Source organism: Lolium perenne, chromosome 3 (genome assembly GCF_019359855.2).
Source record: "Lolium perenne isolate Kyuss_39 chromosome 3, Kyuss_2.0, whole genome shotgun sequence".
Lineage (NCBI taxonomy): Eukaryota > Viridiplantae > Streptophyta > Magnoliopsida > Poales > Poaceae > Lolium > Lolium perenne.
The window spans coordinates 201,686,831-201,758,919 of NC_067246.2; the positions used below are offsets into that span (position 1 = coordinate 201,686,831).

Genomic DNA, 72,089 nt, shown 5'->3' on the forward strand with positions numbered 1-72,089 from the left:
TCTACATTGTCTTCCTTGTTGTTCAAACACCTTTATCAGAAAATATCTAGACCTTAGAGAGACCAATCATGCAAACCAAATTTTAACCAGCTCTATGTAGTTCTTCACTAATAGGTGCAAAGTATATGATGCAAGAGCTTAAACATGATCTATATGAGCACAACAATTGCCAAGTATCAAGTTATTCAAGACATCATACCAATTACTACATGTAGCATTTCCCATTTTCAACCATACAACAATTAACGAAGCAGTTTCAACCTTCGCCATGAAAATTAAAAGCTAAGAACACATGTGTTCATATGAACCAGCGGAGCGTGTCTCTCTCCCACACAAGCATGAATTTATTCAAACAAAACAAAAACAAAAACAAACAGACGCTCCAAGTAAAGTACATAAGATGTGACCGAATAAAAATATAGTTTCAAGAGAAGTGACCTGATAGTTTTATCGATGAAGAAGGGGATGCCTTGGGCATCCCCAAGCTTAGATGCTTGAGTCTTTTTGAAATATGCAGGGATGAACCACCGGGGCATCCCCAAGCTTAGAGCTTTCACTCTCCTTGATCATATTGTATCATCCTCCTCTCTTGACCCTTGAAAACTTCCTCCACACCAAACTCAAAACAAACTCATTAGAGGGTTAGTGCATAATCAAAAATTCACATGTTCAGAGGTGACACAATCATTCTTAACACTTCTGGACATTGCCCAAAGCTTCTGAAAGTTAATGGAACAAAGAAATCCATTCAGCATAGCAAAAGAGGCAATGCGAAATAAAAGGCAGAATATGTCAAAACAGAACAGTCCGTAAAGACGAATTTCTAAGAGGCACCACACTTGCTCAGATGAAAATGCTCAAATTGAACGAAAGTTATGTACATATCTGAGGATCACTCACGTAAATTGGCAGATTTTTTTGAGTTACTTACAGAGAATTCAGCCCAGATTCGTGACAGACAGAAATCTGTTTCTGCGCAGTAATCCAAATCTAGTATCAACCTTGCTATCAAAGACTTTACTTGGCACAACAATGCAATAAAATAAGATAAGGAGAGGTTGCTACAGTAGTAACAACTTCCAAGACTCAAATATAAAACAAAGTACTGTAGTAAAATAAACACATGGGTTATCTCCCAAGAAGTTCTTTCTTTATAGCCATTAAGATGGGCTCAGCAGTTTTAATGATGCACTCGCAAGAAATAGTAGTTGAAGCAAAAGAGAGCATCAAGAAGCAAATTCAAAACACATTTAAGTCTAACATGCTTCCTATGAAAAGGAATCTTGTAAATAAACAAGTTCATGAAGAGCAAAGTAACAAGCATAGGAAGATAGAACAAGTGTAGCTTCAAAAATTTCAGCACATAGAGAGGTGTTTTAGTAACATGAAAATTTCTACAACCATATTTTCCTCTCTCATAATAATGTCCAGTAGTATCATGAGCAAACTCAACAATATAACTATCACATAAAGCATTTTTATCATGAGTCTCATGCATAAAATTATTACTCTCCACATAAGCATAATCAATTTTATTAGTTGTAGTGGGAGCAAATTCAACAAAGTAGCTATCATTATTATTCTCATCAAGTGTAGGAGGCATATTGTAATCATAATCAAATGTACTCTCCATAGTAGGTGGCACCAAAAGACCACTATCATTATAATCATCATAAATGGGAGGCAAAGTATCATCAAAGTAAATTTTCTCCTCAATGCTTGGGGGACTAAAAATATCATGCTCATCAAAACCAGCTTCCCCAAGCTTAGAATTTTCCATATCATTAGCAACAATGGTGTTCAAAGTATTCATACTAATATGTTCCATGCGTTTTTTAATTTTCGCATCAAACCATCCATGTCTTAACTCAGGAAATAATTTTAAAAGCTCACTGTTGCTCTCCATTATGCCAAACTAGTGTAAAACAAGAAACAAAACGATGCAATTGCAGGATCTAAAGGAAATAGCTTCGAGTACTTACAATGGCGCCAGAAAATAGCTTAGTAGCCGAGATCCGGAGTGTGAGTACCTTTTACCTTTCCTCCCCGGCAATGGCGCCAGAAAATATGCTTGATGTCTACTCACGCTTCTTTTCCTGTAGACAGTGTTGGGCCTCCAAGAGCAGAGGTTTATAGAACAGCAGCAAGTTTTCCCTTAAGTGGATCACCCAAGGTTTATCGAACTCAGGGAGGAAGAGGTCAAAGATATCCCTCTCAAGCAACCCTGCAACCACAGAGCAAGAAGTCTCTTGTGTCCCCAATACACCTAATACACTTGTCAGATGTATAGGTGCACTAGTTAGACGAAGAGATAGTGAAATACAGGTGGTATGAATATATATGAGCGGTAGTAACGGCACCAGAAAATAGCTTGATGCTACAACTGGCGTGTGGTTGATGGTAGTAATATTGCAGGCAGTATAGATGCAGTAGAACAGTAAACAAGCGATGATTTCAGTATTTGGGAACAAGGCCTAGGGATCATACTTTCACTAGTGGACACTCTCAACATTGATCACATAACAGAATAGATAAATGCTATACTCTACACTCTCTTGTTGGATGATGAACACCACTAATTGTGTAGGATTACACGAACCCTCAATGCCGGAGTTAACAAGCTCCACAATATTCGATATTCATATTTAAATAACCTTAGAATGCATGATAGATCAACACAACTACACCAAGTACTAACATAGCATGCACACTGTCACCATCACACTATGAAGGAGGCATAGATCACATCAATACTATCATAGCAATAATTAACTTCATAATCTACAAGAGATCATAATCATAACCTACGCCAAGTACTACACGATGCACACACTGTCACCATTACACCGTGCAGGAGGAATAGACTACTTTAATAACATCACTAGAGTAGCACATAGATGAATTGTGATACAAAACACATTGCAATCATAAAGGGATATAAATAAGCACTTCACTATGCTATTCATAACAGTGAATAAGTATTCTGTGAAATATAGCCTAAGAGACCCACACGGTGCACACACTGTCACCTTTACACACGTGGGACAAGGAGTCTCCGGAGATCACATAAGTAAAATTCACTTGACTAGCATAACGACATCTAGATTACAAGCATCATCATATGGATCTCAATCATATAAGGCAGCTCATGAGATCATTGTATTGAAGTACATAGGGAGAAAGATTAACCACATAGCTACCGGTACAGCCCTTAGCCTCGATGGAGAACTACTCCCTCCTCATGGGAGACAGCAGCGTTGATGAAGATGGCGGTGGAGATGGCAGCGGTGTCGATGGAGAAGCCTTCCGGGGGCACTTCCCCGTCCCGGCGGCGTGCCGGAACAGAGACTCCTGTCCCCCAGATCTTGGCTTCGCGATGGCGGCGGCTCTGGATGGTTTCTCGTACCGTGGCTTTTCCGTATCGATGTTTTAGGTCAGGGACCTTTATATAGGCGAAGAGGCGGAGTCGGAGGGCTGACGAGGCGACGACACCACAGGGGGGGCGCGGCCCACACCCTGGCCGTGCCAGCCTGGTGTGTGGGGCCCCCATGGCTCCCCTCTGGTGGCTCTCGGGTGTTCTGGAAGCTTCGTGGGATTTTAAGATTCTGGGCGCTGATTTCGTCCAATTCCGAGAATATTTCCTTACTAGGATTTCTGAAACCAAAAACAGCAGGAAACAGGAACTGGCATTTCGGCATCTCGTCAATAGGTTAGTTCCGGAAAATGCATAAAATCATCATAAAGTGTGAACAAAACATGTAGGTATTGTCATAAAACAAGCATGGAACATAAGAAATTATCGATACGTCGGAGACGTATCAGTACACTCAATATTTTTTGTAAAGAGAAAAGGCCGTTGCATCATGAGCTGAATAATTTGGAAGACCATATCAAAAAATTCAAATTAATCGATCGGCCAACTAAGACCACAATTTTCAGTCATCTCTAGTCACAAGGTATGAAAATACAATGACAAAACTAATAGATTGTTACTAGAGAGAGCCAAGAAGATGTGGATTAATAATGGTGATCGTAATACCTCCTTCTTTGGTCATGCCATAGTCAAAAGAAGAAGAAGAACACCATTATCTTTGTTCAAGATGAAAATAATGTTATGCAATTCATGATGGATAGAATCAGCAGTACTTTTGTCGGTTACTTTAGATTTATCTTTGCCCTTAAAAATTGTAATAATGGCGGGTCATTCCTAGGAACACAACTTCCATAAGAGAATCAAGACTATGCATACACTATCCCAAACAACCAGGAGTTTTTTGACAAACTCAAAGAAATGAAAACCAACGCCTCACTAAAACCAGAAGACTTTTATGTAGAATTCTACTTGGCGACTTGGACATGGATTGGATAGGATGTGGTGCAGCTGGTAAGAAACTTCTTCCCAATAGGTATTATTCCATCCCATATCAACAATACTCATATTGCATCAATACCTAAAAAACGTTTTTTTCCTTTAGTTCCAGCTGATTACAAGCTTATTTGTCTTTGCAATTTTATCTACACAATTATTGCAAAATGCTTAGCAAATAGGCTTAAACCTCATTTGCTAGATTATGCTCATCAATCTCAACAAGCTTTCATCGAAGGTACGCTCCTAAGTGATAATAATATTATTATTGCTCATCAAATTACTCATTCTTTAGGTCTTAGCTCTTGGAAAAGTCAAGCTTTCATGCTTAAAATAGACCTTGCAAAAAGCTCTTGATAGTGCGGAGTGGATTTTCATTGTTTCCACCCTTACTCGTAAAGGGTTATATGGACATTTTATAAATGTAATACATGCTTGTGTTTCATCGCCAACTTTTTTATGTTGTTATTAATGGTTAACCTTTGCCGAAGTTCTGCGGTGATAGGGTATCAGACAAGCGTGTCCCTTGTCCCCTTATCTGTTTGCCTTTGCAATAAATGAATTATCTATAGCGCATCAAGAAGCTATGTCCACTAGATCTTTTGCAAGCATAACCCTAGGACCAAATTGTCCATCTATCCATTCTATTTTATTTGAAAATGATCTAATCGCTTGTGCGCAAGCTACAGTGAAGGAAGCAACTCACATCAAGGACATTTTGTAGGACTTCTGTATATATTCAGTTCACACCCCGACCTGGAACAAATATGGAATTATTTTAAGCAAAATCTATCCCATTTTCAACCATCCATGTAATCAAGCAGATCTTTCATGTGCCAAATATTGATAGCAACTTTATCCATTTCGGTCACCCTCTTATTATTCTTGGCAATGATAGAACTGCAACATATGATTTCAAGTTTGAAAAAAATCAAGTCCAAACTCAGTACATACAAAACATATAAGCTCTTCCATGTTGCAAGATTGAAAATCATCAAATATGTTTTCTCATGTATCCCCGTCTACTATATGTCAAATATCCCTTTTATCAAAAATAATATTGCTAAGCTCACTACTAAAATTAGAAACCATCTAGTGCACTGGTACTAGAGGAAACAAATTCAAGAAGCTTGTGTCTAAGAGCTTGGAAGGGCATTTGTGCACCAAAGAATGAAGGAGACCAGGCATTCAAAATATTCAAGCCATGAACAAAGCTCTCATTCTTATGGCACCTTGGAGGATTGTTTATCAACCAAATGATTTTCTACATGTTGTTCTGAAATCTAAATATTTTTCAGACTCATCCATTTGGGGCCTAAAATCAAATATCCCCAAATCATCTTTCTAGGCCCATCACCAAAATCATGCCCATTCTTAAATCTCATTCCATCTGTCAGATCACTCAAGGCCAAATATCAATATGGAGTAGCCCATGGTTCCAAGACTAGGTACACATACGATGATCTTTTTTTTTTTCGAGGTGGCACATACGATGATCTCATCATCGAACCGGCAAACTTTGTCTACCCAGCTCATGTGAGAGACCTCTGGCTTTCCAATCAACATGTTTAGAACCATGAAATTAGTGACATGCTCTTTCAGCAACCGTTAGTGAATACAATTAATCCAAATCTAATCACACACTCGCCGACCGAAGACATTATGTGCTGGAAAATAACTCCTAAAGTAAATGTAACACTAAAAGTGCATATTGTGCTTGTCTTGAAAGATTGCAGGAGCTCTTCAAACCTATGCGAAGACAAGTTCAACATGCTACTATTCAATTGTTGAACCAAATTTGGAAGAACAAGCAAATAATGCCAAGAGATCGAAATTTTGGGTGGAGAGTTTTGAGGAGAGCTATGCCAACATGAGCTCGGGCAGGTAAGTACTCTACTCACATTGGCAAACTTTGTTCTAGATGTGGGGTAGAAGAAAATGATACACATTTATTCTTTACATGCCCTTTCTCTAGAGTGGTTTAGTTCAATGCGCCCTTGTTTACTTGTTCAAAAAATCTAGTAGGTAATAGCAATTGGCTTACACAAACCATTATGAACTTTTTAAGCATGAACCACCCACTGGTTCTCTACCAAATATTTTGACGTTTATGTGGTGCATTTGGAATCCTAGGAATGATAATCTATTTGGCCGGAAACAAATTTACCAGATGGCTCAAAGCGATCAAACATAATCTAGTTGGTCAATGCACTTGATGTTGCTTATTCACAGGTCCAGCCTACTCTTTCTTCTTTGCGGGTCAAACAACAACCTATCTGCATGCCGAAGCCAGTCTGCCTCAACCTGGAGCGACTATCAGATCAATGTGCTGATCAAGAGATCCAAATTTTTCTATGATACAACCTAGAAAACAAAAAAAAAATGTTCCAGGCTGCAGGGAGCTGCCTCGACAGGTATTGGCATTTATTGCAGGAACAAGGAACTTCCATGACAGTCTTCATGCAGGCTTCAAGCGAGTTAGTGCAGGCTTCAAGCGAGTTAGTGCCGTCGGTGCTCTTGGCTGAAGCTACAACATTCCTTGCAGCAAGTGTCCCCAATGTCCTCAACCTAAAGGAGGTGACCTTTCTCACGGACAACAACACATTGGCTATAGCTTCAGCTTCAAGACATGCATTGCAGGTTTCTTGGGAAATTAGGAAACACATTGCTGATTACATCCAAATGACACATACTCTTCATCCAACAATTTTTCATGTCAAAAGGGATCTCAATGGAGTTGCACACAACTGCACACGTTAGGAGATTAGACAAGACTAGCTAAATACCCGTGCGTTCACCTTCCAGAACCTCGTTCTAATATGCGATAGTAGTAAATATGCGATTCACCTTCCAGAACCTCATTCTAGTCCTATTTAATAGTAGTAAATATGCGATTCACCTTCCAGAACCTCGTTCCCGAGTATATCTTCAATTCTTCATAAGTTCCTCGATGCCCGAGTACATCCTCAGGATTCTTGTCCTTCAGGCTTCAGCATATAGATTCCAACAAGACCATATTTCCTTCTAATATCGTTGGCTAGCTCCTCAGATTGGTTCTAAAAAAACGCACTAGCACACATAGGGAAAACAATTCTGCCGATGGTGAGTTTTGCTGAAAAGCAACCGGCTGCCCTAGCGAAACATGTGTCTACCTCGCTATTACTAAGTACCAACTTGACAAAGGGGAGTAAAATTGCTTCATGGTGTCTCATATCTGCACAACAATCAGGTGCGCAGCCCCCTGAAAAACATCAATTGCCGCGGTTATGTGTTCCAGCCACTCGATCAGTACTCGTGGCATGTAGTGTATCTGTGTATCCCTGCACTTGGTGTTACTTGTTCGTAGTGACATCTAGCAGTTTTTTTTTTGTCAAACGAGCCAGTGTTAAATAAAGAAGAGTACCAGATCATGAAAGAATTTGATACTACCAAGAGAAAAGAGAACATGATTTCTGATGTCATCATCGTACATGCACGATAGTAGGATACTGCTAGGAACAGAAAACGTAGCAGGAGACTATTTAGCAGAAGAAGGAAAATCTGCGGCATCGGGCCAAATCTGAGAACAAAAGGAGGAAATTTAAAATCGAGAACAGAAATCTCCCATTGTTCTTTTTCTCATTGTACGTGTTCATGCGCGATCAATGTACCCTAATTCCGAAGAACGGACGGGGCTAAGCAGCGGAGTTTGCGGCGGCGTCCGCGCATGCCACTGCCGCCGCCCCTCGCTGTCGTAGTGTATGGCCCCGTTAAACTCCAGCGGCTGGCACCTCTGGCCGAGCAGTATCGCTCGCCGCCACACGCATGTCTCGTCGGCGTCGTCATCCGTCTTGCGGCCGTCCTGGCCGCGCTCGAGGAATCTTCTGCTCGTCGCCCCTGACGGCCCCTTCAGCTTCCTCGCCGTCTTCGGCTTCACGAAAGGGCTGAGGGTGTCGCTGCCGCTGCCGCAGGAGAAGAACGGTAGTCGGCGAGTGGCGGAAGAGGACGACGTGATCCTCTTGTTCCGGCGGCGTAGCCTCAGCCGGTGGGCGATGGAGGAGAGGAGGAAGGCCATGGCATCGAACATGGCGTGATGATTCTTCGATTGCTAGGCGGGGTGGGTGCCAATGGAGTAGATTGTACTGAATGGGGTTTACGAAGGCTATTAATATGGGAGCTATCCTCTTGTAGATCAGTGTACCGTTTGACACCTCGGATCTCACATGAAGAAATTCAGGAACGGTATTTCGAAATGGACGACCGAGCAGTCGATTGGGCAGAAGAGGTTGAAAGTTTAGCGGACAAGTTGTTACATTTCGAAAGCGGGGATTTATTTGGAGAAATAAATAAAGCTCTTTTTTTTTTATCTTGGAGAAATAAAGCTCTGGCACACACGCGTCATGAATAGCTACTCTGTGGAAAAAGGCAAGGCGGCGATTTTCAAGGTATTGGATTTTGTCCGGAAAATTCTAATTCCAGACTAAATTCGTCCATTTTGTCAGGGCCAGTAAGTCTATCTACCGGATAAATGTTTTGGGCTCTCTTTGAATTTAAAGCCCATTTGACCATAGCCCACGATAGGCTGCTCCTTATCCTTTCTAACTCCGTCGTCGTCAGCACACAACTCAGCCATTTCTCATCCAATTTTCGGTTCAATTTCATTGCAGATTTCAAATTTTGGTTTGTGCTTTTCATTTGAAAGTTTCTGAACTTTTCCGAAATACTGAATTTCGCCCATCTCGTCCAGGGGGCGGTAAAAATCGTAAAACGAAATCCAAAACCTCGGCGATTCTGAATTGCAAGACCAATGGATGGCCTTGGTGGTGGGTGCTCAGCTCCACATGTGCATAGTGCGGCAATGACATCCGTGATGAGTGATGGTTTTGTTGTGGCAAGACCTTGCTAATCGACTTCTTGTTCCGACGTATCTTTCTCTTAGACTTCCCCTGCTGTGAAGTCAGAGTCGCCGCCTTGGGTCGCATGTGGTGGCAATGACGTGCGAGGGGTTCATCGCCTTAAGTCTCCTCTTCGGAGCTCGTCTTTAGAATTGGACTATCTACTACGAGAAGAGTCATCTTTCTAGGTAGTCGCTCTTAGTGAAGTTGGAGTCGCTGAAAAGTTATGATGATGATCTTGATAGGCAACCTCGACATTGATCCCCGTTTTCAGCGGTGTGTGATGTTTGCGTTGTTTGCCAAGGTGGTTGTGTGCCCTCAGGATGATAGTGTACCTTGATTTTTTGGCTATGGTGTTTGTACCAGTTTTCTTCTGATTTCCCGCTAATTAATCGGCTAACTTTTTAGTTAATAAAAGGGCAAGTTTTTTTTTGCCTTCTTTGTAAAAATGAGAGTTAAATTAGCAGAACTCACTTTAAGATGCGTGCACGTGTATTCTTACTCGTTCCTGAAAGAAAATCGCAGCGCCCAATTTCTAAGTGCTTTTGTCCACCAGGGAACAGTTTAGAAGAGTCAAGAAAGGTACAGAGGAAGCACTTGTCTTCCACGGCACTACCACCGGTACCAGCACCAGCTTCTCAGTTCTCATCTAGCAACGACAATGGCCATCTCTCTGCAGCTGCCCCCTCCGATCCTTGGCCTTCCTCCTAGAATCAGCTGCACGGGCAGAAGGACACGGGTGTGTACTGTTAGCTGCAAACATACTCAGGTACGAAATTATGCGAATTCAATTTGTGGGTCTCGAGAATTCTTCTACATGAACACACCGAATTGTTCTGGATGATAGATTGGATAGCACCAGCCTGTTGGTAGATCGGGTGATCGAAGTTCTTAGATTTTTCTGTAAATGCACACAGTAGTAATTAGAAGCATGACGTACAAATTCCATAACCAGAAAAGCACACTTCTCTGCGAAAATAGCAGATTAGGGATAAGAGCTCGATCCGTGATTTAGAGTGAGAAAAATGATGGAACATCCTAGAAGTGTACTTTTGCTCGCAGAAATGGTGGGCCAAATACTGAATCCTGTTTGTCTTAGAATGAGTTACCTGGTAAATTTAGTAGATCCAGCAACTGCCGGCTGTCGATGTGTTTGTGAGGATTCAGATATTCAACTTTTCAGTCTGTTCGGGAGATTATAGGACAAAAAAATTCTTCATGTTTGGTCTGCCTCTTCTGCAATTATGTCTTGCCAACCCTCTTGTTTTCTGAACTCTGTCAACTTCAGTTTCAGAGACAAAATAACAGGCGAAACCTTGGATATAAGTTCGGTATTCACGAATTGACTCCACAGCATGAATGATTCATACAGTCATATATACTACTGTATTAAACATGCAGACCACTCTATCTCTAGGTAGCCAACTACTACTATCTCTAGCTGAAACCTAAGACTGTTGGACCCGAAGTCATCTTCCTCTTGTACTCCGACTTAACATGTTTTTTAGTTTCACGCGTCAGTTAATAATTCCTACAGCCTCGATCGGGGCACTAACGCCCCAGTTACTAAGCAGTGTAGCCCTTCCTCCTGCAGTCAACGGATGTCCATGGAGCAAGCCTAACAAGCACTAGCAGGACATCCCGTAGAGGTACCCTGGCATACATTTCGGCTGCCTTCTTGGCGACTTTCCTGGTGGTTGATCGTGCAGAAGCTAGAACATCGAGGCAAGAGAACAAGAGGAAAGTAATGGAGAAGCTGGAGAAGACACGGGAGAAGGCGTTGGGCCCAAAGGTGAAGAATGAGGACACCGGCGAGAAGGAGTCTGTGGCGAACTTGCTGATCCCTCCTGCTTTGGTTGATGCTTACATCAAGGCATAATGTGAAATTTATGTTGATTCTCAGTGGTCACTGTCCTGAATGTAATAGTAACTCTTGAAATTAAGAAGCCTGGCCAAAGAAGTTTCCTGTCTATCTACTGCATTGTTCTCGATTTTCATTATGTATACAGATTCTTCATGTTTCTATTCGTTATACAAAGTGTATATACATATAAAACCTTAGGATGTGTTTGGTAGCCTGCAGACCCTCTAAACAGGGTGCTCGGTACGAAATCGAAACGATTGGTTGGTTGCATGAGGCCTCCGTCTCCCACAAGCGCGAAGAGCAGCGCTGAAGCAGGCCCGACGACAACGCCCGAATCAACCATTTTTGTCGAGCCATATCAGGCAATGCAAAAGCGGGCGCGCGCGAGCACGCGGCAGCTATGACCGGGAAGGCGGGAAATATGACATTCCTTGCCATGTTTCCGCCATGCATACCCCTAGCCCCCCCCCCCCCCCCCCCCCGTTCACCTCTCTGCTTGGAACCCTCACCCAAAATTCCTCTTTTTCCTTATTGGGCACATGTGGTGGTGGTAGGCCGCTGTAACGCGGATCTACGCTCCCCATCGATTGTCCAAATCCGGCTACGGACTTGGGCGGCGGCTTGGATGCGGATCTGCGTGCCCCGGCGATTTCTTCTACTCCTGCCGGCAACGGTCTTGGGATGCGGATCACCCTCATTTCATCTCCCCGGCTTGTACTCCCTGCTTATCTATGATAGAGGTAAACGAGTTTTCTCGTGGTCCCCTTCTCCATGTCGTCTCGATTTAGATGGTACTGATGCTAGAACCGGTCAATTAGGTCGATAGCATGGCACTCATCCACCAGGAGCGGCACTAGTATTTGTCATTTATGCCTAGATCTTGATGTTCACAAGAGAGCTGTTAGGCGCGTTGCTTATCTGCGGCTCACGTAAGGGCCTATCTTGGCCCAAAATAGCCGGAGAGGGTAGCTAACCCGAACTATATCTACAACTACAACGATGTAGAGGCTCTCCAAATGCTCCAAATGAAAAGAGCCCCATTCTTTGAACTAGTGAAAAGGCTAAGGGTGGATTCTTGGAGGATAGCATCCACACCTCCGTGGAAGAACATGCTGCTATGTCCCTTCATGTGGTAGGTCATAAACAGAGGTTTCGAGCCATCCACAACATATTTAGAAGATCCATGGAGACAATATCTCTCTAGGCAATTGGGGAGCTTAGATATGAGATGATCAAACCCCTATCAAGCCAAACTCCTCCAAAGATACTGAACAACTTTCGGTGGATGCTATATTTTCAGGTGAACACTTGTACAATTATTCTCGTGGTTTCACAACTCTAAAAATGGTCCAGAAATATGACTACAATTTGTTCATCTTGCAGGATTGTATTGGTGTTATTGATGGTACTCATATCACTGCCAAAGTTTCGAGAGCAGGGGCTGCATCTTACAGGGGGATGAAGAACTACACAAACCAGAATCTGCTTGTTGTTGTTGACTTTGACATGAAGTTCACATACGTGCTTTCTGGTTGGGAAGGATCTGCACATGATTCAAACATCCTTGCGGGCGTCATGTCTAGACCTGATGGTATCAATATCCCTCCAGGAATAATTCTACCTTGGTGATGTTGGTTGTGGTTGTCACCCTAGGATTCTTCCTCCCTTCAGATCGACAAGGTACCATCTCAACGAGTTTAGCACCTTGCCGAAAAATCCCAAGGATTTGTTCAATCTACGATACTCAAGCCTGAGGGTCACCATTGAGAGCATTCATTTTTTTGAAGAACAAATTCAAGATCCTTTATCAGTGTCCGCCCTTACTGCACACAGGTAAAGCTTGTGCTTGCATGTTGTATTATATACAACTGGATATTAGGTTATGGCCTAGATGACCATATACTAGATGAGGAAGATTTCAGCCAGATTACATTGACGTTGGCCACGGTGTTGAATCAACTCACGACGCAACTTCGAAGAACAAGAGGACGGAGTGGGCAGAGGCAATGTGGGATCAAAGGTCACGCCACCATCTCAGAAGAAGAAGGACCCCCTTACCCCTCATGATGAACCGTTTGTGTACTGATACTTCATTCGTAGTAGCTAGGGTTGTGATGATGACATGTTTGCGCACAACTTAATTCATAGTAGTTAGGGTCGTGATGATGAAGTTCTTGTAAACTATCTACTCTAGTATGTCTTATCTGCTATGTGTGATTGTGGTGGTAAGGTCATCATTGTGGGATGTGGTTAATAGACACATGGGTCGGATGCACCCAAATACACAAGTTTGCATTACTCATATCAAAAGTGCCTGCATGCAATCCACCAAACGGGCTACGCAAAGTACTTCAACTCATACTTGATAGGCTACCAAACGAGCTGCAGAATATGGTACCAGGGGCGAAGTGAACGTACCAATAATGGGTGTGCATAGTACACCTGAAGTTACATTTTTACTCATATTTATTTGATGTATATTTCTTTGTATTTAAGTTACACATAGGGTATACAAGCTACTGCCATAAAATAATGGGTGTACATTTGTACACCCAAATGTACACCCATGTACTGATCTGGCTCCGTCTATGCATGGTACAGTGCATCTATTTGCTCTGCATTGTCCACGAAGTACTACTCAATTGGGCCACGAAAAGGCTGCAGCCTACCAAACATGTTGTCTTTATCTAACTGTTGAAGACGGCATATTTAACTGTTTTTTTTTTTTTAACTGAAAGGAGGAACCTGGACTTGCATTACTTCGGCGGTAGGTGAACATTTATCGATAGAACATTGCGAAATAAAGGTAAAACTACTAGGCCCCACAATTTTACAAAGAACACCCCATATAGGATCATGGAAACGTGATCGAGTCCTTCTCAACGCTGGCGACTGACAGCCTCTAGGATCCACCCCTTCTACTACCGCCGGGGACTACACTACTTGGGAGAGGCGAAGCTTGCGAGGTGGAGAAGATCCTCCAATGGACCAGAACAGAACACGACAGAGGTGGGACTGATTCAATTTTTATATTACGTGAGAATCTTGGGTGATTTCTTTTGTTGATCAAGAGGAGAGGATTTTTTTTTCTTATCTTGATTCGAGCCTTTTCTTTTCTTAGATTGGGTTGAAATTAGAATTTGAGTAGATTGGGACTGACATGCCGTGGGCATAAAGTTACTCTCACGAGTCATGAATCATGGTCTCATCGCGGAATCTGCATTGTACAACGAACCATATACCACAGCCAAGCAGGTAAAAGTTAGCACAATAGCCCATGCTGGACATTCTTCCTAACTCGATCTCCGCTGCCCCCTCTGCATCAGCGGCCACACAAGAGGCATGCGGCATGCCGCCACGGCTCTCATCCGCCAGAGTCCCGATCCGGTGGGTTCCTGCGGCGGCGGACTCTTCAACATCAACAGCAGGAACACAGCCACGAGTACTAGCCCGACTCTGATTCTCAGCGCTTAATGCATGTACGTAACAGTATCATGTCTCCTGTCAGACTCGCATCCGGCAGCGACTCGTTTACCAAGTTCGACTCGGTTTGCTCAGTTCATCCTGGGAGTATATAGCAATGCGCACATGGGCTATTGGCCAATGCAATACGAGAAGAGGAATCACAGCTTAGACGAGACGAATTGCACGACGGGAACCCCTGACATGGCGACGATCGTGGAAACAACAACCAACCCCGAGATGGCGCCGCCCTGCTACGCCGGCCGCAAGCGGCCTCACGCGCTCACGCTGCCGCTGGTCATCTACGACCATGCTACCGCGGCGCAACACGCCCAGCGGAAGACCAACATCTCGGCGAATGCCGGCGCTTTGGTCCCGTTCATGGCGGCCCCGCCAATCGATGCCGTCCCACTCGCGGCCGCCGCGCCCAGCCGGGCCGAGCCGTCGTGGATCCGCACGAGACTGTTCCGGCAGCTGGGGATTCGGGTCGACATGGAGGTGCGCTTCATCGGCGAGAAGACCGTGACCGACACTGACCTGGACAAGCGGCAGAACCGCTTCCGCCTCCCGAACGACGGCGTGCAGCACACTCTCATGGGGATGATCTCCGACGCTGAACTCAAGTCCGCCGACCTGCTGCACGAGGATGGCCCCAGGCCGAGGCCGCCGAAGCAGGCGCGGATCAAAGGTGAGCAGGGCGGAAACAGGACGAAGAGCGCGGGGAAGAAGCACGTCGGGCTTCCCGTGGTCGTGGTGGACGCCGACGGCCGCAGGAAGCAGATGAAGCTGAAGCAGTGGGAGAGCAGCCGCAGCACGGTCATCCATGGAGATGGGTACAGGAACTTCGTCGTCCAGCAGTGCGGCTTCAAGCTGGACGACGTCGTCGAGATCTGGGCCTTCAGGGAGAAGCCGTTCCACTACTTCGGCGTGGACATGTGTGTGGAGGGGCCTCTGCATATCCTGATTGCTAAGAAGGAGCAGCAACTAGAAGCATAGACAGGAGGCGAAATAGTTTGATTATTATTTATTTGTTTGTTAGTACTCAGATTTCCAGCAATCATAGACGAGTTCTCAACTATTAATAACTCGCAGCATACTAGACGAAATTTTGTCTAATGCAATGCTCATGTATAGTACCTTTCTCAGTTCTGTTTAGTTGTTACTACTTTTTTTTTTTTTGAACAGTAGTTGTTACTACGTAGTACATTCTTATTAGCTGAAAAAGAGAAGAGGGAAAATACATTGCCAAGCAAAATACTCGTAATGCAGTTGCTTTACATCGACGAAAAACTCTGTGTACAGCCACCGCAAAGCTTCGCAAGTTTCTACAACACAAACAACGCTTTTATTGAACACATAATTCCACATTGAGATACGAACGTCCTAAATCCATCTCATGACATTGCCTGACAAGCCGATTCGATCAGGCGAACGGCGTCACCACCGACGAGGATTCAGCAGGCGGCGGTCGATTAGATGGGGATTGCTCCGTTGACGCGCGGGTAGACGACCCCAGCTGGGTGGCCCATGATGCGGCGGCCCTTGCGGCGGCGGAACAGGAACACGGCCGCGCCCAGCGGCCACTCCACCACCCCGGCCACGACGAGCGCCACGAATCCGAGCGTCGGGCCGATTACCTTACACCGGCACGGGTTGCTCCTCGTCCCGCACTGCACGCAGATCGGTACGAAGGCCATTGATGCTTCAGAACCGGGAGCCTCTCTGCTTATCGAACCCTGGACTTGGCTTCGAATGATGATGATGGATAGATGCAAGAAACTGATGGTCAGCTTGTTAATCGTTGTGATGTGGTCAAGGCCTCGGCCACTCTATATAACATCCTTACGGCGAGGGCGCGTGGCACGATTAGGGCACCACGTGGGACGCTATCAACTTGGTTGCAAAAAGAAGGCGATGACTCGGCGTAGTGGTTCACTTCCACGTTGCCAAGGAGAAGCCACTGCAAATCCGGAGCCTACACGTGTGTTCTATCTTTCTTGGACTTCGCCAGAATCTTTTACGCGGGTAAGACGCTGCACCACCGTCACGCCTAGTGTCCTTCTTTTCTTACCCGATCCCACACGTCAGGGACAGCGAAATCAACCACGCGGATTTTTTTGCTTTTCCCCTTCTTAGCTGCCCTAATGCGACGCCACCACCCAGCCCTACCCGCCGCCCCGTCGCACCGCCGCAGTACACATCGTCTGCTGGGTCCTCGCCGCACGAAGAACAGGATCTCAGTCAGGGTAGGTTCTAGCGCGCACTTGTCGCCTGCGTCAGGGACAGCGAAATCGATCACTCGGATTTTTTTGCTTTTCCCCTTCTTTGCTGCCCTAATGCGACGCCACCACCCCAGCCCTACCCCGCCGCCCCGTCGCACCGCCGCAGTACACATCGTCTGCTGGGTCCTCGCCGCGCCGAAGAACAGGATCTCAGTCGGGGTAGGTTCTGGCGCGCACTTGTCGCCTGTTTGGGGCCAAACATCTGCCGATTGCGCCGCCCGGCCTCGCTGCCCACAACTTGTTCAATTGCGCCGGTAGCTATGGACATTGGCTGGTCATGAAGACAATGCGGTAGAGGTCAATATCATCTTATTTTCATGTAGATTTATAAGAATTTGGATGTCATAACTGAGACTACTTTGAATATGTTTATTTTGTTGTTTAAAACATCCTAATTCATGTGGACGCGTAAGCGATCAATTTTGTGTCCGCTGCCCGACGCAAACAGACGTACGTAACCATTTTGCGCGTCGGAAATGCATCGCCCATTAGAGATGCCCTAATAACGTAGTCCTTAGCTTGCGGCAGAACAAAAATAAAATCTGATGCGCCACGCGTAAGTCGTTCAGATATAAGCGCATTTCTATTAGTACTTATTTAAACCAATAGGCTGATCCTTTTAGCTTATGTAGTATTTCAGTATTTTATAAATTTTAAATTCCATGTGTATAGCAGTATATGTTAGTTTGAGTCTAAGTTGGTGAATCACAAGAGAGTGGTAGAGTACGTTAGACCTTATAAGGTGGATTGTTTCACCATTAAGTGAGTGAGAAAAGAACATGTACACACGTGTTTCTCCTCCTCGCTCCGACACGACGCACACAACATTTATGTTGAGTGGATTGAGCCTCGAGCTGTGATTTGCTTTCTTTTTTATTCACGAAAACAACTAGACACGTGTGGCATGCCGATATTGTCTACAGTTTTATGAACCTATATAATCTGTTGCCCGACTGCAATCAAAACACATATGATGCATAATTTAAGGTTTTGTCGCCTCTCTTTGCTTGTGCCACCAACGTAGCCTATTCTAGTCCACCCGTTGACGTGCACCGACGAACGGGATAGTGGATCTTCGAAACCAGTCGTCTTTGCGATCCTCCACGGGAGGAAATTTTGTCAAAAAGGACCACCTGCCCGACTGAAATGTCAAAAAGGACCACCTGTGAACGGAAATGGCAAAACTGCCGTGGCGGCACGACGGCCAGCCGACGCGTGGCGCCTGCCGCCGTAGCCGGTGGCGGCAGGGCCTGCCGCCGTCAGCAGTGGCGGCACGTCCGGCACCGTCAGCCGACCGACAACGGAGCGACGCCGACGTCGCCCTGCCGCCCGTGCCGGTGGCGGCACGCTGAGCTGGCAGGCCTGCCGCCACCACCGGTGGTGGCACGTCCTGCTGCCCCGACAGCCCTCCACAGTGCGCTAACGGCGCTGATTCCCACGCTGACGGCGCTGATTTCCACGCAAACTGTGTCAGATTCGGGCTGTCTCTGATTCTGAGGCTGTTTGCTCCGGTTTGAGTCTATTTGGCACTAGTTTTTGCACTTTCAGCTATATTAGAGACTGTAGTTGTACAGAAAATTGATTGTATGATTCTCCGACATGAGTTGACGTCCGCCGCTGGTACAGGACCGTGACCACCGAAAGTGGTTGTTTCACGTCCTTTATAAGTAGCAGCTGGCCAGCTATTCGTCTCATACGTTTTCATCTTTCTTCGCGTACGAGAGCTCACAGAAGAACAGCTCGAAGCAGCCCTCCCATGCCATTGTTCTTTAGTGATTGATTAGCTAACTGAGTCACTGATTGAGCCGCTAATTGGGTGCACGAAGCAGCGAAAGAAGAAAATTAAGGTGAGTTCTTGTAGATCGCCAATTTTATTCGTACATGCATATGTTAGCTGTTGCTATTTGTGGTGTAGTGTAGTATATTTTACTCTACTAATTAGGCAAGCAACATTGTATTAGCATATTATGTACAGAGAGTGAGATTTTATGAAGGATGTAATTTAATTTGAAATAGAACAACACGTAGTGCAGCGTACTATTATTGCATGTATGACTGAAAATTAAAGAGATGGATAATTTGTTGAACTAATAACCGTATGTTAGGAACATGCTTTAACTCGCAAATTTTAATGTGTATTTTAGGTGGATTGAAGTATGCACATGCTCTCTCACAGTTATTACTTGGATTATTGTGGCGCGTAAATTATTATTTGGAGGAATATCTATCTGCAAATTCAGGTATATATATGATGTCTTTTAATATTTTGTCTTGTGTATTTTTTTGCCGTATTATTTAGAAAAGGAAGGATTAATTATTTCCGTAAAGTCTTACCGCCATGTTAGAATAAGTGTATTAATGAAATTATTAAAACAGTAATATGATTTAAGGTAGGATGTTACTAATATTATTTTTTAAAATCTGGTTGTGCGGTAGGTACGATGGAAAATTTGGTAGTGTACTATGGGGACGTTGTACGTGATGAATTCGGTGGGGTGGATTTCTCGAACTGCGACTCGATGGAAGTTGCAGTGATAGATATGGTCAATAGAGCATTTGCGGATGTAAGAAAAATCATCCGAGCCCCATTTGGTCAGGGGATGCGTGGACAGAGGATGACGGTTGAGGCTCTTATCGTCGTAGAAGGGAATGGACCTCCCCGTTGGGGTTTGCGGGAGGTAAAAAATGATACAAATTGGCGTACGTACATGAGGTTTGCAAGCACACCTGGTGCTGCTATGTACGGACGGCCGATGGTGTATGTGAAGTTTATTTCAGCTACTGATGATGCTGGAAGCAGTAGGAGCGCTGCAGAAGAGCAGCTGTCCATCACCGCAGGTCCTAGCACGGGCCTGTCGGATCAGCTTGCCATGACCGCTGCTCGTAGCATCGACCCATCGGAGCAGATGCCTAGCCACCATAATGTTGACCCAGGATATTGGTCCGCGGTCGTCGACATCAGCGAACATGTGGAGGGATTGCCTGAGGCGTTGGATGATGATGCTCGTTCATCTTCGTCCGAATCCTCGTCGGATGAAGAAGGAGTAGGTCCTCCCCAGAGGGCGGTCCCAGGTCCAATGGACGCTGACTTCCTGCAGACCATGACCATAAGCAATGAATTTCGGTCTGTTCCAGGCCTAGGAGAGGATAGTCTGCTAGTTGGGCAAAGTTTCCCTGACAAGGACTCCGCTGACCAGGCAATAAAGAGGTATGCATTGAGCATATCTCGGGAGCACAGAGTGAAGCAGTCTGATCGAAGTCAGCTAAAAGTGATATGTGTCAAATTGAATGAGGGGTGCATGGGGAGAGTGGTCGCTCGAAAGAGCTCTGGGGTATGTCAGCCCTGGCATATCTCAAAAATAGAACCACATAGTTGCGAGCAGGTGGGGGCTATGGCTAAGCACCGCAACGTCACCGCAAAATATTTGTCACATATCTTGCAAGTGGCGGTGGAAAAAGACATCAATGTTAGTGTGAAGACGCTGCAAGAGACTGCAGAAGATCAGATTGGCTTTTCTGTCAGCTCGGGAAAGGCAAGGCGTGCCAAGGAGGACATTTTCCAGAGGCTATATGGCACATATGAGCAAGCATATGACCTAGCCCCCAGACTGCTCCATCAGATATCATCAAGTAACCCGGGGACTCATGTATTCAGGAGAGATCGTCCACACCCCAGGGAGCAAAATGAAGAAATACTTGACCGTTTATTCTGGGCATTCCCGCAAGCTATACAGGCATTTCAACACTGTCGTCCAGTGTTGTCAATAGATGGTACCTTCCTCACTGGAAAGTACAAGGGCACACTCCTGTTGGCGATCGCAGCAGATGCAAACAATCAGCTCCTTCCTATTGCATATGCATTGGTGGAGAGCGAGAACAAAGATAGCTGGTTCTGGTTCTTATGCTGCTTGAAGATTTCAGTTGTCGGAAATCGCCCCAATGTTTGCATCATCTCTGATCGCAACACGGGGCTATTGAGTGTGCTCGAGTTTATGAAGGTGGCACAAGATCCAGATTGGGGGTGGCCCGATCTAGAGACAAGGTGGTGCATGCGGCATTTGGCAGCCAATTTTTACTCAAAGTTCAAGAACAAGGATTGGTTCAAGCTGTTCAAGAGAATGTGCATGCAGAAGACAGAAGAGAAGATGAATGCAATTTGGAGTGGAATCAATGCCGAAATTGAGAAAGCTGCGTTGCCACAGAGAACAGATCGGAGGGGCAATACCAGGACAGTTAATCTGTCTACGTGGATTTCCGAGAGTTGCCCCGATTTAACCAAGTGGGCGCTTTGTCACGACTCTGGGGCACGGTACGGCATAATGACCACCAACATGTCAGAGGTGTACAATGGTGTGCTGAAGGGTGTGCGCGCCCTCCCTATCACGGCGTTGATTACTGAAACTTGGAACCGGACTTTGTCGTACTTTGCAGACAGAGTCCAGGTTGCCAACGCTCGGGACGCACTGAACAAGCCATGGTCTGAAAAGATGCAGCGACATCTAGACGAGAAAGCAAAAAAATCACAAAGCCATGGTTTCCGTCAAATTGACGCACTTAGGAATAAGTGGGAAATACATGTACGCGCCAAGTTTGTGAGAGGCCACCACAGAGGCTCAAGAAAGCATGCTGTCACCCTCGGAACTAGCTCGTGTGAGTGCAGTTGTAACAAGCCAAAACTTTTGGGATACCCTTGTAGTCATGTCCTCAAGGCTGCTTCAGCACAGAACATCAGCGTGCAGTCCTATATATCTCCGTACTTCAACACATACAACCTACTGCACACATGGAATGGTGAGTTCTGGACATGGGGCATTGGGCAGCACTATAGGGATGTATGGCCGGATAAATCCACCATATGGGTTCCGGACCCGACGTTGAAGAGGACCGCGAAGGGTCGACGTCAATCTCGCCGTCATAGAAATGACATGGACCATAGTCAGTCGGGAGAACCACGCCGTTGTCGCGTTTGCAGATGTCCCGGTCATGCGCGAAGGGAATGCCCGTACCGTAGCAACAACAACCCAGCTTGATGTAATATATTTATAATAATTTGTGCGCATGATTTGCTGTAATAAAATTATGATTATTTCTATTCATAGTGTGATGTAATAAATTTATAATTATTTCTATTCATAATGTGTTGTAATATATTTATAATAATTTCTATTCATAATGTGTTGTAATATATTTATAATAATTTCTATTCATAATGTGTTGTAATATATTTATGCCAACCTCCTACGCGGAATCCATCATATGCACGCGTCGACTCATCTCTACTTGACCGCTCACAATCAGCTCGCATGTCTCCGCCCCATGGCGCCACACAGGTATTATCAGATACATTTAAAATTATAAATGCGCGTACGTTCTTCTACAAGATTTTACAATAAATATTATCTTCTGCGCATTACAAATAGGAGGAGAATATTTTCTCTACTAATCCGTTCGGGGAACGATTTTCATACACCCAAGGGGAGACTTCAAACGTCGACAACACCACTCGCGTATGTTCATATTTTATAAATAATCACTCATACAACATAAAATTACGCCTATTATTTACGAATATTTTCCATCCGCAGCAATCTTTTGAACCTAACTGGTCAGAGACGGAAGCTGGACTCGGCTACAATATGCCTCCTCCACAGGTTCCTTCAATTTTAATATATAATTTCTCCCATAAAAATATTCATGTCTATTACTTACAACTAATTTTTTTTACGCAGCAATCTTTTGACATGATAGCTGGTTTCGGCCACAATATGGCCCCGCCACAGGGTACTGAGCATATGCAGGAAGAATACTATCCCGGAACTTCTAGTCAACCTGAGAATCAAGGGATATTTAATGAATTCTTTGGAGCTGACATTATAAGCACACAAGGCAGTTTAATTCCTCCGGCGACACAATCTCAACATGTATTACAAACTCCACCACAGAACTATGAGGCCCACACAGATGAGGAGCACGAACAGTACGGTCGAGGTTTGCGCCAACATCGTATACCAAATCCTTGGTCGCCTTCTGGTGCTAAGCAGAGACCACCACGCCGTCGTCGATAAGGGTGATATGTTGACGACTCTGCCATATTACTATTATTTCTATCTATGTATGACCTATGTATGAGACATATTTCTATAATTTCGAATAATTATTCAACCAGTTTTTCAAAATAAGATACATGCACATGCAAAAATACAACATAAAATGAAGATACATCGGCAATGCCAACACCACAACTTAAAATAAACGCTACGACGCAATTTAAGATACAACGCGAAAGTAAACAGAATTTAAAATACGTAGTTACTACAACAGATCACTCTATTTGCCCTGCGTCCAGCGTGGCCATTTTCCAGTCTTGTCGCCGCGTTCTTCTGCTGCCTGCGCCTCAGCAGCCCTTTCTCTTAATCTCTTTCTTTCCGCTTCACGGGCCTCCCTGCGCACCTCTTCCTCTGCATACCTACGTGCAGCCTCATCATCCATCCGCTTCTGATTTACCTCGCGATTTCGAGCTTGCTCTGCCCTTAATTTTTGTATCTGTCTCTCTCTTTCTGCTTTATCATTAGCAATAGCCTTTTCGAAACGCTCCTCCTCATGGAACCTTGCCCACGCACGCCTCTGTTTTTCCTCCACCTCACGGCGAGCCCAATCCGGCTGCTCCTGGTCTATCCAGTGAAACCAGTTGCAAAGGGGCGGCGGAGACTGCAACAAAAACAAGACGATAAATAAATAAAAATTAATGACATACAAATATGATTTTTAATCATGCTGTTACAACATACCGCAGGTCTCGAGGACGATGAACTTGTATGTGCGGGTGGATCATGATCGTAGTATGCGCACATGAAATATTTCATGCCGAACTTATCCGAAAAATCCACCACTTCCTTCACCTTCGCAAGGCGGCCGCACCAACACCTCTCTGCTCTAACCCCCGGCGGCAAAGTTGCATTCTTTCCCTTCATCGGTCTAAAATCCTGGTCTGAGCAAGGCACACTCATGCTGGCTAAGGTATGAGCACTTGTGTACCAAATGATATCAGCGAACTGAGCGAGAGAATTAGGCACACTCGACGCTGGCTTTTATAGCGAACTGAGCGAGAGAATTAGGCGGGAAAATTTAGCAGAACATGCCTCAATCAGTGCAATCAGCCAAAAAGCAGTACAATAATTCGAAAAAGTACATGGAAATCAGCGCCGTCAGCGCGCTGTGCAGGCCTGTCGGGGCAGCAGCACTTGCCTCCACCGGTGGCGGCGGCAGGCATGCCACGTCGGCGTGCCGCCACCGGCAAGGGCGGCAGGCTGCGGGCCGTTGTCGGCCGGCTGACGGTGCCGGACGTGCCGCCACTGCTGACGGCGGTAGGCCCTGCCGCCACCGGCTACGGCGGCAGGCGCCACGCGTCGGCTGGCCGTCGTGCCGCCACGGCAGTTTTGCCATTTCCGTTCACAGGTGGTCCTTTTTGACATTTCAGTCGGGCAGGTGGTCCTTTTTGACAAAATTTCCCACGGGAGATGATGAATTAGGTTTTCGAAAAGTCGATATGTGTGGCTGCTTAAGTTGTTCATCACGGGTAATCTACGAAACAAATCGAGCGCTCCCGCATACCGTTATCTCCGTCCTCGTCAACAATATTACTGCTGGATCAATAACTGTTTTATCTACAACCAATCAGTCGATAACTATTTTTATCTACAACCGATCGGTATGTGAACCATATGATTTTGTATGTCGTACTACTGTTTATGTTAGTTAATGCATTTAGTATATTCTATTATGTTAGTTAATGCATTTATTTTGTCACCTCTCTTTGTTTGTGCCACCAACGTAGCCTATTCCGGTCCATCCGTTGACGTGCACCGACGAACGGGATAGTGGATCTCCGAAACCAGTCACCTTTGCGATCCTCTGTGGGAGATGATGAATTAGGTTTCTGAAAAATCGATCTGCTTAAGTTGTTCATATAACGGGTATTCTACGAAACAAATCGAGCGGTGCCGCATACTGTTATCTACGTTTTCGTCAACAATGCTAATGCTGCATCAATAACTGTTTATCAACGTAAACCATAGGATCTATTTGTATGCCCTACTGCTGTTTATGTTAGTTAATGCATCTAGTATATTCTGTTAGTTAATGCATTTAGTATATTCAAGTTTAATAATGTTTAATATTCTAGAATTAGTTGTAAAAATTGTGCCTAATTTTCCAACAGTGATTTTTCTTTTCTTTGTTCTTGTCGGCTAAAGATGAAGGCGTGGAGCAAAATCTCCTCCCGAGTAAGAAATGAGATAGGTGGCACAGCCCGGCACGCATTCGGAATGTAGTTCCCAAGAGTCAGGAGAAGGTAATCTGACGAAAACAGTAGTAATATTGACCAGCGAATATTACATGTACATAGATGGCCAGAGCCTGTTGCAACACGATGCACACAACCCCTTATTATCGAATAATCACTCACGCACACGATAGAAGCAGCTGACCAAGTAAGTATACAGGAATGGCGCGCCTGATCACGATCATATCGGGATCGCCCTGGTAACGCGCGGGTAGACGACCCTGGCCGGGTGTCCCATGATGCGGCGGCCCTTGTGGTGGCGGAAGAGGTACACAACCGCGCCCAGCGGCCACTCCACGACGCCGGTGGCGACGAAGGCGACGAACCCCAGCGTCGGGCCGAGAACCTTGCACCGGCACGGGTTGCTCCGGGTGCCGCACTGCACGCACGCCGGCACGAACGGCATAGCTGCTAGCTGAAGCTTGAAGACACTTCCTGTCGATCGAACGATTTCCTCTGTTTACAAGTTCGTCCTCCTGGATGGATGGGCAGGCTTGTTTGTGTCTGTAGCTGTTTGTGACCGAGGCATCGTGCCGTCGGTGCATATATAGAGGGTTTGTGCCGGGGACGCGTGGCGCCATAGGGTGTATACCTGTGTCGCTAGTAGCCGGTTTTGCTGAGGCTCTGCAGAAGACAGGTGATGACTAGGCCCAAGGGTTGACTGCCGCGTTGCACACAGCGCGAATCGTGAGCTCACACGTATGCTCTGCTCGCTTCTTGGACGTCTCTGGAACATCCAAACGTAATGGGATTCTTTCGGACGGAAGCTTAAAATAGGGGTGACGCTACGCGTCGGTCGGCCGACCGGCCAACCCAAAATCGGTCGTATACCCTCCGTCGGATCAAGATCCAGCGTCTGAAATCAGCATAAGCTTGCTTTTACATTCTCCCCCTCCGTTTCAATGAAAATTAACCCGCAGTACCGAGCTTCTCTACAGAAACGAAAGGGTATATCGTCTTTGGTTCTGAACTTTCCGATATTTACAATAAATATGCCACCGCGATCATTTACCTCTAGGCAGAGAGTTTTACAACAAAAATTATTACCCCATGTCCAAAAAATATATACTATTAAAACAAAAGCACCATAAAATTTATCAAAAAATAAAATTACAATAAAGTGGTTAAACCAACATTTTTTTTGCGGAAAATTGATTTACAACAAAAGTCGCCAACGAATTCACCAAAAATCACATACTATTGCAACAAAAAAAATCTATATGTTTGCAAAATAGTTTAAAGTGGTTAAAAACAATTAATTTGCTATAGATTAAATTACAACAAAAAATCACTAATTATGATTACAAAAGTCTCAAACGATTACAACAAAATATTCACTTTAATATTAGCAACAAGAAATCTAATAAAAAATTGTTTACAACAATAATCAACAATAAAATCCAACAAAAATATTATCTATTTATTACAATAGTTCAACAAAATTTCAGCTACGTGGAAGGTAGCTAGCAGTTGCACTAGCTGATGGGACGTGCATGTGCTGATGTGCATGCATCAATGGATAAAAAATACTCGTACACAGACGAAGTGTATGCATGTGTTAATCCGGCCTCTGCGCTCTGCTGGAGGTTCTGCGAATCACGTAGGTGGCGCGGCTGGACGTTTCTGCGTAACACGTGGTGGCGCCCGCGCGGGAGGTTGCCGGGCCCACGACCGATTTTTCTGCTATGATCGGCCGACTGAAACCAAGTGTTTTCCTTAAAATAGTGCTTGTGGTTTCTCTCTCGGTTCGGCATCTTCCTGCTGTGCCAAACGTGCACACGCGGCTTGCCGCTCACGGCGGCCACGTTCATGTTTCTCCACAGTCACGGCCACGCATTTCTCTTTTAATCATACTTAAGCTCCAGCCAAGTCTAGTTTAGGCCTGAGTTTGCATGGTACCTTTCCCAAAATGAAAGAGGGTGGTAGGAGGAGAGGGCCATTTTAATTTTAGAACCTCTAGACGTACTCTTTGGAATTCTTTGCAATAAAATCAAAATCCTGTTAAAATGTTTCAAAATAGTTTACACTAAAACCACGACAACAGGGAGTACCTATCTGTAAAATTTTGCACAAAATGCATTGTGTTTTATCCATGCACAAAATAACAGAATACCGTGGACGAAAAAAAGAAAAGGAATCAGTTTTCATCCTCACACACTCATTTTGGTGTAGCTCACGTATGAACATGTATTTGGAAAAAAGATTGTACCGTGCATAGATTTGCTCACATGCTTGTATTTTCTAGACGGAATGATCAAAATGAGTCTAGCTTTGAATTAATGAAGTCATTGACTGGCTAAGAGTTATATAACTTACACATAGACTGAGATGCTAGTTTTACATATAGAAGATCACAAAGGGTAAGAGATACAAAGCAAAAACTAAATGAAGCGCTACACGAAAGGAGATCGCTTTATCCCACTGAAGGAGCATCATCTTCTATTGCACAAAAGCATCATCGAAGCTTTCTTCACCAACTAACCTCCACCGCACCCACACCGTTATCCACAGGGGATCAACATCGGGCATGAACCCATCATGACTTGAGAATCCAAAGGAGGGGGATTCAAATGACGCCTCAAAGAAAATAAAAAAAGGCCCATGGGCATCGACGTCACCGGTAGAGTCCAAAGACCTACAAAGCTTTCGTCAACTCCCAACCTCTAACCAAAGAACCCAACCTATAGTCACCGACCAAACAACTCATGTTAACCAACGACATAGGATTAAATCATCGGTGTCTTCAGAAGGACCCTAGGCTATGGGACATACGCCTGAACAAGAAAAAACGCCATGTATAAGGAGCCATGTCGACATTGCTAGAGGACCATGATAACATAAGCTCAAGGGAATTCGAGGAACACTGCAAGGGATAACACGCCTATGTGAGAGCCACGAGAGGGCCAGTTGAGGCGGACCGGTGGAATCCCGTAAACCACATGCTTGTTTTCAGATTTGTAAATATTCTTTTCGTTTTCTCAAAGGGTTCCAGTGGGCCAGGCTTCAATAGCACTTTTCATGGAGAAGCCCATTTTCTACTCTAGGTTGGGCTAAGGTTGAACAAAATAACATGTTAAGGTCCGGTACACGAGCCCAAACTGTTAGCACTTGAGTTCACGACCATGCTACCAATGGGCGCGAAACCTATTTCCCGCTCATAGCGGGCGCTATTCTTCGCTCCGCTCAGAGCGCGGTAGGCTGGGCCGGCCCATTAGCGAGGGCAGGAGTTTCCCTTCGTGTTTTCTTCTGTTTCGCTTTTTCTTTCAGGGTTTTTTTTGGTTCAGCTGGTTTTTTCACTCCAGTTTTAGTTTTATCGAACTTTTTTTTTTACTTTTAAAATTTGAATGTTTGGAATTTGAACTTTTTTAGATTTTAATTTTTTCTGAATTTGAACAATTTTTTATCTTTGAACATTTTTTATTTTGAACAATTTTAAATCTGAATATTTTTTGAGTTATAACTATTTTCATACTTAATATTTTTTGAAGTTTGAACAATTTATAAATCTGAACATTTACAAAATTTAACATTTGTTCACATTAGAATAATTTTTAGTTTTGAACATTTTTTAGATCTGAACAATTTTCATGTTTGAACATTTTTCGAATTTACAATTTTAAAATCTAAACATTTTTTCAAATTTAAACATTTATTCAAAATCTGAATATTTTCAAGAAAAACCTCCAAATCGAAGCAAACAGATAACGACACGATCAACTTTGGAATGTTCGACCGAACTAGGCTCGCCAGGTTAAATGGTCCCACCTCAATAGTAGGGTTTTGAGGCTCGCTTTTCCGAATTTGAACAATTTAAAGTTTGAACATTTAAATATCAACATTTTTGTTTTGAATTTTCTTATTATGAACTTTTTAGATTCAAACATTTTTGGAATTTTAACAATTTTTAAATTTGATTTTTTATAAATTTAAATAATTATTTGAACACTTTTTACTCTAAACATTTTAAAAAATTTACTTTTCCGTATGTGAACATTTTTGAAATTTTAACTTTTTCAGTTTAAAATTTTTTAGGTTTCATATCTAAACATACTCGAACGAGTTCAAAGAAACTACTCCGTACTATGTAAACAGGTGCACGTACAGTTCAAAACAAACTACTATGTAAACTGGTGCACGTACCTAATATGGGCCTGGCCCATCTTACTCAGGACCATCTCATTTCCTGCGGAGGCGTTCTGGATCGCCGCTTAAGGTGATGAATAGGCGCGCCCACCAATGGGGCCATGAGTTCACGACAGGTTAGCCCGACAATAAAAGAGTTCACAAGCCAATCAGGATGATCAGTGAAGCTCTCTATTTGTCAGAACTAGCAAAAGACTTGCATGTCATTTTTATTAAAATTGGAAGAGTTTGGTATTTACAAGAGTTTAACATCCAAAGCAAGTGCCTAGGAACAAAAACAACAGACTACGTGACTCGTCGCTTGCTCCTGCCTCGGCTGAACTGGTTGATCAGCATTCTCCTCTCTAATCTTTTGCTTGACCAAGTGAGGTAGCTGTGCTACATTATCAAATGTTCTGCTAGTATTTAGTTCCAGCCAAATGTGCCAAAGACCAACCGTGACATGGCGTTGAACTTTTTTCTATCAGCAAAATTAAGGGAATAAAGCGCTTGCACCCCTGAATTGAGCAATCTTTCTCTGGAGTCAAGGACTGCAGATTGTGAAACCTAAACGTGTTGAACCAGATCTCATTTGCATGGTTTCAGGTTCCCTAGCAGCAGAGAGGTCATCATCGAACCCAACTACAAACATCAATGAAGCTTTTGGGCAGCAGGACTTAATTCAAGTACCTAAACTACGGTTTACAAATAGCACGGGAAAAATTCTTGCGGGTACTACTCCCAACATTACAAGAAACATGCTTAGGGCATGAAACCTGTAGCGATGAGATTACAAGATTTTTGTTACCATCGGTGCCTATTACAAGATTTTTGTTACCGTCGGTGCCTATTTAATCGCTGACTGCTCTGGGCTTTTTTGTTCCATGCGGGGCACCTAGGAGGGCTTTTTTGTTATGCTTTTTTGCATAACAAATATCTCCGAACTCAAACTCTGTCACAAGTGACAGCTAAACCCACCGACTCTCCTTTTTGGAAAGGACTTATGGGAGTTAAAGACGAGTTTTTTTCCCGGGGTTCCTTTAAGGTTGGAAATGGTCAAAGTACTCGCTTTTGGGAGGACATATGGTTAGGTGATAGGCCTTTAGCTGAACAATACCCTTCATTATATAGCATTGTACGCCGGAGAAACGTTTTGGTATTGGATGTCTTAACAGGTAATCCGCTGAATATCGAATTCAGGAGGACTTTATCGAATGATAGAATTGAGGTTTGGCTAATATTGCTCCATCGCTTATTTACGGTTAACTTGTCGGATGATCAAGATGTTTTTGTTTGGAAGTTAACATCTTCTGGTCTTTTTTCGGTTAAATCCATGTATGCGGATATGATGAACGGTCATACGGTTTTCTTACGTAGATATATTTGGAAAATAAAGGTGCCACTCAAGATTAGGATCTTCATGTGGTTTCTCTACAATAAGGTGATTCTTACGAAGGATAACCTTGCTAAAAGAAACTGGAATGGATGTAAAAAGTGTGTTTTCTGTGATGCTAATGAATCAATAAACCATTTATTTTTTGATTGTCCCTTCGCAACGCTTATTTGGAGAACCATTCAATATACTTTTAATGTTCCTCCACCAGCTAATGTTACAAATATGTTTGGAAATTGGCTAAATGGAGTGGAGAAAAAATCAAAGGAACAAATACGTACGGGTATTTGTGCTTTGATGTGGGCTATTTGGAATTGTCGTAATGATATGGTTTTTAACAAAAGCACGAACTCTCATTTTCTACAGGTTATCCGAATGATTACACATTGGATCCACGAGTGGTCTTATCTTCTACCGGAGCCTCAACGTGCACATATGGATTCTGGGTGTACCCGTCTGGAGACGGTCGCTCAGGATATCTACAACCAGGTTGGCTGGCAGCTCACTAGAAGATTACAACATGCATAAGATTCACATCCTTTTTGTTTTTCTATGGTTAATTTTTATGTACACCTTGTGTGATCCATGAGTTGTATGAATCTTGAATTTTGAAACGATGAAATAAAACAGCTGTGTGCATCGATTGATGCAGAGGCTGGGGAGATACCCCATTTCGAAAAAAAAGGAGGGCGCTACCTCTCCAAGCAAAGAAAAATCCACGGGCGGCATAACAATATCAAAGGGACGCTTGCATTATCTTGGCGCCTGCAAAATGCAACTAACGATGGAGACCAAGCTAGACAGAGCTGGCGACTTGTTACAAAACCTGATTCACTTTGTGCTCAAGTACTGAAAGCCAAGTATGACCCAAACTGTGATATCCTTAAAGCTGGACCGAAGAAGGGCTCCTCGTTTACTTGGCAAAGCATCATAGCGGGTCTGAGAACGTTTAAGAGGGGATGTATTTGGAGAGTTGGAACAGGGGGCAAAATAAACATCTGGTTAGACCCCTGGGTACCTCTAAGTCATGATCGGATGGTTCTAACACCAAGGGGTCAGACTCTGTTAAGAACTGTTGATGAATTAATTAATCTGGATACAATGCAATGGTATGAGCAAATGCTTACTGATAATTTCAATCCAATTGATGTTTCCAGAATACTTCGGATCCCCCTGAGTGAGAATGTGGATGAGGACTTCGTTGCCTGGCACCTAACAAAGTCCTATTCCTTTTCGGTAAAGTCTGCTTATTATTCAGAATGGAATCACTGTAATGGGGGAAGGTTAAATAGAGCGGATGAACAAGGACCAGCATCTCTGAATCCAGTTTGGGACATTCTTTGGAAACTGAAAATACCAAGCAAAATCAAAATATTTGTATGGAAGGCCCTTCATGGTACAATCCCTGGCCTGGCAATCCTAGCAGACAGACATATTCTTGTATCACCACAGTGTCCAGTTTGCTCTCAAGGCCCTGAGGACATTCTACATTTAATTTTTTCATGCAGAAGAGCGAAGGAAATCTGGCATTCTCTGGAGCTAACTGATGTTATTAACTCAGCTTTATTGGACCGCTCGGGCTCAGTTGTTCTCGAAGGAATTTTGAGAAACCAAAACCTTGTGCAAGGCGGTAATGATATAACAGAACTGAATGAGTTAATTTGTGTTGGGGCATGGTACATATGGTGGCAAAGAAGGGAGTTTGTGAAGGGCGAAAAGATTGCTTATCCGACCCAAACTGCTTTCTCTATTCAAGCCCTTAAATTAAATTACTGTGGTGCTTATAAAAATGTTGAACCAAAGAAAGTGATTTGGAACAAGCCACAACCAAATGTCTACAAACTGAATATTGATGCTTGTTATTTTCCAAATGGATCTGGCGCTGCAGGTGTGATTATCCGCAAATATAAGGATGAAGCCATTGCGGGATCAAGTTCCTTGATGCAAAATCTTGGTGATGCAACATCTGCTGAAGCTGCTGCATTACTACATGGCCTCCATCTAGTTGAGAGGATTGGTTGCTCTCCTGTGACTATAGAATCAGATTCCATGAAACTGGTTCAAGCTTTTAATGGAGAAGTGCAAATCTGGAGCCCCTACACTGTTACCTTAGCGGACTGTTTCATCACTGCTAGTAGAATTGGCCAGATTACTATGAAGCATTGTTTTCGTGAGGCAAATAGTGTAGCTCATGAGTTAGCTAGAGTTTGCTTTGATACAAATATTTCTACTTTTTGGGACTGCGATCCCCCTAGTTTTATTTTGCTTTTTGTCATGAATGGCGTGACGTTGTTCACAATGATGTAACAATACTTTATTTCACAGGCAGCAAGTTTCAGACGCACTCTTTTCCTTCCAGGGTACCGAAGAGGCTGGAAGATTTTTAATGAGGCGGCTTGCTGACCTTAATATATGAGTTTCAAAAGAAAAAAGCTAGGCTCTTGTGTAGGTGCTAGATGCTAGATCATTTTTCTTCTTCAAGCATTCCATCAAGCGCCTCTCCATTGTAGATGTATACTTTTTTCATGCACATACTTGTACAAATACTCTTGGTTATGGCATGATACATTGATATTTTCAGAGAGCGGTTGGCAATTCAGTACTCCGTACGTGCCAAACATGTAATGCATCGACGGTGCTCTCCACTCTCTGGCCTTTGCTATGCCTTTTTTGTGATAAACTGAAGGAATTTCCATTGATTTTGCATTAGGGACCACTTAGCTGGCTTCTACATGTGACATTCTGATCCTATCATTCAATGTTGTCCCCTGGAGAATCATTGACCCTTTCGTTTAAACCTACTTGCTAGAACCCACACTTCATCCTCAACCTTATCTATCTTTGTTCCAACTCGAATACTTTTTAACTCCTTAACTACTTGTCAGTTCGGCTTGACTTCTCTCCTCGGAAATGTTAATTTGAATCAGAGTATTCGTTAGTCAGCGCCCAAATTATTGACTGGCTTTTCATTTGAAAGGAATTTGGGTAATACCTCTCAGGATTTGTTATTGCTGTAATAGTTAGAGATCTAAATTTGGAGGGCTTTCTTTGGAATTATTTAAAAAAAATGTAAAGTGCAATTAGGAGAAAAGAGCGAAAGAATAACTGTCAGTGGAAATTAAAATATGCTTTGTGTGACATGAAATTGGTATCACTAGGTTAAATTGTGACCATGTGTCATATAAACCACATACCAATGGAGTAATTCTTTGTATTTGACACCCGTTGCGTATGTACATTGTGTCAGTTATGGATGCAGTGCACAAGTTTGACGATGGCTCAGCAAGTTTGGTACACTTTGGTTTCTTGTTCTTATTTTCGCTATTTAATTTTCTTTATTCTCCCTCTTATAATTTCCAGTTTTGAAACAGATTTTTTTATTTAATTTCCCTCTAAATATTTCACTATTTATTTATTTGCAATACATTGATATTTTTAAAAGCACATGAACATGTAATTGGATGAATATGAACTCTGTTTTTTAATATATGAACATTTATCTAAAAGCTGATAAAAATTATTTTGTTACGTCTGTGAACATTATAAATTTATAAAAGCATGAGCATTTTATTTAATACATGAACATTTCGTATATACTATATGAACTCATTTTTAAAATAGATAAATTTGCTAAAAATATTTTTTACTAATATATAATTTTCACTGAAAATATTTTCTTAGATTGTAAATTTAAAAATAAATATACATTTCTGAAATTTACATGTAAAAAAAGTATATACCTGCATAGGTTGCAAGCTTGGGACGTGAAACAGGAGTTTCCATAGCAGCATGCAAAATGCAGAGGATCCTGGGTGGCATGCAGTCACATGGCAGCCAGTCCACACAAGGACAACATTCACCGGATCGGAAGCTTCTTCATCTTCCCACTTTATCAAACTTGGCACACAGGCAAAGCAAACTTTTAGCCTAGGTCCCCGTAGTCGTACTCCAATGATGAGTCCACGTTCTACACACTCCGACGACGGAGCTTGTATAGTAGCTTATTGCTTGACGCTTCGTCGTGCGATCACGAACGGCAGGGCAGTCCAAACTTGGGCTCGCAGGCGCACATGCACTTGTTTCAACGACCGCGTTCGTCGGTGGCTCCAGCGAGGGATCGTCGCCCGTCCGTGGCCGCCGATCGAGCTCGAGCTCCATAATGCACGCTCATGTGGCCGACCTGCCCCGCGGACCCACGGATTTAGGGGCCGCCACATGGTGGTGGGTCGTCGCCATCGAGCTAGCGGAGGGTTTTATCAGCTACTGATTCTACCACCCTTGATGCACCTGTACAATCAATGTAATCCTACCGCATAGCGGCGCATACTACCTGCTTCCATTGGAGCCAACCCCAACTAATATTCTTCGATAACCACTATCTGGACTGTGACAGCAGCATAAGAAGGTTGGCCGAGAGGACGAGGGCCAGCCAGCAGAGCTTTCTTACCAAGCTGGTAGACACCTCTCTCTCTCTCGTAGGCTCCTTCTGGTAGTTGGCCAGCGCCCCAACACTCATCGTGGATAGGATGCGGCAGCCGGCAGTGCAAATGGCGACCGTCGTACTGGCAGTCCTCGCCGTCGCGGCGGCCACGGCTGTTGCGGCTGACGGAGACGTCAAGTGCGCCGAGTGCGGGACTGGCACGGTGCCTGCGCTGCCTCCTCCTCCGCCGTACTACTACTACAGCCCGCCTCCCCCGGCGTCCTACCCTGGCGTGACCGGCTGCCCGCCGCCGCCAGGTGGCTACATCTCGATCGGGGGCTCGCCACCGGGCCGCATGTACCCGCAGGACCCCGGCTTCATGCCCTCCAGCGCGCCGCCGATGCACGGGAGGAGCTTCGCCGCCGTCCCCTTCACGGTATGCGCGCTCGCCGCGCTGGCCACCCTTCGAGCGTTTTGGTGATCGACCGCAAGCATCGCACGGCCGTCGTCGTCTCCGATACGCCGCGACTCAAGGACGCGCCAAAGGCATGCCGGCGGCGTTCCATGTGTTCCCTGTGTATGCATTCACCTTCTATTACTCTAATAGTTCTTTCTCCGGGCCGTATGGTTTATAGTGCAATGCACCCATGTTTTTTCGATTTTTGTTTCTTTCTACAGACCTTTCACCTGTATACGGAGTAACATATATTAGTTTCAGATCAGTGGAACTAGAAGGTCATTGCAGGTGTTATTTATGAGCGATCTCTTTGACTTTTTTTCATTGACAAACGTATTTCTTCCTGCTCGATTGACAGAGATGCGTGGCTCAACTTGCGGATTTCAAGATCTGCATTTTGACAGCTCGGTTCGGTAGAGTGGATAGCTATACGACTGTCAATGATTAGTACTACTGCATATTCCTGCTTCCTCTGTTCTTCCTTGGCCAATCTCTTACTTAAAAAGTATTAAAAAAATGCCCAATTATTCATGAAAAAATTCGGTGAAAATCTTACAACAAAACCACAAAAGAACAGCTCTAAAAGCAAGCAAGCTTTCGACCGACTAAACAAACCAACAAACTCTCTCAATCTGCGAATGCTGCAAAGAAAACCACCACACTAACGGACACGACAATCCGAAACAGGTCCCACTATCAAGCAGCTGCTAAAGCTTTCCTTGCGCCGCTCTTCTTTCTTTTTTCTCCTGATAAACTTCTTCACCTTCCTAAGTATACCCTCTCAAGCCTTCCCCTCCAAGATGCAAAAACTCTTCTTGCCATATCTCGAGCTAGCTACCTCCAAATTGATGAGTAAGTCACAAACCTCTTTCGCAAAGAGAAACTCAGAGTTAGATACCAACATACCTGCCTCATAAACCTCACCACTCGAAGATAACATATGCCCAATGGGCACACATGAGAGAGTGACAAAAGCAACCAACCCTCCACTATCCACAAGGCAGGTGGCTTTTTTTTTTTTTGAGAACACAAGGCAGGTGGCTGGCAGGTCTCTGGTGACGGTGGTTAAGGCTGGACATACGGGCCGAGCTTTTAGCTCGGCCTGAGTTTTCTTCGGCTCGCATCGAGCTTGGCTCGGCCCGCTGGACCACTGGATCGAGCCGAGTTCATTTTCTTGGACCGCAGCAAGCTCGGGCCGAGCCCAGCTCGGCTCGGTCCAGCTCGTTTGGCTCGCCCTTTTATTTTTGGAATTGATTTAGTGCAAATTGGGTTGTCTTCTTTTGCAGCCTGGCCCATCCAAGACGCTCTGCACGTACAGTTAGGAAGGAGAGCAGATGGATTTGCCTCCTGCATCGTCGCACGCGCAAAACAGGTCACACGGCGGCGGCGCCGCAGTTTGATCCTTAGCCAGCGTCGCCCCACCCCACCACTGCTTTGCTTCGCCTAGATCTACGCCACCGCACATCAGCTGAGCCCTCTCAAGTGCCATCGGCAACATGCTCACCGGCCAACCCAACCTCTACTCTCCGATGAAAGAGCATGTCCCTGAGATCCTCGGCAAGCGGTGGTCGCAGATTGCCTCACATCTGGCTCCGTCGAAGCTCTGCACCGAAGGAAATCGCCGTCAAACTGCCGTAGCTTTCTTCGCCTGAAGCTTTGCGATGGATCGCCGCAGCCATTCTTGCCTGTAGCTTCTTCTTGCGCGTCCAGAGAAAGGCGGGCCCACCTGTCATTGACCTTGCCACGTCTGGCTCGCGAGCTGGACCGAGTTTCACTGAGCTAGTGGGCAGCTCGGGCCGAGCCTACTTTTTTGGCTCGTCTGCCAAACGAGCCAGCCCGAGTCGAGCCAAAAACCAGCGAGCCAAAGTGTGGCTCGCACCGAGCCTGGCTCGAGCCGGCTCGTGTCCAGCCTTAACGGTGGTGAGGGCGCACTAGTAGAAAATGGGTCTTTAGTCCCGGTTGGTAAGGGTCTTTAGCCTCGGTTTTCCAACCGAGGCTACGGAATCGGGATTAAAGCCCCCCTTTTTAGTCTTGCTTGTTCCACAGACCAGGACTAAAGACCCTCCACGTGAGCTGTGGACGCGTGCTGGGATGGAGGATCTTTAGTCCCGGTTTGTAACACCAATCGGGATTCGGGACTAAAGGCCTCCACGAGTTTTTTATTCTATTTTTCTAATTTTTTTCATTCTATTTTTTTCACAGTTTCTAGTATTTGAGTTATTTGACCAGTTTATTCTCTAACTATACTTAATATCTAGTCAAATTACTTACTGATGGTCAAACTTCCCGATCGGTCACCCGTCCTCAAACTACTTGCACTAGCACACTTAACTTCTGAGTTATGCCTATCCCGCTTCCAAATACTTTGCGCACACGTTTTTGATATTAGTATCATATCAATCCTATTAACCTCTTGGTCACGATGTCACATTTCTTTATTGTTCGAATTCCAAATAATATTTTAATAAACAAAATTAATGAAGTAATAATAATCTTGAATAAATAAATAATTATTTTTTTGCAAAACCTAAAATCTGAATTTTTCATATTTTCCTTTGGCAGTTTGAAAATCTAAAAATTGGCAAAACTACCGTAGATAGATTTTCATATATTTTGAGTTCGTATGCAAAACTTATTGCTATCTTACTGAAAAATACATTTCTATGTTCTCTACTTTTTATTTTGATGGAGGTTTAGCACATACATTTCCTGCTTACTTTCTTGTGTTCAAGAGTCAAAAGAAATATTCCTGAAAGAGAGGATAAATAGTCTTCCAACAATTCTATAGGATTCTTCTAAGCATGCTTTATGATTCATAATACTTATCATTCATGTTTCTTACGATGCTATTTACTTTTATGCATGTTATGTAGAATGTAAGAGCTATCACTTGATGAGTTCATATTACTTATTTTCATTCTTTATTGACTAAACTTTGTGACACTTTGCATGATTATTTATAAGCTATATATTATAAACTCCAAAGTTTATGTTAGTTTTATCACCTTCATGCTCGGGATGAGCATAACTTAAGCTTGGGGATGCTGATGCATGTAAAATGCATACATGAACTTTGTCTTTTATCCATGGGTTTTTTAATTCTCTCTTCAAACACATCATGTTCTAATTCAATATAAAGTTCATAAAGATCTCTAATTTTGTTGTTGTTTTCCATTAAGCCTAACTAGTAAAAATAAAAACAAGAAACAAAAATATGCAATTACAGGATCTTCCAACAATTCTATAGGATTCTTCTAAGCATGCTTTATGATTCATAATACTTATCATTCATGTTTCTTACGATGCTATTTACTTTTATGCATGCTATGTAGAATGTAAGAGCTATCACTTGATGAGTTCATATTACTTATTTTCATCCTTTATTGACTAAACCTTGTGACACTTTGCATGATTATTTATAAGCTATATATTATAAACTCCAAAGTTTATGTTAGTTTTATCACCTTCATGCTCGGGATGAGCATAACTTAAGCTTGGGGATGTTGATGCATGTAAAATGCATACATGAACTTTGTCTTTTATCCATGGGTTTTTTAATTCTCTCTTCAAACACATCATGTCCTAATTCAATATAAAGTTCATAAAGATCTCTAATTTTTTTGTTGTTTTCCATTAAGCCTAACTAGTGAAAATAAAAACAAGAAACAAAAAGATGCAATTGCAGGATCTAAAGGAAATAGCTTCGAGCACTCACACACCGGCAACAATGCTAGGAGATAGCTTAGTAGTCAGAGGATGTGAGTACCTTTTACCTTACCTCCCTGGCAACGGCGCCAGAAAAATAGCTTGATGTCTACGCACGCTTCTATTCCTGTAGACAGTGTTGGGCCTCCAAGAGCAGAGGTTTGTAGAACAGCAGCAAGTTTCCCTTAAGTGAATCACCCAAGGTTTATCGAACTCAGGGAGGTAGAGGTCAAAGATATCCCTCTCAAGCAACCCTGCAATTAAGATACAAGAAGTCTCTTGTGTCCCCAACACACCTAATACACTTGTCAGATGTATAGGTGCACTAGTTCGGCGAAGAGATAGTAGCAAGTGATATGAATGAATATGAGTAGTAATAACAATCTGAAATAAATATGGCAGCAAGTAAACATGCAGTAGAACAGTAAATAAACGGAGATTCAATATTTGGAAACAAGGCCTAAAGATCATACTTTCACTAGTGGACACTCTCAACAATGATCACATAATTAAAACTACTCTACACTCTCTTGTTGGATAACAAACACCATTCATTGTGTAGGGCTACAAAAGCACACCTCAAGCCGGTGTAAACAAGCTCCACAACATTCGGAGTTCATATTTAAGTAACCTCTAGAGTGCATAATAGACCGTTGCAATTTAGACCGAGTACTAACATAGCATACACACTGTCAACAATAGCTATGAAAGGGGGAATAGATCGCATCAATACTATCATAGTAATAGTTAACTCCATAATCTACAAGAGATTACAATCATAACCTACGCCAAGTACTACATGATGCACACACTGTCAATATTACATCATGGAGGAGGAATAGACTACTTTAATAACATCACTAGAGTAGCTCATAGATTAATAGTGATACAAAGCTCATGATCACATAAAGATCACATGGGAGAGAGAGATGAACCACATAGCTACCGGTAGAGCCCTCAGCCTCAGGGGAGAACTACTCCCTCCTCATCATGGGAGACAATGATACGTCTCCGACGTATCGATAATTTCTTATGTTCCATGCCACATTATTGATGATATCTACATGTTTTATGCATACTTTATGTCATATTTATGCGTTTTTCGGAACTAACCTATTGACGAGATGCCGAAGGGCTAGTTGCTGTTTTCTGCTGTTTTTGGTTTCAGAAATCCTAGTAAGGAAATATTCTCGGAATCGGACGAAATCAACGCCCAGCATCTTAGGATCACGCGAAGCTTCCAGAACACCCGAGAGAGGCCAGAGGGGGGCCACAGGCCCACCAGATGGTAGGTCGGCGCGGCCAAGGGGGGGCCCGCGCCCCCCTAGTGTGTCGTCGCCTCGTTGACCTTCTGACGCCGCCTCTTCGCCTATAAAAAGGTCCCTGACCTAAATCTTCGATACGGAAAAGCCACGGTACGAGAAACCTTCCAGAGCTGCCGCCATCGCGAAGCCAAGATCTGGGGGACAGGAGTCTCTGTTCCGGCACGCCGCCGGGACAGGGAAGTGCCCCCGGAAGGCTTCTCCATCGACACCGCTGCCATCACCACCGCCATCTTCATCACCGCTGCTGTCTCCCATGAGGAGGGAGTAGTTCTCCATCGAGGCTCGGGGCTGTACCGGTAGCTATGTGGTTAATCTCTCTCCTATGTACTTCAATACAATGATCTCATGAGCTGCCTTACATGATTGAGATTCATATGAGTTTTGTATCACAATTCATCTATGTGCTACTCTAGTGATGTTATTAAAGTAGTCTATTCCTCCTCCATGATGTAATGTTGACAGTGTGTGCATCATGAAGTACTTGGTTTATGCTATGATTGTGATCTCTTGTAGATTATGAAGTTAACTATTACTATGATGGTATTGATGTGATCTATTCCTCCTTTCATAGTGTGATGGTCACAGTGTGCATTCTATGTTAGTACTTGGTTTGGTTGTGTTGATCTATCTTGCACTCTAAGGTTATTTAAATATGAACATTGAATATTGTGGAGCTTGTTAACTCCGGCATTGAGGGTTCTTGTAGCCCTACGCAATTAGTGGTGTTCATCATCCAACAAGAGAGTGTAGAGTCTAGCATCTATCTATTTATTCTGTTATGTGATCAATGTTGAGAGTGTCCACTAGTGAAAGTATGATCCCTAGGCCTTGTTCCTAAATACTGCTATCGATGCTTGTTTACTGTTCTACTGCATCTGTACTGTCCGCAATATTACCACCATCAACCATACGCCAGTCCTGGACAGCAAAGCACTTTTCTTGCGCTGTTGCTACTGCTCATATTTATTCATACCACCTGTATTTCACTATCTCTTCGCCGAACTAGTGCACCTATTAGGTGTGTTGGGGACACAAGAGACTTCTTGCTTTGTGGTTGCAGGGTTGCATGAGAGGGATATCTTTGACCTCTTCCTCCCTGAGATCGATAAACCTTGGGTGATCCACTTAAGGGAAACTTGCTGCTGTTCTACAAACCTCTGCTCTTGGAGGCCCAACACTGTCTACAAGAATAGAAGCTCTCGTAGACATCAAGCACTTTTCTGGCGCCGTTGCCGGGGAACGAAGGAAAGCTACACCATTTCCTCCCTCGTCAACTACACGCCAGCAAGCACTTTTCTGGCGCCGTTGCCGGGGAGGAAAGGTAAAAGGCATTCATACTCCGGTTCCAGGTAACAGTACTTTTCTGGCGCCATTGTGTTTGTGCTCGAAGCTATTTCCTTTAGATCCTGCAATTGCATCTTTTTGTTTCTTGTTTTACACTAGTAAGGCATAATGGACAACAATGAGCTTCTTATTCTATTTCCTGATTTAAGACATGGATGGTTTGATCCGAAAATTAAAAAACCCATGGAACATATTAGTATGAACACTTTGAACACCATTGTTGCTAATGATATGGAAAATTCTAAGCTTGGGGAGGTCGGTTTTGATGAAAATGATCTCTTTAGCCCTCCGGGTATTGAGGAGAAAGTTTATGTTGATTATGATATGCCTCCTATTTATGATGATTATAATGATAGTAGTCTTTTGGTGCCGCCTGTTATGGAGGATAAATTTGATTATGATTACAATATGCCTCCTATATTTGATGATAGCTACTTTGTTGAATTTGCTCCCACTATTACTAATAAAATTGATTGTGCTTATGTGGAGAGTAATAATTTTATGCATGAGACTCATGATAAGAATGCTTTATGTGATAGTTATATTGTTGAGTTTGCTCATGATGCTACTGAAAGTTATTATGAAAGAGGAAAATATGGTTGTAGAAATTTTCATGTTACTAAAATACCTCTCTATGTGCTGAAATTTTTGAAGCTACACTTGTTCTATCTTCCTATGCTTGTTACTTTGCTCTTCATGAACTTGTTTATTTACAAGATTCCTATGCATAGGAAGCATGTTAGACTTAAATATGTTTTGAATTTGCCTCTTGATGCTCTCTTTTTGCTTCAAATACTATTTCTTGCGAGTGCATCATTAAAACTGCTGAGCCCATCTTAATGGCTATAAAGAAAGAACTTCTTGGGAGATAACCCATGTGTTTATTTTGCTACAGTAACTTTGTTTTATATTTGTGTCTTGGAAGTTGTTAGTACTGTAGCAACCTCTCCTTATCTTAATTTTGTTGCATTGTCGTGCCAAGTAAAGTTTTTGATAGTAAGGTTCATACTAGATTTGGATTACTGCGCAGAAACAGATTTCTTGCTGTCACGAATATGGGCCTAATTCTCTGTAGGCAACTCAGAAAATTATGCCAATTTACGTGAGTGATCCTCAGATATGTACGCAACTTTCATTCAATTTGAGCATTTTCATTTGAGCAAGTCTGGTGCCTCAATAAAATTCGTCTTTACGGACTATTCTGTTTTGACAGATTCTGCCTTTTATTTCGCATTGCTTCTTTTGCTATGTGGGATGGATTTCTTTGTTCCATTAACTTCCAGTAGCTTTGGGAAATGTCCAGAAGTGTTAAGAATGATTGTGTCACCTCTGAACATGTGAATTTTTAATTATGCACTAACCCTCTAATGAGTTGTTTTGAGTTTGGTGTGGAGGAAGTTTTCAAGGGTCAAGAGAGGAGGATGATACAATATGATCAAGAAGAGTGAAAGCTCTAAGCTTGGGGATGCCCCGGTGGTTCATCCCTGCATATTTCAAGAAGACTCAAGCGTCTAAGCTTGGGGATGCCCAAGGCATCCCCTTCTTCATCGACAAATTATCAGGTTCCTTCTCTTGAAACTATATTTTTATTCAGTCACATCTTATGTACTTTACTTGGAGCGTCTGTGTGCTTTTTTTTTTGTTTTTGTTTGAATAAATGCTTGTGTGGGAGAGAGACACGCTCCGCTGGTTCGTATGAACACATGTGTTCTTAGCTTTTAATTTTCATGGCGAAGGTTGAAACTGCTTCGTTAATTGTTAGATGGTTGAAAACAGAAAATGCTACATGTAGTAATTGCTAAAATGTCTTGAATAATTTGATACTTGGCAATTGTTGTGCTCATTTTTAAGCTCTTGCATCATATACTTTGCACCTATTAATGAAGAAATACATAGAGCTTGCTAAAATTTGGTTTGCATAATTGGTCTCTCTAAGGTCTAGACAATTTCTAGTAAGAGTTTGAACAACAAGGAAGACGGTGTAGAGTCTTATAATGTTTACAATATGTCTTTTATGTGAGTTTTGCTGCACCGCTTCATCCTTGTGTTTGTTTCAAATAAACCTTGCTAGCCAAAGCCTTGTATCGAGAGGGAATACTTCTCATGCATCCAAATCCTTGAGCCAATAACTATGCCATTTGTGTCCACCATACCTACCTACTACATGGTATTTCTCCGTCATTCCAAAGTAAATTGCTTGAGTGCTACCTTTAAATTTCTATTCTTCATCTTTGCAATATATAGCTCATGGGACAAATAGCCTAAAAACTATTGTGGTATTGAATATGTACTTATGCATTTTATCTCTTATTAAGTTGCTTGTTGTGCGATAACCATGTTCCTGGGGACGCCATCAACTACTCTTTGTTGAATATCATGTGAGTTGCTATGCATGTCCGTCTTGTCTGAAGTAAGGGAGATTTACTGCTAGAATGGTTAGAGCATGCATAATGTTAGAGAAGAACATTGGGCCGCTAACTAAAGCCATGATCCATGGTGGAAGTTTCAGTTTTGGACAAATATCCTCAATCTCATATGAGAAAATTAATTGTTATTGAATGCTTATGCATTAAAGAGGAGTCCATTATCTGTTGTCTATGTTGTCCCGGTATGGATGTCTAGGTTGAGAATAATCAATAGCGAGAAATCCAATGCGAGCTTTCTCCTTAGACCTTTGTACAGGCGGCATAGAGGTACCCCTTTGTGACACTTGGTTAAAACATATGTATTGCGATGATAATCCAGGTAATCCGAGCTAATTAGGACAAGGTGCGGGCACTATTAGTATACTATGCATGAGGCTTGCAACTTGTAGGATATAATTTACATGATACATATGCTCTATTACTACCGTTGACAAAATTGTTTCTTGTTTTCAAAACCGAAGCTCTAGCACAAATATAGCAATCGATGCTTCCCTCTGCGAAGGGCCATTCTTTTACTTTTATGTTGAGTCAGTTCACCTATCTCTCTCCACCTCAAGAAGCAAACACTTGTGTGAACTGTGCATTGATTCCTACATACTTGCATATTGCATTTGTTATATTACTTTGCATTGACGATTATCCATGAGATATACATGTTACAAGTTGAAAGCAACCGCTGAAACTTAATCTTCCTTTGTGTTGCTTCAATGCCTTTACTATGAATTTATTGCTTTATGAGTTAACTCTTATGCAAGACTTATTGATGCTTGTCTTGAAAGTACTATTCATGAAAAGTCTTTGCTTTATGATTCAGTTGTTTACTCATGTCATTTACCATTGCTTTGATCACTGCATTCATTACATATGCTTACAATAGTATGATCAAAGTTATGATGGCATGTCACTCCAGAAATTATCTTTGTTATCGTTTACCGCCTGGACGACGAGCAAACTAAGCTTGGGGATGCTGATACGTCTCCGACGTATCGATAATTTCTTATGTTCCATGCCACATTATTGATGATATCTACATGTTTTATGCATACTTTATGTCATATTTATGCGTTTTCCGGAACTAACCTATTGACGAGATGCCGAAGGGCCAGTTGCTGTTTTCTGCTGTTTTTGGTTTCAGAAATCCTAGTAAGGAAATATTCTCGGAATCGGACGAAATCAACGCCCAGCATCTTAGGATCACGTGAAGCTTCCAGAACACCCGAGAGAGGCCAGAGGGGGCCACAGGCCCACCAGATGGTAGGCCAGCGCGGCCAAGGGGGGGCCCGCGCCCCCCTAGTGTGTCGTCGCCTCGTTGACCTTCTGACGCCGCCTCTTCGCCTATAAAAAGGTCCCTGACCTAAATCTTCGATACGGAAAAGCCACGGTACGAGAAACCTTCCAGAGCCGCCGCCATCGCGAAGCCAAGATCCGGGGGGCAGGAGTCTCTGTTCCGGCACGCCGCCGGGACGGGGAAGTGCCCCCGGAAGGCTTCTCCATCGACACCGCTGCCATCACCACCGCCATCTTCATCACCGTTGTTGTCTCCCATGAGGAGGGAGTAGTTCTCCATCGAGGCTCGGGGCTGTACCGGTAGCTATGTGGTTAATCTCTCTCCTATGTACTTCAATACAATGATCTCATGAGCTGCCTTACATGATTGAGATTCATATGAGTTTTGTATCACAATTCATCTATGTGCTACTCTAGTGATGTTATTAAAGTAGTCTATTCCTCCTCCATGATGTAATGTTGACAGTGTGTGCATCATGAAGTACTTGGTTTATGCTATGATTGTGATCTCTTGTAGATTATGAAGTTAACTATTACTATGATGGTATTGATGTGATCTATTCCTCCTTTCATAGTGTGATGGTCACAGTGTGCATGCTATGTTAGTACTTGGTTTGGTTGTGTTGATCTATCTTGCACTCTAAGGTTATTTAAATATGAACATTGAATATTGTGGAGCTTGTTAACTCCGGCATTGAGGGTTCTTGTAGCCCTACGCAATTAGTGGTGTTCATCATCCAATAAGAGAGTGTAGAGTCTAGCATCTATCTATTTATTCTGTTATGTGATCAATGTTGAGAGTGTCCACTAGTGAAAGTATGATCCCTAGGCCTTGTTCCTAAATACTGCTATCGCTGCTTGTTTACTGTTCTACTGCATCTGTACTGTCCGCAATATTACCACCATCAACCATACGCCAGTCCTGGACAGCAAAGCACTTTTCTTGCGCTATTGCTACTGCTCATATTTATTCATACCACCTGTATTTCACTATCTCTTCGCCGAACTAGTGCACCTATTAGGTGTGTTGGGGACACAAGAGACTTCTTGCTTTGTGGTTGCAGGGTTGCATGAGAGGGATATCTTTGACCTCTTCCTCCCTGAGATCGATAAACCTTGGGTGATCCACTTAAGGGAAACTTGCTGCTGTTCTACAAACCTCTGCTCTTGGAGACCCAACACTGTCTACAAGAATAGAAGCTCCCGTAGACATCAGACAGCAATGGCGATGAAGATGGCGGTGGTGTCGATGGAGATGACTCCGGGTGAAATTCCCCGTCCCGGCGGCGTGCCGGAACAGAGACTTATGTCCCCCGAAACGGAGTTTTGCGATGGCGGCGGCGCCCCTGGAGTCTTTCTGGAGTTTCGTCAATTGGTATAGGGTTTTTACGTCCCGAGAGATTATATAGGTGAAGAGGCGGCGTTGGAGGGGCACCAGGGCGCCCTCCCCATAGGCCGGCGCGGCCAGGGGCCCACCCGCGCGGCCCTATGGTCTTGGGGACCTGGGCCTCCTCTCCGGGTCCCCTTCGGTGTCCTGGTCCGTCTCGGTGAAATATGATGTTTGGCCTTTGTTTCGTCGAATTCCGAGAATATTGCCCGAACAGCCTTTCTGGAACCAAAAACAGCAGAAAACAGGAACTGGCACTTCGGCATCTTGTTAATAGGTTAGTTCCGGAAAATGCATAAAAACATTATAAAGTGTGAGCAAAACATGTAGGTATTGTCATAAAACTAGCATGGTACATCAGAAATTATAGATACGTTTGAGACGTATCAATGGGATGTTCCATTAATCACTCAAAGAGAGCCAAATAAGATGTCATCAAGATGCATTAGGCTCACAACAATACACAAGTATATGAAGAGTCAAACAAACATACTTGAATGCACAAGATAGGTAAGTAAGACACAACACATACACATATTTGGTACAAAACCAAATATGCAAAGGGGGCAAGTCACTTACAATAAATATGATGAGTTGAAGTATAAGTTACCGCAAAGAGGAACATTGGATATAAGATATAGATGATAATCCATACGACTTGGCTTGGTCTAAATATAATATATGAAGATCCCTTAATTCTTCATGAAGTAGCCAAGTCTCCAATGCCCTCCACATGCACCTATTGATCAAATTTGAGCTTGTTGGTCCCCAACCAAGTTGGGTCCTAAGAGGTTAGTCACAATAGGCTTGGCAACCCAAATGGTCCTTTTCTTGAGACCACTTTGAGTTCCAGCAAACTTAGCAAATACATTGCCATCCTTATCCTTCATTAGAGAATAATCATCATCAACAATTATAGGGTTAGATAAGGTACTGATGTCTACTTCCCCCTCCTTTTCCTGTAGACAGTGTTGGGCCTCCAAGAGCAGAGGTTTGTAGAACAGCAGCAAGTTTTCCCTTAAGTGGATCACCCAAGGTTTATCGAACTCAGGGAGGAAGAGGTCAAAGATATCCCTCTCATGCAACCCTGCAACCACAGAGCAAGAAGTCTCTTGTGTCCCCAACACACCTAATAGGTGCACTAGTTCGGCGAAGAGATAGTGAAATATAGGTGGTATTAATATATATGAGCAGTAGCAACGGTGCCAGAAATTAGCTTGCGGGCGTGTAGTTGATGGTGGTAGTATTGCAGCAGTAGTAACGCAGTAAAACAGTAAACAAGCAGTAGTAACGCAGCAGTATTTAGGAACAAGGCCTAGGGATTACACTTTCACTAGTGGACACTCTCGACATTGATCACATAACAGAACAGATAAATGCATACTCTACACTTTTGTTGGATGATGAACACATTGCGTAGGATTACACGAACCCTCAATGCCGGAGTTAACAAGCTCCACAATAATGCTCATGTTTTAGTAACCTTGTAGTGTAAGATAGATCAACAGACTAAACCAAGTACTAACATAGCATGCACACTGTCACCTTCATGCATATGTAGGAGGAATAGATCACATCAATATTATCATAGCAATAATTAACTTCGCAATCTACAAGAGATCATGATCATAGCATATACCAAGTACTAACACGGTGCACACACTGTCACCTTTACACACGTGCAGGAGGAATAAGACTACTTTAATAACATTGCTAGAGTAGCACATAGATAGTAGTGATACAAAACTCATATGAATCTCAATCATGTAAAGCAGCTCATGAGATTATTGTATTGAGGTACATGGGAGAGAGATGAACCACATAGCTACAGCGGAGCCCTCAGCCTCGGGGGTGGATTACTCCCTCCTCATCATGGAGGCAGCGATGGCGGTGAAGACGGCGGTGGAGATGGCTCCGGGGGCAATTCCCCGTCTCGGCAGGGTGCCGAAACAGAGTTGTCCCCGGGTGGAGTTTCGCGATGGCGGCGGCGCCTGGAGTCTTTCTGGAGTTTCGTCAATTTGTACCGCGTTTTTAGGTCGAAAGGGGTTTTATAGGCGAAGAGGCGGCGCAGGGGGCACACAGGGCGCCACACCCTAGGCCGGCGCGGCCTAGGCCTGGCCCGCGCCGCCATGTGGTGTGGTGGCCCCCTGGCCCCTCTCCGACTCTTCTTCGGTGTTCTGGAGCCTTCCGGAGAAAATAGGAGGTTTGGCGTTGATTTCGTCCAATTCCGAGAATATTGCCCGAACAGCCTTTCTGGAACCAAAAACAGCAGAAAACAGGAACTGGCCTCTCGGCATCTTGTTAATAGGTTAGTTCCAGAAAATGCACGAATATGACATAAAGTGTGCATAAAACATGTAGATAACATCAATAATGTGGCATGGAACATAAGAAATTATCGATACGTCGGAGACGTATCAGCATCCCCAAGCTTAGTTCTGCTCGTCCCGAGCAGGTAAAACGATAACACAGATAATTTCTGGAGTGACATGCCATCATAATCTTGATCATACTATTTGTAAAGCATATGTAGTGAATGCAGCAATCAAAACAATGTATATGACATGAGTAAACAAGTGAATCATATAGCAAAGACTTTTCATGAATAGCACTTCAAGACAAGCATCAATAAGTCTTGCATAAGAGTTAACTCATAAAGCAATAATTCAAAGTAAAGGCATTGAAGCAACACAAAGGAAGATTAAGTTTCAGCGGTTGCTTTCAACTTGTAACATGTATATCTCATGGATATTGTCAACATAGAGTAATATAATAAGTGCAATAAGCAAGTATGTAGGAATCAATGCACAGTTCACACAAGTGTTTGCTTCTTGAGGTGGAGAGAAATAGGTGAACTGACTCAACATTGAAAGTAAAAGAATTGTCCTCCATAGAGGAAAAGCATCGATTGCTATATTTGTGCTAGAGCTTTGATTTTGAAAACATGAAACAATTTTGTCAACGGTAGTAATAAAGCATATGTATCATGTAAATTATATCTTACAAGTTGCAAGCCTCATGCATAGTGTACTAATAGTGCCCGCACCTTGTCCTAATTAGCTTGGACTACCGGATCATCACAATGCACATGTTTTAACCAAGTGTCACAAAGGGGTACCTCTATGCCGCCTGTACAAAGGTCTAAGGAGAAAGCTCGCATTGGATTTCTCGCTATTGATTATTCTTCAACTTAGACATCCATACCGGGACAACATAGACAACAGATAATGGACTCCTCTTTTATGCATAAGCATGTAACAACAATTAATAATTTTCTCATTTGAGATTGAGGATATATGTCCAAAACTGAAACTTCCACCATGGATCATGGCTTTAGTTAGCGGCCCAATGTTCTTCTCTAACAATATGCATGCTTAACCATAAGGTGGTAGATCGCTCTTACTTCAGACAAGACGAACATGCATAGCAACTCACATGAAATTCAACAATGAATAGTTGATGGCGTCCCCAGTGAACATGGTTATCGCACAACAAGCAACTTAATAAGAGATAAAGTGCATAATTACATATTCAATACCACAATAGTTTTTAAGCTATTTGTCCCATGAGCTATATATTGCAAAGGTGAATGATGGAATTTTAAAGGTAGCACTCAAGCAATTTACTTTGGAATGGCGGAAAATACCATGTAGTAGGTAGGTATGGTGGACACAAATGGCATAGTGGTTGGCTCAAGTGTTTTGGATGCATGAGAAGTATTCCCTCTCGATACAAGGTTTAGGCTAGCAAGGCTTATTTGAAACAAACACAAGGATGAACCGGTGCAGCAAAACTCACATAAAAGACATATTAAAAACATTATAAGACTCTACACCGTTTTCCTTGTTGTTCATACTCAATACTAGAAATTATCTAGACCTTAGAGAAACCAAATATGCAAACCAAATTTTAGCATGCTCTATGTATTTCTTCATTAATGGGTGCAAAGCATATGATGCAAGAGCTTAATCATGAGCACAACAATTGCCAAGTATCACATTACCCAAGACATTAATAGCAATTACTACATGTATCATTTTCCAATTCCAACCATATAACAATTTAACGAAGAAGAAACTTCGCCATGAATACTAAAAGCTAAGAACACATGTGTTCATATGCAACAGCGGAGCGTGTCTCTCTCCCACACAAGCATGATGTAATCCAATTTATTCAAACACAAACAAAAACAAAAACAAACAGACGCTCCAAGTAAAGCACATAAGATGTGACCGAATAAAAATATAGTTTCAAGAGAAGGAACCTGATAATTTGTCGATGAAGAAGGGGATGCCTTGGGCATCCCCAAGCTTAGATGCTTGAGTCTTCTTGATATATGCAGGGGTGAACCACCGGGGCATCCCCAAGCTTAGAGCTTTCACTCTTCTTGATCATAGTATATCATCCTCCTCTCTTGACCCTTGAAAACTTCCTTCACACCAAACTTCTCATAAACTTCATTAGAGGGGTTAGTACATAATCAAAAACTCACATGTTCAGAGGTGACACAATCATTCTTAACACTTCTGGACATTGCTCAAAGCTACTGGAAGGTAATGGAACAAAGAAATCCACCCAACACAGCGAAAGAAGCAATGCGAAATAAAAGGCAGAATCTGTCAAAACAGAACAGTCCGTAAAGACGAATTTCTAATAAATATTTCCGTTGCTCAGATCAGAAAACTCAAAACTAATGAAAGTTGCGTACATATCTGAGGAACACGCACGTAAATTGGCATATTTTCTGATTTTTCTACAGAGAAAACAGCCCAGATTCGTGACAGATAGAAATCTGTTTCTGCGCAGAAATCCAAATCTAGTATCAACCTTCGATTAGAGGCTTCACTTGGCACAACAAAACACCAAACTAAGATAAGGATAGGTTGCTACAGTAGTAAACAACTTCCAAGACACAAATATAAAACAAAGTACTGTAGCAAAATAACACATGGGTTATCTCCCAAGAAGTTTTTTTCTTTATAGCCATTAAGATGGGCTCAGCAATTTTAATGATCCACTCGCAGGAAATAGTATTCGAAGCAAAAGAGAGCTTCAAGAGGCAAATTCAAAACAAATTTAAGTCTAACATGCTTCCTATGAATAGGAATCTTGTACATGAATGAATTCATGAAGAACAAAGTGACAAGCATAAGAGGATAAAACACGAGTAACTTCAAGATTCTCAACATAAAGAGGGGAAACTTAATATTATTAAGATGCATATAACCATATTTCCCTCTCTCATAATAACTTTCAGTAGCATCATTGATGAAATCCACAATATACCCATCACTTAAAACATTCTTATCATGGTTCATATGCATAGAAGTATCATTAATTTTAGCATAAGAAGAGTTATTCTCATTAATAGTAATTGGAGCAAGATTATTATCAAGAATTTGAACATGGTAAACAAGTTGCATATTAAAAGAATTGTTTTTGGTAATCCAATCATGACTATGACAAGTTTCATAAGGGTAGTTATAACCTATATCATAGCATTCTTTATAATAATCATCAAAGATCGGAGGCACAGTGTCATCATAAGAAATAGAATAGTTATCTTTCACAGTCGGTTTATCTATGACCATACCATCGTTGTTATTAGAAGGAGATGTATCAAACACATAATAATCAGTAGCAAAAGGATTTTCAAACACCTCTTCCCCAAGCTTAGAGCTTTCTATATCATTATGGGAGGAAGCATGGATAGCACTGACACTATGGCAATTATTATCATCATCATTTTCAGAATTAGTTTCCCAGAGATTTGCAATATCAAAAGTAGTGTGCTCATTCAAATCATGATCTCTAATGTATGTAAAGGGCATAGGAAGATCATCATATTTAGATTCATTATCACAATAATCATTAGGAGCAACATACTTACGGTTACTTAGCGTTATCTCATTCACGCGGGGATACGCCGTTACCTCTTTCTTTTTATTCTCCTTCTTCTTCCTCTTCTTCTTCTTCGTTCCCTTCTTCTTCTTCTTCTTCTCTTCCTTCTCCTCATTTCCTTCTTTAGGAGGAAGAGGCTTGAAGGGTGGCTTGTCCACATAACCTGATTTACTTTTAGAAACAATAGAAGAAACTTGGGAGGATTCCTCCTTTTCATTAATTAGTTCAAAATACATGGCGGTCCTATCATATTTTGGCAAGGTGTCATCTTCTAAAATATTTTGTATGTAAGTATTTGTATGGCTATTATCAATGCAATAAGAAAAACACCCATGCAGGACATCATCAATATCAAGATCACTCATATGTAACAAAGAGATTTTTCTCGACAGTTCTTCACACCCCAAAAATAAAGTAAGTTCATCATGCTGATTAGGAGTAATTTCATCATCACAATACAAATTTGCAGCACTCATTGGGTTCAAATTATCATGGGAGGAGCATTGAAAATTAAAATGACCCACTTCATGGCAAACTTCACAAATAAAAGGATAGAGGGCACAAACTTTTTTACCAAGATCATCTAGAGCCCTAAGCCACTTTCTAGTTTTTTCATTAATATGATGGATGCAATATTCATCTTTGACTTGATTAATTCCACAAGGTCTATGCATTCCACAAAAATTAACATGCTTATAGGAAATAGCATTCTTAGGAGTTTGAGCATGCTTATTGCAATAATTAACAACGATTTCATTCTTCATGCAAGCCTCTTTAAAAGGTTCATGATACTTATCAAAATTCTTTTTAGGCAATTCAAAATGAGAAGCAAAGGCTTTATAAAGATTTGCAGCAACTTGAGAGTCAAGACCATAAGTAGCACTCATATTTCGAAATTTATCGGTATCCATAAAAGCTTCAATGCATTCATAATCATAATTTATACCTGACTCTTTACCTTTGTCGTTCTCCCATCCTTCAGCGTTGTCCTCAATCCGATCAAGAAGATCCCACCTAGCTTCAACCTCCTTGCTTGTGAAAGATCCCTCCGAACACGCGTCCAGATAGTCCTTGTGTTGTCCTGAAAGCCTCGCATAAAAATTATTAACAATAACATTACGGGGGAGCTCATGAATGGGACATTTGAGCATTAGTGACTTCAGTCTCCCCCACGCTTGAGAAATACTCTCTCCATCACGAGGATAAAAGTTATAAATATAATTCCTATCAATATGCACTTCATGAGGAGGATAAAATTTAGAATAAAAGAGAGATGCAATTTCCTCCCAACCAAGAGAATGTCTATTCTCCAACAATTTATACCAATGCGCCGCTTTACCAGACAGCGAAACAGAGAATAGCTTCTTCCTCACTTCATCCATAGAGATACCTGCACACTTGAATAACCCGCATAATTCGTGCAAAAACAGTAAATGATCTCTAGGATGGACAGTTCCATCCCCTTTATAGTGGTTGTCCATAACACGTTCAATAATTTTCATAGGTATTTTATACGGAATACTTTCAGCAGGTGGAATTAAAATATCAGAAGCATCATTAGAATCATCGCATATGGGAGATAAAGCATTATCAGAGCAAAATATTTCTTCCAAAGCTGAGGAGCAAAAAAGATTATCTTTATATAAACTAGCTTCCCCAAGCTTAGACTTATCCATAGTATTAGCAGTAATTGCATTCATACTAATAACATCACTACTATCATGCAAATAAGGTTCCATAGGTTTTTTAATTTTCGCATTAAACAATTCTAAATTAGGAAATAGATTAAAAAGCTCACCAATTTTTTTGTTGTTTTCCATTATGCCTAACTAGTGTAAACAAGAAACAAAAAGTTGCAATTGCAGGATCTAAAGGAAATAGCTTCGAGTACTTACAATGGCGGAAAATAGCTTGGTAGCCGAGGTCCGGAGTGTGAGTACCTTTTACCTTTCCTCCCCGGCAACGGCGCCAGAAAATACTTGATGCTGTCCAGGACTGGCGCGTGGTTGGCGAGGGAGGAAATTCCTGTTGTGTAGCTTTCTGGTCCCCGGCAACGGCGCGGAAAATAGCTTGATGTCTACTTCCCCCTCCTTTTCCTCAGTAGATGTGTTGGGCCTCCAAGAGCAGAGGTTTGTAGAACAGCAGCAAGTTTTCCCTTAAGTGGATCACCCAAGGTTTATCGAACTCAGGGAGGAAGAGGTCAAAGATATCCCTCTCATGCAACCCTGCAACCACAGAGCAAGAAGTCTCTTGTGTCCCCAACACACCTAATAGGTGCACTAGTTCGGCGAAGAGATAGTGAAATATAGGTGGTATTAATATATATGAGCAGTAGCAACGGTGCCAGAAAATAGCTTGCGGGCGTGTAGTTGATGGTGGTAGTATTGCAGCAGTAGTAACGCAAAGAAAAAAGATAAACAAGCAGTAGTAACGCAGCAGTATTTAGGAACAAGACCTAGGGATTACACTTTCACTAGTGGACACTCTCAACATTGATCACATAACAGAACAGATAAATGCATACTCTACACTTTTGTTGGATGATGAACACATTGCGTAGGATTACACGAACCCTCAATGCCGGAGTTAACAAGCTCCACAATAATGCTCATGTTTTAGTAACCTTGTAGTGTAAGATAGATCAACAGACTAAACCAAGTACTAACATAGCATGCACACTGTCACCTTCATGCATATGTAGGAGGAATAGATCACATCAATATTATCATAGCAATAATTAACTTCGCAATCTACAAGAGATCATGATCATAGCATATACCAAGTACTAACACGGTGCACACACTGTCACCTTTACACACGTGCAGGAGGAATAAGACTACTTTAATAACATTGCTAGAGTAGCACATAGATAGTAGTGATACAAAACTCATATGAATCTCAATCATGTAAAGCAGCTCATGAGATTATTGTATTGAGGTACATGGGAGAGAGATGAACCACATAGCTACAGCGGAGCCCTCAGCCTCGGGGGTGGATTACTCCCTCCTCATCATGGAGGCAGCGATGGCGGTGAAGACGGCGGTGGAGATGGCTCCGGGGGCAATTCCCCGTCCCGGCAGGGTGCCGAAACAGAGTTCTGTCCCCCGAATTGGAGTTTCGCGATGGCGGCGGCGCCCCTGGAGTCTTTCTGGAGTTTCGTCAATTTGTACTGCGTTTTTAGGTCGAAAGGGGTTTTATAGGCGAAGAGGCGGCGCAGGGGGCACCTGGGGGCGCCACACCCTAGGCCGGCGCGGCCTAGGCCTGGCCCGCGCCACCATGTGGTGTGGTGGCCCCCTGGCCCCTCTCCGACTCTTCTTCGGTGTTCTGGAGCCTTCCGGAGAAAATAGGAGGTTTGGCGTTGATTTCGTCCAATTCCGAGAATATTGCCCGAACAGCCTTTCTGGAACCAAAAACAGCAGAAAACAGGAACTGGCCTCTCGGCATCTTGTTAATAGGTTAGTTCCAGAAAATGCACGAATATGACATAAAGTGTGCATAAAACATGTAGATAACATCAATAATGTGGCATGGAACATAAGAAATTATCGATACGTCGGAGACGTATCAGGTACCACCTAAGCAAGAAGAAGCAAAGTGCCCCTTCTCACAACATAAGTAGCAAGTGTTCCCCTTTTTCTTCTTTATTGATTTCTTTTCTTGGGGAACAATATCTTGATTCTTCTTGGGAAGTGACCTATCTTCAACTTGAGGTTGAGCTTGAGCTTGACCTTTACTTTGTGGCCGTTTCCCTTGCGGTGACCCTGCATACCACTGCATGTTGTAGTATACAAGTCGTTGATATGATCTTTGTGAAGGGACTTCTTCACAATTTGCCATATCCCTCAGAGTGGTACAACAGAAACATTGCAGGTCATAACACTCCATACTTTATTACACACATTGTCTTAACAAGTTGGTATTCTCACAGGTCCTATGAGAACACCCTAAGATACTACTTAAGTACGATTACAACTCATAACAAATATAAAGAGAGCTCAACAACTTATTTAGGTAAGTTCTACGTTGCTCGGCTCTATGATGCTGGGGTATGTCACTACTCCTCCACCTCCGTGTCATCTGGTCCGTAGACTATCCCATAGTCTACTCCTTCCACTCCGCCAGTAAGATCAGGTTCTTCGTAGACCAGCTCGTAACTTCCTTCTGGTGCTCCATCGTTGATGGCCTCCACTTCCGGATCACAGTCTAGCAAGGGTGTCGAAAGAAAGTGAGTACAGGGGTACTCAGCAAGTTCTAAAAGAGTAAAAAGGTGTTTGATGCACTAGCTACGACCATTGATCAGGAAATCGCAGGTCAATGCATGTTTTGAAATCATTTCTTCAAAAGGTTGCTTTTATTATGAAAACTATGCCCGTCAGTCTTCACAGGTTGACTAGAACTTCGTGGAGTTCCTTTCCTGCCGTGTTCGCAGTTCCCTTCCCGGAACAGGGAGTGACAGCCACAATTTGATACACTCTGCAGAGGTGCGTTACTTTTCCCACAAGAGATCTCACCCTTTTTGCCATCCGCAGGGACTTGCCCCCGTTCACACTTCCTTTGGTGTGAGGCCAGGTATAAAGATCCAAGCCCACACCGCCTTCTCCGCGACTGCAAACCCACCCTTTTGTCCAACCGTACACCCCCAGTAGACTTCCCCCGATAATACGGCTTTACTCACGGTGTACTCCGGACAATCCCTCATAGATGGTAGAGCTTAACATCACTAATGGATGGGGATTTAAAAGGATATCCCAACCTATTGCGGCAGTGCCTCCAACACCCCACCGGCTCTACCAATCCGTTGGCGTGCATAAGGGAAAAGATACGGCTGGCTTCCCTAGATCCATTATAGATCTCATGGTCAACGCGGTTTGTACGGCGCTAGAATCACTGGACGGCATTGATTAATCCTAGGGTGATATAACCCATGCAATGGAACCTCCACCATATCAACACATACCATGGTTCCATTGCCAACCACATAGTCATATTCATAGTTGGAAAGTAACATTTTATTTGCGATGCAGGAATGATAAGTATATAGCTTTGCATTAAAGTAGTAGAAAATAATCAAGTTGACATGAGCAAGGGTGAACTTGCCTGTGGACTGCGAGATAGTGCAGTTCAATGCAGTTGATGGAACCTGGACCTCGGGTTCTGTAAGAAGCATCATTGTCCGGTAAGGACAATGTTATAAAATCCAAATAATGCAATCATGGATGTATTATTTTATGTTGAATCCCTTTACCCCGCTGAGTTATAGCAATTTAGGGTTGCGTTTAAGATTTATGTCTTTGACAGTAACTTGCAATTGATTTAAAAGTATAAACCATTTTAATTCACATACAGTAACATACTTCAAAGTAAAACTACTTTACTTGGTGATTCCCTTAATCATTCCAAAAAATAATTTGAAATCATAGAGTTATCTCTATAGTTTTTGGAAATAAAGGAATATAGTATTTTTCTTGGAAAAATACCCTTTTTAATAGAAATGACTTGGAATAGTAGAATTTCATTTTGAAATGTTTGAAAATAAGTATTTGAACTTATTTGAGATTTTCCTTGAATTTTAAATACAAGGAAATAATAGTTTAAAATTCCAAGTTATTATTTAAATTCTTAAAATTCATAATTTTGAATTTGTTTCATAAATTCTATTTCATATTTTATTCTTGTTAAGATTTATTTTTCATTCATTAATCCAATTTTTAATGGATTTTTAGAGTTGTATTTTATTTATTAAAAATTGGTGAAATTCTAGCCTTTTCTAAATTGTTAAAAGACCAAAATGCCCCCTGACCCCTATTGGGCCAGCCCATTTAACTAAGGCCCAGGGACAGCCCATTAAGGCTTGTCCCTTATGGGTCGGTGGCGCCGAACGGCCCACCTCACTCACTCACTCGGCCCTCTCTCACTCGTTCGTCTCTAACCCTAATACTCCCGCGACGCCTGTGGCGATGGCGTCGCCGCCATGGCCGCCACCGCGCTCCGTCCAGCTCCGTGCTCCTCTGCCATAGCCACCTACCAAATCGGGACCGCCGCGTGCAGATCTATCGATCTGTCCGCGTGGTTTTCCCCTTCTCTTCCTCTCCTGGCGAATCGCCTCCGCTCTGGATCTCGTGGAGAATCGCCTCTGGCGATTGACGAACTCCGGTGAGCTCTCGTCCTCGTCGACGATGGGTGCGCCCCTGAGGTTGACCTGGCGCGGGTGCTGCTCGCAGTACTCGTGCCGTCGCCTCAGGTGCTCTGCTATGGTGGTGTTCGTGTTCGCCGGTGTAACGTCGGCGCCTATCCTGGATTTGCAGCTGCTATGGCCGCGCGAGCACTGCCTCGCCATGCCCTAGCTTCTGCTTCCAGGCGCGTGTAAGTTGCTTCACCTCCTCCTTCTCTTCTCCATGTCTGTGCGCCTCCCTTGCTACTGTTCTTCTTCCTCCTCATGCTCTGTTGCTCTCTGGTGATCCTGTGATCACACAGAGCTATGCCATAGTTGCTTAATCTTCCAGTGCTTCTATCTACTGCAAGCTCATGGCCAAATTACCAGTTTCTGGTACTGGCCAGTGTTGCTTTGCTTGCGATTCATGCTTTGCTTGCTTATCTGTTGCTCCTAGCATGCTCTGTTCTTGCTATGCTCTGCTGTGCTTGCTTAAAAGCTTGCTATCCCATGCTGTATTTTCTTATGGCTTGCTTGTGCTTACTGGCATGTCATACTTGCTTATCTAGGTGTACTGTGGTGCATTTGTGACACTTGTGTGTGCCAGTGGTGTTTGTGAAATGCCTCTGTGCTTCCTATGCAAGCTAATGATCCATTGGATCATCCTTTGCTTGTTGGCTAGCTTCCCTGTGTAGCTTGACTTGATTCAATTGATCCATTTGATCAATTAAATGTCAGTGATGGCTTACTGATTAATTATGTGGCTAAGTGATTCACTTTCCCTGTTGATGTTGATGCTCAAGCATCACTATGCTGCTGCTTACTTGTGCTGTTGCTCATTCAAACTAACTGGGCTAGATCCAGTAGCTATTGTGCAGTGATTAAACTGTGTTGCCTTATATTATGCTACTGTCAGTACTAAGCATGGATCTGTGATAAATTCATGCTTGTATTAATTAAGTTATGATGAACTGCTTATGCAGTAATGATTTAAATGACTTGCTTGCAAATGATTTGGCTATTCATGATTGTTTAGCAAGCAAATGAATCTGAATCCATTCCTGGATAATGATGTGCTATATTTGGCTTTCTTTTAGATGGTGCTAAGTGTGATGTGACCTCAGTAGCCTTGCTACTGATTGGTTGCTCACCTATTTAGTTGGATCTTGTGTCTACTCAACCTTTGCTTGCATATTTGGGGATCATACTAGCTATGAATGCCAATATGCTTGCCTGATGAAATCTAGGGTTTACTGATGGTTACTAGCTTAGGGTTTACTGTGTAGTCTGTATTAGCTGCTAATTGATGACCCACAAGTATAGGGGATCGCAACAGTCTTCGAGGGAAGTAAAACCCAATTTATTGATTCGACACAAGGGGAGACAAAGAACACTTGGAAGCCTTAACAGCGGAGTTGTCAATTCAGCTGCACCTGGAAACAGACTTGCTCGCAAGAGTTTATCAGTAGTAACAGTAGCAGTAGTGAAATAACAGCAGCAGAGTAACAGAGACAGCAGTAGTGATTTTAGTAAACAGCAGGATTAAAATACTGTAGGCACGGGGACGGATGACGGGCGTTGCATGGATGAAAGAAACTCATGTAACAATCATAGCAGGGCATTTGCAGATAATAATAAAACGGTGTCCAAGTACAAAGCAATCAATAGGCATGTGTTCCATATATAGTCGTGCGTGCTCGCAATGAGAAACTTGCACAACATTTTTTGTCCTACCAGCCGGTGGCAGCCGGGCCTCAAGGGAAACTACTGGATATTAAGGTACTCCTTTTAATAGAGTACCGGAGCAAAGCATTAACACTCCGTGAACACATGTGATCCTCACATCGCTACCATTCCCTCCGGTTGTCCCGATTTCTGTCACTTCGGGGCCATCGGTTCCGGACAGCGACATGTGTATACAACTTATAGGTAAGACCATAAACAATGAATATCATGATGAAACAATAACATGTTCAGATCTGAGATCATGGCACTCGGGCCCTAGTGACAAGCATTAAGCATAACAAGTTGCAACAATATCATCAAAGTACCAATTACGGACACTAGGCACTATGCCCTAACAATCTTATGCTATTACATGACCAATCTCATCCAATCCCTACCATCCCCTTCGGCCTACAGCGGGGGAATTACTCACACATGGATGGGGGAAACATGGCTGGTTGATGTAGAGGCGTTGGCGGTGATGGCGGTGATGATCTCCTCCAATTCCCCGTCCCGGCGGAGTGCCAGAACGGAGACTTCTGGCTCCCGCGACGGAGTTTCGCGATGTGGCGGCGTTCTGGAGGGTTTCTGGCGACTTCGACTTCTCCCCTGGCGTTTTTAGGTCGAGGCCGATAAATAGTCCGAAGGAGGGCGTCGGAGGCCGGCCGAGGGGGCCACACCACAGGGCCGCGCGGGCCCCCCTGGGCCGCGCCGCCCTATGGTGTGGGGCCCTCGGGCCTCCACTTCAATTGTCCTTCTGGCTCCGTTAGTTTCCTGGGAAAATAGGGCCTTCTGCATAAATTCCGAGGTTTTTCCCGAAAGTTGGATTTCTGCACAAAAACGAGACACCAGAGCAGTTCTGCTGAAAACAGCGTTAGTCCGTGTTAGTTGCATCCAAAATACACAAATTAGAGGCAAAACAATAGCAAAAGTGTTCGGGAAAGTAGATACGTTTTGGACGTATCAACTCCCCCCAAGCTTAGCTTATTGCTTGTCCTCAAGCAATTCAGTTAACAACTGAGCGATAAAAGAACTTTCACGAACACATTTGCTCATATGATGTATATATTCTCATGCAATGGCTAATACTTAAGCAGTTCATAATGAGATACATGCAAATGAGATCATCTAACAGCTATGTCAATCATGGAGAGGTACCAACAATTAATAATAAGCATCATGAATCATGCATATAAGCAGAATTGCAATGTTCATAAGAGAGCATGATAAAGTGGTATCCCGCTTGCCTGTATTTGATTGGCAAAACATAAATGCCCGGGCACCTCTGGAGTTCATAGAAAGACTAGAAGTAGTGATTGTCAAAAGATAAATGCATCGAAGTTATACCACAATCAATCATATTTTGAGACAAGCATATTGTACTAAGAATGACAGTTGTGCTCTCAAGATAGTGCTCAAAGAAATAATGGAGACACAACATAAAAGTAAAAGATTGACCCTTCGCAGAGGGAAGCAGGGATTAACATGCGCTAGAGCTTTTCATTTTTATAAAGACAGGAGTAAAATTATTTTGAGAGGTGTTTGTTGTTGTCAACGAATGGTAATGGGTACGCTAACTACCTCGCCAACCGGACTTTCAAGAGCGGCTCCCATGAATTATCGCATATTTATTTGGCACTCCTTCCAACCTTTCTTGCACAAACCATGGCTAACCGAATCCTCGGGTGCCTGCCAACAATCTCATACCATGAAGGAGTGCCTTTTTATTTTAGTTTTATTATGATGATGACACTCCCCCCAACCTTTGCTTACACAAGCCATGGCTAACCGAATCCTTCGGGTGCCGTCCAACAATCACAAACCATGGAGGAGTGTCTATTTAAGTTAATTAATTCGGGACTGAGAATCCCATTGCCAGCTCTTTTTGCAAAATTATTGGATAAGCGGATGTGCCACTAGTCCATATGAGAGTCCGTCAAAAGTAAATGACAAGGTTGAAAGCTAAACACCACATACTTCCTCATGAGCTATGAAACATAAACACAAATTGAGAAGCATTTTGAAGGTTTTAAAGGTAGCGCACGAGAATTTACTTGGAATGGTTTGAAATGCCATGCATAGGTATTTATGGTGGACACTCTGGAATAACTTGGTTTTCAGGTGTTTGGAAGCACGAGCAGCATTCCCGCTCAGTACAAGTGGAGGCTAGCAATAGACTAGGGAGCGACAAATCAAGAGAGCAGTAACTATCATAATCATGCTTGCGGCAAACTAAATTAACAGAGGCATAAAAGTGATACAAAAACTCTGAAGCAATATAAATCATCGAGGCTTAATTGACTTTTTGTTCAGTCATATGCATGCGTGAGCATGTGCCAAGTCGATATAAATGAATTATTCAGAGGAGGATACCACAATGCCATACTTACTTATGAATAAAACAATGCAAACAAACATACATGACATGCTACTCATATTAATAAATTGGAGCTAAACATGAGAGATCATGAACTACTAGACTTTCTCAAATAACATATACCTCACATGAACCAACTAAGCACGCTCACATGGATGAGTATATGTACAAGAATGAAAACAAATAGAGTTCATACCAGCCTCTCACCACAATCAGATTGTCGTAGATCGTCATTATTGCCTTTTCACTTGTGCAGCTTGGATAATATGAAATGAAAACCACGCTCCAGCCACCGAAGACCATTGAACTCAAGATGAACTTTACAAACCAGAGAAGAACAGCAAATATTTTTGGTGTTTTCAAATTGCAAATAAGAACAAGAGGAAACAAACAAACAAAGCAAAATCTTTTTGGGTTTTCTTATAGCAAACTAGCAATAGCAAATAAAGCGAAACAAATGCAAGAAACCAAAGCAAACAAATGGTGAAGAGAAACAACAGAAATATTTTTGGTCTTTTTGTGTTTTGGGGAAGAAGCAAAGCGAAAACAAGAAATAGCAAACTGAAAGAAACACAGAAAAGCGAGATGGCAGAAATCTGCCAAAACCTGACAGTAGTACAGAAATCGATTTTTACAAAAATCTTACGTTGCTCAGATCGAAAAGTGTTCAACTAATGAAAGTTAGATAACAACCTGGGGAACCTGCACAAAAATTTTCAGCTTAAAATGACGTTCTGGCCATTTTTGACAATTTTTACGGTAACGTTCCAGAATCTGTTTTCAGGCAGCATTTCCCCAAATATCATCTTCCTCTCATTAGAAAACCACTCAAACGAACAAAACAAGTATGTGCAAGTATCCAGCAACCATAATATGCAAAGAATGAGTGATGCCGGTATACCTCCCCCCAAGCTTAGGCTTTTGGCCTAAGTGGAGTTCAATCCCATCGATCCCATGAAGTAGTGTCTCCGTAATATGAAGATGGGTCGTATTCCGGGTATGTGCTAGAAGAAGCACCCGGATATGTGACGGTGTGGTCGTAGGAGGTCCCGACGTCCTCGGAGTCATGTTGCTGGTGGAAGTCTCTTATCTTCAAATGTTCATCCACCTCCTCCTTAGTGCACGACCATGCCTGCTCGTCAATACTCAACAAACCAGGTTGGGGAAGAGGGATTTCCTTCTCCTCCCCGTCAGAAAACAACATTCTATACACCATACCATCTAAAGTAGAGTCAGTAGTAACAAAATGATGACTCTTCATAGCAGTAATATCGAGTCTCCTAGGGGCCAATGGCACATCATTAGGATCAATAGGAAGATTAAGAAATGTTAAAACACGCAGTGCAATGGTTCCTCCAAAAATAGGCCCCCTGGTAGTCAGGCGGCGAGCAATAAGAGCACCAAGGTGATAGGAGGTTTGACCAGTAAGTGCAATATTCAGGAAAGCAAGATGGTAGCTAGAGATATTACTAGTGTTCTCCCTACCAAGAATGCTAGTAGCAATGTAGTATGCAAAATACTTAATGGCGGGGAGTTGAATGTTCCTTATCTTGCCCCGCTGAATGGTGCGGCAATCATCATCGCTGATCCTCGGTAGAGCTCCAGCAAGTCCCGGGGGTTGTCATCAATCCTACTTGCTGTACCTACAGGGGCAATATCCAAGGCACAACAAAAATCCTTCAGTGGCATAGTCACAGTATTACCATAGATCCTGAATGCAACCGTTGGCTCATAATGTTTGTTGTTGAACTGGAAACTCTTGACGAAGATTTTGGTGAGCAAGTAGTATTGCTCCCTTTCATCGCCCATATAAGTGGTTAACCCTGCCCTGTTGACAAGGGTTAAGAAATCCTCCAATATTCCTGCATTCCTTAGAAAATCATAGCAAGGAAAAGTAGAAGCATTAGGAGGCCCGTTGTCCTCTTCGGGCGCGAAGCTAGGCGCGAGGATGTCTTCATTGTATGATTGCCTAATCCGGGTGGCGGCCCTTGAAGGCCTCCCGGTGCTGGTTGTCCCCTTCTTGAACAACTCTCCAAAGCTAAACTTCTTCATAGCTTCTCTGAAATTTTCAACAAATGACATAAAAATTTGGTTTGGTGACATATAATTGAGGGAAACTACCATAGGAACTTGCTAGAGTACTAATCATGCATCAAAACTAGTTTCTACCACTTAGAACAAGCATGCAAGCTCACTAAACATGTTACCTACAGCAGCAAAATATTCAAGATATACTCAACCAAACGAAATTCTACTTGGATGGGCGGAGGAGTCACATACCAAAGAGCAAATGTGCCAAATTTCAGACAGAAATCTGGGCTGAGCAAAGAGATCGAAAAATCTGGAGCTCTGGAGCAAAAACACGAGTGGGAGGAACTTGGTGTCGATTTTTTCGGGAGAGAGAAGAGTCTCGGGAGGAAGAGATGGCAAAGTGGGGCAGAGGGGGTCCCACACCACATGGTGGCGCGGCCACCTCCTTGGCCGCGCCGGCCTGTGGTCTGGCGCCCTCTGGTGCCCCACAGGTCATCCTCTGGTGCTCCCAGGTGCCTCGTCGAAAAATAGGACCAACGGTATAATTTTTGTGAATTTTTGAAAATTTTGAAAAACGCACATTTCTGGGTATTTAGTTTATTATTACTGGCCAGGAAAAATTTCGAAATCTTCAAATAACTAAAGAACTTTGCAAATTAAAAGTGCTACAGCAACTAGAGCAAGTGGAGGAAGAAAAATATGTTGTTTACCTCCTCTATGCATATAAAAAGTATCCGTTAACAAGGTTGATCAAGTCTTGTCACCAAATAACTTTTTCATAGCATAAGAAGAAATAAACCTCAAATCAATCATGTTACCTTGAATTGTATTGATATGGATCCAATCACGAGAGTTTGATATTCTTCCTTAGGCTCATATATAGGACAATCAATAGTTCCCACTTTGATAGTTCTCACATTAGAAATAGTATTAACTCCACACGCTTTCTCAATCCTCTTGGGAAAATAAACGGTATGTTCCCTATCATCAACATTGAAAGTAACCTTTCCTTTATTGCAATCAATAACAGCCCCTGCGGTGTTAAGAAAAGGTCTCCCAAGAATAATAGACATATTATCATCTTCAGGCATTTCCAACACAACAAAATCAGTTAATATCAAGCAGTTAGTAGTAACTTGAACAGGAACATTCTCACATATACCAACAGGAATAGCAGTGGATTTATTAGCCATTTGCAAAGATATATCAGTAGGTATCAACTTATCTAGATAAAGTCTCTTATAAAGAGAAAAAGGCATAACACTAACACCGGCTCCCAAGTCACATAGAGCAGTTTTAACATAATTATTCTTAATAGAACAAGGAATAGTAGGTATACCTGGGTCGCCCAACTTCTTTGGTATTTTGCCATTGAAAGAGTAATTAGCAAGCATAGTGGAAATTTCCTCATTGGGGATTTTCCTTTTGTTAGTAACAATATCTTTCATATACTTTGAATAAGGAGGCAATTTAATAGCATCAGTCAAAGGGATTTGCAAGAATAAAGGTTTCATCCAATCACAGAATTTATTATAATGTTCTTCTTCCTTTGATTTTAGTTTCTTAGCAGGAAAAGGCATTTGCTTTTGCACCCAAGGTTCTCTTTCATTACCATGTTTCTCAGCAATAAAGTCTTCTTTAGTGTACTTTTTATTTTTAGCATGCTTCTCAGGTTCTTCTTCAACCTCCTCTTTATCAGGAGTATCATTCTTATCATTATCATGTTCATTATCATGTTCATTACCACTTTCAGTTTCAGCATCAGAAATAGAAATACTATTAGGATCATTAACAGGTTCAGAGGATTCTACAACATTTTTATGCTTCTTCTTCTTTTTCTTCCTAGAATGAGCACTAGGTTCAATGCATTGAGAATCTTGTTCAATTCTTTTGGGATGCCCTTCAGGATATAGAGGATCCTGGGTAGAGACACCACCTCTAGTTGTTACTTCATAAGCATGTTTCTCTTTAGAATTATTCCCTAACAAGTCATTTTGCACTTTAGTGAGTTGATCAATTTGAGTTTGAATCATTTGAAAATGTTTAACAAGCATCTTAACATCATTGGAGGTTCTCTCCACAATATCATGCAATTCACTAATAGCTCGAGAATTTTCCATTAAATGATTCTCTACTCTCATATTAAAATTTTCTTGCTTAACAATATAATTATCAAACTCATCTAAGCATTGTGCAGGAGGTTTCGAATACGGAATATCTTCCCTAGTAAAGCGTTGAAGGGAGTTTACCTCAATCATGGATGAAGGGGGAATTATCTCACATATATCTTCAATAGGAGGTAGATTCTTCACATCTTCAGATTTAATACCTTTCTCCTTGAGAGACTTCTTGGCTTCCCTCATATCTTCATCATTCAATTTAATTAAACCCCTCTTCTTCAATATTGGAGTTGGAGTCGGTTCAGGCGTAGTCCAATCATCATGATTCCGGCTTATTTTAGCCAATAATTCTTCAGCGTCGTCTGGAGTTCTTTTCCTGAAAACACAACCAGCACAACTATCCAGGTATGCCCTAGACTCAATGGTTAGTCCACTATAAAATATATCAAGTAAATCATGCTTTTCCAAATCATGCTCAAAGCCGAGCTCTAATAAGAGAGCAGAATCTCGACCAAGCCTCAGGCAATTTCTCTTCATCTCCCTGATTAAAATTATAAATTCTCTGCAAGGCAATATGTTGAGCACTAGCAGGAAAGTATTTGCGGAAGAAAACATCAAGCAATTCTTTCGGACTTTTAATAGAATTTGGTGGCAAATTATTATACCAAGTTTTAGCGTCATCCTTTAATGAGAATGGAAATATTTTAGCAACAAAGTAAGTACGCATCTTGACATCATCAGAAAACAAGCTACTAAGAGTAGATAGCTCAGTCATGTGTTCAACAGCACTTTCTTTTTCAGTACCACAAAAGGGTGTTTTCTCAACAATAGCTATATGAGATAAATCAAGAGAAAAATCATAATCTTTATCCCTAATGTTTATAGGAGATGTGGCAAACTTAGGATCGTGGAGACAGTTTATATCTAACAGCATGTTCTGCAAGCAACTTTTTAATTTTTCTTGCATCAGTAGTAGCATTGCATTTTTCAATAAAATCATCATTAAGCTCCACATAATCTTCCTCAGGATCATCACTAAAATAACCAAGTTCAGGTGAACTAACAGGTGTAGTAGCATTAGGAGTTTCAGTATTTTCAATTTGTCTAGACCTAGCAATTGTAGCATCTAGAAAAGATCCCAATGAACCACTATCATCAAGCACAGCAGAAACATTATCAATATTATGAGAGTTTTCAGATTCAGCAGAAGTACCCGCATTTGAAGCATGCGGCGGTGAAACAAGTTTATCAATCACAGATGGTGAATCAAGAGCAGCAGAGGTATTCAGAATTGTACCTTTTCTTGTAGTGGATGGTAATATGGCGATCTTAGTATCGCGAGGTTTACCCATGATGGAGAATTTGCAGCGAACAATATTAATCCAAGTGAACTTCCAAATAAAGCTATGCTCCCCGGCAACGGCGCCGGAAAATAGTCTTGATGACCCACAAGTATAGGGGATCGCAACAGTCTTCGAGGGAAGTAAAACCCAATTTATTGATTCGACACAAGGGGAGACAAAGAACACTTGGAAGCCTTAACAACGGAGTTGTCAATTCAGCTGCACCTGGAAACAGACTTGCTCGCAAGAGTTTATCAGTAGTAACAGTTTTATAGCAGTAGCAGTAGTGAAATAACAGCAGCAGAGTAACAGAGACAGCAGTAGTGATTTTAGTAAACAGCAGGATTAAAATACTGTAGGCACGGGGACGGATGACGGGCGTTGCATGGATGAAAGAAACTCATGTAACAATCATAGCAGGGCATTTGCAGATAATAATAAAACGGTGTCCAAGTACAAAGCAATCAATAGGCATGTGTTCCATATATAGTCGTGCGTGCTCGCAATGAGAAACTTGCACAACATCTTTTGTCCTACCAGCCGGTGGCAGCCGGGCCTCAAGGGAAACTACTGGATATTAAGGTACTCCTTTTAATAGAGTACCGGAGCAAAGCATTAACACTCCGTGAACACATGTGATCCTCACATCGCTACCATTCCCTCCGGTTGTCCCGATTTCTGTCACTTCGGGGCCATCGGTTCCGGACAGCGACATGTGTATACAACTTATAGGTAAGACCATAAACAATGAATATCATGATGAAACAATAACATGTTCAGATCTGAGATCATGGCACTCGGGCCCTAGTGACAAGCATTAAGCATAACAAGTTGCAACAATATCATCAAAGTACCAATTACGGACACTAGGCACTATGCCCTAACAATCTTATGCTATTACATGACCAATCTCATCCAATCCCTACCATCCCCTTCGGCCTACAGCGGGGGAATTACTCACACATGGATGGGGGAAACATGGCTGGTTGATGTAGAGGCGTTGGCGGTGATGGCGGTGATGATCTCCTCCAATTCCCCGTCCCGGCGGAGTGCCAGAACGGAGACTTCTGGCTCCCGCGACGGAGTTTCGCGATGTGGCGGCGTTCGGAGGGTTTCTCGGCGACTTCGACTTCTCCCCTGGCGTTTTTAGGTCGAGGCCGATAAATAGTCCGAAGGAGGGCGTCGGAGGCCGGCCGAGGGGGCCACACCACAGGGCCGCGCGGGCCCCCCTGGGCCGCGCCGCCCTATGGTGTGGGGCCCTCGTGCCTCCACTTCAATTGTCCTTCTGGCTCCGTTAGTTTCCTGGGAAAATAGGGCCTTCTGCATAAATTCCGAGGTTTTTCCCGAAAGTTGGATTTCTGCACAAAAACGAGACACCAGAGCAGTTCTGCTGAAAACAGCGTTAGTCCGTGTTAGTTGCATCCAAAATACACAAATTAGAGGCAAAACAATAGCAAAAGTGTTCGGGAAAGTAGATACGTTTTGGACGTATCAACTCCCCCCAAGCTTAGCTTATTGCTTGTCCTCAAGCAATTCAGTTAACAACTGAGCGATAAAAGAACTTTCACGAACACATTTGCTCATATGATGTATATATTCTCATGCAATGGCTAATACTTAAGCAGTTCATAATGAGATACATGCAAATGAGATCATCTAACAGCTATGTCAATCATGGAGAGGTACCAACAATTAATAATAAGCATCATGAATCATGCATATAAGCAGAATTGCAATGTTCATAAGAGAGCATGATAAAGTGGTATCCCGCTTTTTGTATTTGATTGGCAAAACATAAATGCCCGGGCACCTCTGGAGTTCATAGAAAGACTAGAAGTAGTGATTGTCAAAAGATAAATGCATCGAAGTTATACCACAATCAATCATATTTTGAGACAAGCATATTGTACTAAGAATGACAGTTGTGCTCTCAAGATAGTGCTCAAAGAAATAATGGAGACACAACATAAAAGTAAAAGATTGACCCTTCGCAGAGGGAAGCAGGGATTAACATGCGCTAGAGCTTTTCATTTTTATAAAGACAGGAGTAAAATTATTTTGAGAGGTGTTTGTTGTTGTCAACGAATGGTAATGGGTACGCTAACTACCTCGCCAACCGGACTTTCAAGAGCGGCTCCCATGAATTATCGCATATTTATTTGGCACTCCTTCCAACCTTTCTTGCACAAACCATGGCTAACCGAATCCTCGGGTGCCTGCCAACAATCTCATACCATGAAGGAGTGCCTTTTTATTTTAGTTTTATTATGATGATGACACTCCCCCCAACCTTTGCTTACACAAGCCATGGCTAACCGAATCCTTCGGGTGCCGTCCAACAATCACAAACCATGGAGGAGTGTCTATTTAAGTTAATTAATTCGGGACTGAGAATCCCATTGCCAGCTCTTTTTGCAAAATTATTGGATAAGCGGATGTGCCACTAGTCCATATGAGAGTCCGTCAAAAGTAAATGACAAGGTTGAAAGCTAAACACCACATACTTCCTCATGAGCTATGAAACATAAACACAAATTGAGAAGCATTTTGAAGGTTTTAAAGGTAGCGCACGAGAATTTACTTGGAATGGTTTGAAATGCCATGCATAGGTATTTATGGTGGACACTCTGGAATAACTTGGTTTTCAGGTGTTTGGAAGCACGAGCAGCATTCCCGCTCAGTACAAGTGGAGGCTAGCAATAGACTAGGGAGCGACAAATCAAGAGAGCAGTAACTATCATAATCATGCTTGCGGCAAAATAAATTAACAGAGGCATAAAAGTGATACAAAAACTCTGAAGCAATATAAATCATCGAGGCTTAATTGACTTTTTGTTCAGTCATATGCATGCGTGAGCATGTGCCAAGTCGATATAAATGAATTATTCAGAGGAGGATACCACAATGCCATACTTACTTATGAATAAAACAATGCAAACAAACATACATGACATGCTACTCATATTAATAAATTGGAGCTAAACATGAGAGATCATGAACTACTAGACTTTCTCAAATAACATATACCTCACATGAACCAACTAAGCACGCTCACATGGATGAGTATATGTACAAGAATGAAAACAAATAGAGTTCATACCAGCCTCTCACCACAATCAGATTGTCGTAGATCGTCATTATTGCCTTTTCACTTGTGCAGCTTGGATAATATGAAATGAAAACCACGCTCCAGCCACCGAAGACCATTGAACTCAAGATGAACTTTACAAACCAGAGAAGAACAGCAAATATTTTTGGTGTTTTCAAATTGCAAATAAGAACAAGAGGAAACAAACAAACAAAGCAAAATCTTTTTGGGTTTTCTTATAGCAAACTAGCAATAGCAAATAAAGCGAAACAAATGCAAGAAACCAAAGCAAACAAAT

The 72,089-nt window shown here is 42.7% G+C and overlaps 4 protein-coding genes across 4 annotated transcripts; 1 reads left to right on the top strand and 3 right to left on the bottom strand.

Moving 5' to 3' along the window:
• Positions 1-15,741: 15,741 nt before the first annotated feature.
• On the bottom strand, positions 15,742-16,365 carry LOC127338493 (uncharacterized). Its single transcript, XM_051364582.2, has one exon. It carries the CDS (start codon positions 16,261-16,263, stop codon positions 16,039-16,041), a length of 225 nt encoding a protein of 74 aa, XP_051220542.1. The 5' UTR covers positions 16,264-16,365; the 3' UTR covers positions 15,742-16,038.
• A 6,767-nt stretch (positions 16,366-23,132) lies between these two features.
• Positions 23,133-24,356, bottom strand: LOC139837618 (uncharacterized). The gene is made up of 2 exons (XM_071826978.1): positions 23,637-24,356; positions 23,133-23,556 (listed from the first exon to the last, which is right to left on the bottom strand). The coding sequence occupies exons 1-2, from the start codon at positions 23,853-23,855 to the stop codon at positions 23,176-23,178; spliced, it is 600 nt and encodes a 199-aa protein (XP_071683079.1). The 5' UTR covers positions 23,856-24,356; the 3' UTR covers positions 23,133-23,175.
• Positions 24,357-25,204: 848 nt separating this feature from the next.
• On the bottom strand, positions 25,205-25,701 carry LOC127338494 (uncharacterized). The gene has a single exon (XM_051364583.2). The coding sequence runs from the start codon at positions 25,593-25,595 to the stop codon at positions 25,371-25,373; it is 225 nt and encodes a 74-aa protein (XP_051220543.1). The 5' UTR covers positions 25,596-25,701; the 3' UTR covers positions 25,205-25,370.
• Positions 25,702-34,985: 9,284 nt separating this feature from the next.
• Positions 34,986-35,879, top strand: LOC127343107 (uncharacterized). Its single transcript, XM_051369192.1, has one exon. It carries the CDS (start codon positions 35,231-35,233, stop codon positions 35,603-35,605), a length of 375 nt encoding a protein of 124 aa, XP_051225152.1. The 5' UTR covers positions 34,986-35,230; the 3' UTR covers positions 35,606-35,879.
• The last annotated feature ends 36,210 nt before the right edge of the window (positions 35,880-72,089 follow it).

Excerpts from the sequence above, each read along its gene's own strand:
- LOC127338493 (XM_051364582.2), bottom strand. The coding sequence starts at position 16,263 with ATGGCCTTCGTACCGATCTGCGTGCAGTGCGGGACGAGGAGCAACCCG.
- LOC139837618 (XM_071826978.1), bottom strand. The coding sequence starts at position 23,855 with ATGAGTGTGCCTTGCTCAGACCAGGATTTTAGACCGATGAAGGGAAAG. Across the intron at positions 23,557-23,636 it reads CATCGTCCTCGAGACCTGCG|TCTCCGCCGCCCCTTTGCAA; the intron begins GTATGTTGTAAC and ends TTTTTGTTGCAG.
- LOC127338494 (XM_051364583.2), bottom strand. The coding sequence starts at position 25,595 with ATGCCGTTCGTGCCGGCGTGCGTGCAGTGCGGCACCCGGAGCAACCCG.
- LOC127343107 (XM_051369192.1), top strand. The coding sequence starts at position 35,231 with ATGCGGCAGCCGGCAGTGCAAATGGCGACCGTCGTACTGGCAGTCCTC.